The sequence below is a fragment of the Callorhinus ursinus genome, unplaced genomic scaffold, assembly GCF_003265705.2.
Source record: "Callorhinus ursinus isolate GAN/ISIS: 27379988/994484 unplaced genomic scaffold, GSC_fseal_2.0 scaffold25, whole genome shotgun sequence".
Classification (NCBI taxonomy): Eukaryota; Metazoa; Chordata; class Mammalia; order Carnivora; family Otariidae; genus Callorhinus; species Callorhinus ursinus.
This window is the reverse complement of record NW_027397087.1, coordinates 11,857,068-11,918,015: the sequence shown is the minus strand read 5'-3', so window position 1 is coordinate 11,918,015 and position 60,948 is coordinate 11,857,068. Positions and strand designations below refer to the sequence as shown.

The following is a 60,948-nucleotide window of genomic DNA, read 5'->3' as shown; positions in this document are numbered from 1 at the left end:
TCAAACAGATGCTCACCACACACATCAGACTTCCTCTAACCTCATCCTCCGGGTGCCTAGGTTCCTGAAAAGCGTGTGCCATGAGAGAGTAAGACTTGCAAGAGATTCAGTGGGGGAATGTCTGCAAAGTCTAAAAGAGAAGGAACGGGACAAGCAGCCCCCATGTCCCCACAGAGGACTTGTAAGCACACACCACCTGAAATAGTATTTTCCCTGGAGTGACTTTCTGTGAATCCAAACAGGCTCTGGTGAAATCATGCCGGCTATCAGTGGAACGCTTACAGTAGGCAACAGGTAAGCTCCCGCCACCAACCCCTGCTCCCAAATGCTGTAACTTTTCATTCCACTAGTCAAAACAAAATTGTCTCACAGAATCTCAATCAATGGCAAGCTTTTATTTAAAAAATAGGAATCTATTCTTTCATTTGAATACTTCCAAAGAATCAAACTCATCCTGGGCAGACCACACAGTGGCTATCCAGAGGCACTGAAAAGGGACGCATTTGGTCACCATGATCCAGCAGTAAACTCTTTGCACAGGGCTAGGTTTTAAGTTCTTCGTGAGGCTCTTGGTCAATCAGCGACAGTGATTTGGGTTCAGAAGCCATCCAAGGAGAGCAAGGGTTGAGCCCTTCTTAACTCATACCCAGATGGAACACCTTCCTCAGAAAAGCTGGTCCTCCCCAATAGCCCCTGGAAGAAATGACCGGAGAAGATTATTTGCATCAGAAAAGATGAGGGTGACTTCAGCAGTGGGAAGCTGAAAGGGAGGCCAGGTTGCTCACAGAGCATGCTTCTCGGCACATAAAAACAACATTTGTCTAATGAAGTAGAAAGATCCCATGACCGGGAGGGGACAACCTACTTTGGATCCTGGCTTTGACACAGACTTGCTATGTGAGCCTGGACATGCAGACTCAATTCAGCAAACAGGTATGAAGCCTCTACTACATGCAAACTGCAATCCTCTCTACTCTCATTTGCTCATAAATTAAGTATAGGTCAGGGTTTCTCAACCTTGGCCCTACTGACATTTTGGACCAGGTATTTCTTTGCCGTGGGACTGTCTTGTGCTTTTCAGGATGTTTAGCAACATCTCTGGCCTCTGCTCACTAGATGCTCCCAAGCATCCCTTCCAGTTGTGACAATCAAATTATGTCTCCCGATATTGCCGAATGTCCCCTAGGGGGCAAAACCCCCGCTGGCTGAAAACCACTGGTGTACATATCCTGACTTAACTATCTCTTAAGGGTTTGAACAAGTGAAATGAGATTGTCATTTTTTGGACAAAGAAGAACTATTAATTTTAATTACTCTATTTACTTATTGAATGCCTACTAGTATGTAGCTGTCTTTCTATGTGTCATCTCATTAATCCTCATCCTGTGAGGTAGGCAATGTTCATTTCATTTTGCAGATAAGAAACTTAAAGTGTTTAAGCGACTTGCCTTGTCAGCTAGTGAATGACAGAAGCAGGACTCAGACATAAGTCTGACTCCAAAGCTTATGCTCTTAATCACTATGTTTTATTTTTCTTGGAACACAATAAAAACAAAAGGCAGCAGACGAAAAAGTACTTGACATGTGAAGGTGATTTACTATTATTGTTGTTGTTGTTGTTGTTAATCCGGCAGCGAGAGAGAGCCAGGGCATGGAAGACAGAAGACTTGGTCACTGCCGATAATGAAGAGACAGAGGCTGCCTCCCCCTGTGGCTGGCAGATGTGGGATGGCTCCCTTCCTCACCCAGAGCAACCTCTTTCCCACCAAGTACGGCTGAGGTCACAGATCCTAGGCTGCCATCACTCATCCACGAGAAAAGGCACAACAAAGCAGATCCCATCTGCCTGTTCTGTTTTGGGTCCTGATCTCCCCTATAGCTTGAAGGCTTCCTTGAAACAACCACCCTGCACAAGTCAGGGAGGGGTGTCTCTACCCTAGGCGATGGCCTTACCTCAGCATCATATTCCAATACAGGAAAGGCATCAGGTCGGCCTTCATGAGGTACATGGTAAGTCGCTCTCTGCTCTGGTCAAAGGGGAAGGTCTCCAGTGGCTGAGCGTTGTAGTCGAACTCCGCAAGAATCACACGATTGTAGCCAGTCACCAGTGGACACGAGGTGTAGCCATCATACTAAATTTGCATGTGAGACCGAGTTGGAAAGTGGCTTTTTTTATGGTATTACAGAAATACTTCAGAATTTATTATTTACTCCAAATAGCGGCAATTTTCTTTCTTTTTTGTATATTTTCATTTTTTGTACAGTGAAAAATGGAAATTATCTAACAAAAATATATGCTAAAGGCAAAAATTAAAGTGCCCATGTGAAAGAAACCAATTAAGAAAGTGGCAGAATTGAGGGAAAACACTGCTTTCACACAGAATAGGAGATGAAAATTGAGACAGGGTTTCTTACATGGCATACAAACCTTTTTCATTGGTTTTTGATTCTTCATAATTAGAGAAATTGTTCTGTCAAGTATTCCTGACTGGGCAGCTAGAAGAGAAATGGAAAAGTCCGAAGAATATAAGCATCCAGGTTTTCCAAGAAAACTAATTTGCAATTAAATGCAAACAAGTTAAGAAGCCTCTCTTCCCTATCCCTCTAGATTTTTACTAGAACATGACTCACCTTGCCACTCAAAGTTCTGGCTACCAGAAAGGGTTCTTTAACTCATCAAAGGCCCACACAGATGCCTCTGTAAGTCTGAACCTCTCCGAACAAGACTGTAAGGATGGCCCTACCCCAAACCCACTCCCCCTACTCCTAGGGGTCAATGGTTGTCAGCTTGGTCTGTGTGTCCAGAATCCCCTAGCCTATTCAGATGTCCCTTTGTCCTTGTCCAGACAGCCTCAGATATATTCAACGAGGCCGAACAGTGAGCTTTCCTTTGTACTAGAATGCCCTGGCTGAGGCTGTACCAGATACAGACAGTCAGACAGGTAGATGGATGTTTTTGGTTTTTGATGGCAAGCGAGGGAGACTATTATGAAAATATCCAAACTCTATCATTCTCGTTCCCTCTATTCCATCGGAGATGCCCCTTCTTTTTCTGGCGTATCTTCAGAGCAAACGTCACAACAATTCACCCACAAATATTTCTGTGTCTATCTCTGAAAAACGAGGAACTTTTTAAGTACAAACCCAATAGCATTTTTACACCTGAAACTCTAGCAGTAATTCCGTAATACCAGGCTGTGTTCAATTTTGAGTAATCAAAACTGCCCTTTTAAAAATACATGCAGTTTGTATCTCTAGAGGTGGAAAACTAGATTTACTTTTGAGGAAAGATGGGTTATGTTTATACTGTAAAATGCTCATTAAAGCGGTTGTTTTGTGATCCCCAAAGTCGGGAGTCAACAAACTTATTCTGTAAGGGAAAATTTTACAGGGGCGCCTGGGTGGCTCAGTCAGTTGAGTGTCCAACTCTTGACTGTGACTCAGGTCATGATCTCAGGTTAGTGAGATGGAGCCCCCCGCCCCCATCGGGCTCCACGCTGGGCATGTAGCCTGCTTAGGATTCTCTCTCTCCCTCTCCCTCTGTCCACTACTCCGTCTCTAAAAAAATAAATAAATAAATCATAAATAAAAATTTTACATCTTGTGGGCATAAAGGCAAATATCAAAGACATTATATAACAAGAGAGAAAACAAAAAAAATTTATTAACAAAATCCAAAATATAAAAATAATTTTTTGTAATAGTGAGAAGAATGGAATTCTTTCCCTTACCACAGTGTTCCTTATCATCAAATTGATTATAAATGTTCACTGGTAGAAATCATTCCTACAAAAACAAGCTGTACAAAAACAGGCAGCAGGTTGCATTTGGCCAGCAGAGTATAGTTTGCTGATGCCCAAATCAAAAGAGCAATAAATGTTTTTCCAAAATGAGGAAGTTCAAACAAATGAGGAATAAATAATTCTGCTTAAAAACGTAAACTGGCTGGGGTGCCTAGGTGGCTCAGTCGGTTAAACATCCAACTCTTGATTTCGGCTGGGGTCATGATCTCAGGGTCCTGAGATCGAGCCCCGCGTCACGCTCTGTGCTCAGCGGGGAGTTTGCTTGACATTCTCTCTCCCCCTGCTTGCTCACTCGCTCTCTCTCTAAAATAAATAAATAAGTCTTTTAAATATATGATTATAATATATATAATATATGTATATATAATATATATATAAAGTGGCTGTCTTCATTGTTTTAACATCTCTAAAGATCATATTTCCATTTTGGAAAACTCTGTTCCCCTTTGAGGGCCATAGAGAGTTTGGAATCTTTACTGAGAAGACCCAAGGAGGCCTCGGCAGCAGGGCATCAAGGCCAACAGATGAGGAGAAACAACGGCCAGCAGGTGCCACCTGCAGAGAGGTTGGGACCCATGAAGCAGTCACACTGTCCAGGTTTAAGGGGTGTGTGTGTGTGTGTGTGTGTGTGTGTGTATGTGTATGAAAGTATATGTGAGCTCTGGATTTTCCCTGTATTATAATCCCCTTCTGTTATGCCCAAACCTTCGGTTAACTTGTGTTAAACGTCACATCCTGGTCTTGATGTGGTATGGGTAATGAAGGGAGAATCTTGGGGCAGAGAAAGAGGCATGAGCCACGGGAATGCTAGATTCAAGGTGGCAAGATGGTGTCTCACTCACAGTAGCACAGTGGTCTGGAATGAGGTAAGACACCTGGCTGGGTGGCAAGTAAGCCAAGGATGGGTTATGAAACAAGTGAAAACCTTGCTAGGGATATTCAGAACACCTGGAGAAGGGACTCTAATGAGAAATGCAGATCCACTTGGGGAACACTGGGACTACTGTTATTTCATTCCTAAAATGTGAAATGACATATATATATATATATATATATATGCATTTAACATGAATGCAATAAAAGCATTCACACTGTTTGAAATACAAATAGAATGGAAACAACATAAATATAAATTAAGAGTAGACTTATTAAATAAATTCTGGAGCAACCATATAATAGAATATAAACTGGGAAAAAAACAGATGTAAAAACAACGGGGATACTCTCTACGTGCTCAGGGGGAACACAGAAGCAGCAAATGCAAGGCAGGGCTGGGGGCAAGATTTTTCACTTAAAACTTTTTGTGTAGTCATATTTAATATTATCTCTTCAGAACAGTGAATGAAATGTGTTTAAAGTAGGCCACACACTGGGTAATCTGGGCCCCACATGCATCCACAGGCATTTTCCACACATAAATTCAGCAGGTTACATTAAGAGAAATGTAAATTTAGAGCATCATCACGCAGTCTGCCTATAAATCACAAAGAGAAAAGATACCTTTACAGTGGAGAGAACCAACGGGCACCCCTTCACTCAGCGATGAAATCTAGCTTCACCAAGGACAAGACAAGCTAACATGGCGGGCTCCTAAGGTGAGGCAGCAGGAGGAACACAGCCTCATGTGTGGAGGGTCTTGCCAAAATGGATCACCTGAATCTAATTTTAAGAAAACCACCAGACAATTCTAAATTATGGGATGTTCTACAAGACAACCAACCTGGACTCTTCAAAAATGCCAGGGTCATGAAATTGAAAAAAAACAAATGTCAGAAGGTCTATTCTAGATTAAAGGAAACCAAAGAGACATGACATCCAATGCAGTGTATAGCTCTTAACTGGCTCATGGATTTAAGGTGGGGGGGTGGTGGTAATAAAGGCCATTTTTATGAAAACTGGAGAAGTCTGAACTGGCTTATATATGAGATGATTATGAGATAATACGGTGTTCAATTTCTTGGACATGATCACGGTCTTGTGGATATAGAGGAGAAAGTCCTTTTTTGTAAGAGATGCAGGTCGACGTACTTGAGGGTGAGGTATTACTATGTCAAAACTCACTTTCAAATGACTCAGCAAAAAAACGTACACAGAGTAATAAAGCCAATGTTACAAAAGATGATAACTGGTTTGTATCGGAAGGCTATCTGGCTATTCATTGTACTTTCCAATTTTTCACAGGTTTGAGATTTTTGAAATCAAGAGTTGGGGGAAATGATTATTAATAATGAAAAAGACACTGAGTGGGTTTCCTAGAAAGCCCTTCGTGGGTTGCAACAGTGAAAGTAACACAACCTGTTCCACGGGTGTGCAATTCACACAAAACATTCTCATCCCAGTAGCGGGAAGGTCTGTGTTTTACAGCATTTGGAGAAGACAGTTCTTGTCTAGAGAGGATAGCATCTAAAAGACAATTCTCCTCATCACTGCTAGTGCAGAACATGGAAGTAACGAATTTACTTTTCCAGGCTGAGGCCTTAATCGGGTACCAATCAGGGCACGCTCCACTGTATTTGTCCTAACAGAACAATTTTATGGTCTGCAAGCTTTCATTGACTTGCATGTGTTTTCTGTGGAAACAAACAGCTTCCCCAGCTTTATGGTGTTTCAAGCAGAAGAAAAATAGCCAGCCTGCCGAGTGTCATGGGCAAAAAAGGCCAAGGAGAGGAGCGTGGCAGTATGAGAAGTAACAGAATTCCAGAGAGCTGGAAAGGTGGTACCCTCTCCCTAATGCCCCCTCCCCTGCAAACAACTCCCCGGACCTAAACAAAGGCAGATGAGGTCAGGCTACTCTTTCTTCTTTACACGATACTAAGTTCACGGACAACTTGCTTCTGTGTCAGGGAGGCTGAAGTCATTTTTAGGCCACAAAGGTTTCACCATTAATGGAATGCCGTTTGTGCCAAGCTTTGGTTTTTGTTATGACGGTGCCTCAGGGTGACATCATTCTGAGAGAGTAAGAAACCCAGCTCATTCTCTTACCTACTGCCGCAGCTGTCTTCGACGTGGGAAGGTTGGTGCAGTCCCCAATGCCAAAGACATTTGGGTATTTCTTGTGTTGAAGAGTTTCTTTATCTACATCCACCCAACCGGCAGCATCAGCCACAGGACTCGTCTTGAGGACATCTGGCGAGCTCATTGGTGGGGTCACATGAAGCATTTCATACTACAAAGAAGGAAAGCATCCAAATTTGGGGTTTTTTCCAGTATGTCTCCAGCCTCACACGCTGTCCCCTGACCTCCCTCACCCATACACTGCATGGTGTACCACTGCTTCGTGACTGCACTAACCCACACCCTCTGCAAGACCTTCACCACCCCCACCCCCCCCGGCAGTGTCATGGTAAAACAACTAACCATTCTCTTGCCTGCTGTGGTCTCCCCGTAGAGAGTCAACATGATCCCTCTGGTCAGGAGGCATGGGGGAATCACAAACACCAGAATGAACTTCACTAATGTTCTAAAAGAAGCCCCTGACGTTTCTATTATTCCTAAAACAAAGGAGGAGGTGTTTCTCAGTTGCTCTCCCCCTGATCCTCAGCTGTCTACTTGTCTGGTACTTGGGTGTTATTCTGCAAAAAGGTGCTCAGAGTCCCTGAAAACTATAAAGTCTGTGTTCAGAGCTGGTAAGTGAGCACCATTCCCAAATACGGGTGGACTCTCAAAATCCATAAAGGAAACCATCAGAATGCCAATTTAAGGTGAAATAAAAGGTGGTGAGAATATTAGCTAGCATTCTGGAGGAGAGCGGGATCTGATTCAGTAAAGGGTTTACTGAACAGTGTAGGGGACAGGGTGGATTTTTTTTTTTCCCCCAAAAAAACTGCAGCACTGCACTAACCCACCGTCATCAATTTAGATAGCTCACTTAATTTTTTTATTTATTTATGTAATACTTTGTTTATGTAATATTTTATAGTTTATCCTTTTTCATCTTTTTATTATTACTTATAAACTCCATGTAGCAATTTCAAACTGATTTAAGGGTCGCAAAACATTTCACCTTAAGGTGAAAACCTTAGCATCTTAGGGCAGTCCCAACCTTGTGATGCTCAATAGCTCCCGGCTTCCACAAGGAGGTCCACACCCTTGTCAGTGCTTGGCAATCATGGACAGTGGAAGGAGTTAAAGAGGTGGCTTGTCTTTATTCCCACTCTCAGACCATTATAAGTTTCATTAGCCCTAAGGTAGAATGGTGCTGTAAATGACCAGAGCTCCTCAGCAAGGGGATTTTGAGTGGTTCTTTACAAGCACAGGTCCCTGAGCCTGGCTCTGTTAATGACCGTGGAAAAGGAACACCTGTCTGCAGGATAATGCAAGAAATGGCCAACAACCATCACCCACCAAATTACTAAGGCTAGGTCTATTTTTTTTATAGTTAATCAGAACTACTTTTTTTTAGCTGAGGGAAAAATCTTACCAGAGTCATCTCTATCCATTGGCGTTAATGTGCTTAAATTTCACAAGTACACATGAATTCCATCCATCTCTGCTAGAAGGAAAGTTAGCTATTTCCACATAATCATCCTAAAGGCATGAAGTTTTACTGGAGCTAACAACCTACAAAAGAGATGCTAAGATCTGCTTTATAGATTTACTGAACATTGGCATTTGGCTGTAGCTTGTCCCTTATACGTTATTTCCACAAACCGTGTATGACAAATAACTTGGTTCTCCTTCATTAACATAAATAATCTATTCAGAATAGCAGTTTTGAAACTTTCATGTTTAGAAGCAGCATTTAGGAGACTTGTGGGAAATGCAGGTTCCTGGGCCCCACCACCCCGAGATCCCAATCCAGCGGGTCTGTGTGAGGCCCAGGACTCTGTACTTGAACAAAATCTCCTAGAGATTCTGACACGTGAAACCTGTAGGTGACAGTCTTGGAAGCTCTGGCTTGAAGGGATAGGTTCGTTTACCATGAAAAACAGAATGTCATTATATGGACAAGTCACTTCACCTTCCATTTGCTTATCTATAAAGAAATACATTACCGCTGACCATTGAACAATGCAGGGGTTAGGCTATAGGCTTTCTTTTTCTTTCTTTTCTTTTTTTTTAATTCTTTACAGTGGTGGTCCTCAATCCTGCTTGTACATGAGAATTATCAGAGGAACTTTTGAAACTCCCAATCATCAGTCCACCCCCCAAACTAATTAATTAAAATCTGTGAGGGTTAGACTCAGACATCAGAACATTTAAAATCTCCCCAGGTGATTCCAGTGTGCAGTCAGGGCTGACAGCCACTACTTCAACACCTTTTGGTAGATTTTTTGAAATTCCTATTTTAAGAGTGGGGTTGGGTTTGGAAAGAAAATCTGACCTGAAATCCTATCACTCAAAGGGGATACAAATATCTCTCTTCTTTATAAACCCTTTAGAAGAATAATAACCATTTATTTATCCAAGTCCCCATCCACAACTTCAACTCTCCAGAGCACAGCTGAGAACCGAAGTAAAAAAGACCAAATAACAAAATTAAGTTAATGCACTCAAGCGCATACACTTTGTTCAGAAAAGTATGCTGTGGGCCCTCGCTGTAGCTCATTCACTTTTACTTAACATAGAATTGAACATGTTCTCATTTTCCAGTCAACAAAGAATTAGCAGCAGCAGCTTAAAAGAGCTGAAGCTGGAGGGACCTTTTAGGGTCACTTACAACTGCCTGACAGCCAGGAAGGAAGAAAACTGGAAAGCTACAAAAAGGACACGCACAAAATCAAACAACAGAGTAGTCTGAGACCCTTTGATAAGGTGATAACTAGCCCTAGTAGGCCCTAGGAGCATAACTACATAAGAGCTATTCAAAATTATGACCCTGAGCTGCGGCAAGCGGTTATTAGATGAGCCTGGGACATCCTGTGACACCAGAAAGCAGGAAAGTGCTCAAAAATATGATGGTGACAAGTCACAAGGGCATCGCCATCTTGAAAGGGCTCCTGCTGACCAAATCTGGGACAACGTGAGCACCAAAATACTTAGGGACAGTAATGAATTATAAACCATTGGGGGTAAAAACAAAACTCATGAGTTCATACCAATAACTAATGAATTAAGAGAGAAGGGAGGGCTCTTGCAGACAGAATGCTAACAGCTTACTGTTAAAGGTAGAGAGAACGCTTGATTGGAAAAATCATCATTTTGCAACCGCCATAGGAAAGACTGGATTAGGCAAAAATCATCAGTGGATGGTAAATCCAGTGGGAAGCTTAATGAGGAGGGAGTATGGTGTCTGCTTGGTCTTAAAGCGTCTTCTCACAGACTTATTAGTAGCAAGGGGGGAAAAGAATAATAATTAAACAGTGGAGAAATTGGGCCATCTCTTGACTGGTGATCCAAAAAAACATCATCAATGAGGCGCAGGCGACCATTCTGTGCCCTCAAATGTGAGACACTAGAAACACACGACATCGCTTATGTCTTGTACTTCAGTCTAAAATGCACAGCCTGATATCACAAGAAAACATAAACCCCGAATGAGGAATATTCTATTAAAAAATAAAGCAGTGGGAGATGGGCTGTATTATTCCAAAGTATCAACCAAGAAAGGCTGTGGAAATGTTCCAGATCAAAGGATCCTCAAGAAACATCACAATTAACAGGCAATACCTGCCTGTTGACTGGGTTCTTGCCCTGGAGGGAGAAAAGCACTGTAAATGCTATTGGGCCAATCAACAAAACCGGAATACAAACGGTGGATTAAAATATTGTGCCCATGCTAAATTTCCTGAATTGATAACTGTACTGTGGTTATGTAAAAGAATAGGGACCTCTTAAAGGATCTACACTAAAGTCTTTAGGTAAAGGGCCATGATGTATGAAGTATATAACTCACCTTTAGAGGCTTTGAGAATATATTACATTATATTGCATTACATTATATCATATCATATTACATTAATTATATGTAGAGAGACAGAGAGAGGTCAAATGATAAAGCCAGTAGGGTAAAACTCTATAATAAATGAATCTAAATAAAGGCTACGCAGCATACAGTTTTCTTTGTACTGGTTTTATGTTTGCAGCTTCTCTAAGTTTGAGACTGTTCGCAAATAAAAGTTTAAAATTATGACCTTGAATCATCAGTAACATCTTAAATGAGAGTTAATACACACCAGTTAAGAAAGGAAAGATGTGTGCAATACATTTTAGAAAAACACCTGCACTAAAAAGCTTAAAAGTGAAGTTTTGATGTTTGGAAGATTCGTTGTTGGCTCATTCCAAAATTCCTTTTTTTATGGAACCCTTCATTCCCCTAAAACTGCAGAATGAATAAAATGTCACTGTGATCCATTTTTCGTTGCTAACAGCTTTTGCCAGAGTGCTATAAACAAATGATTCTCCCATGACTGCTTCTCCAGATGCCTTTATATCTTGTTCTTAATCCTCATACGCCTCTACAGAAGGACTACTCCCGCTACACAGAAGAAGGAACACACACGCAGAATCCAAGCCCATATACAGAGGCTCAATCTTTCCAAGTTAGGGTATGGCTCCACAAGAGCTTTCAAGGATTCTGAAGTGCCTCCTTTTGTGCACAGGTGGAAGATATTTAAAAGACACCCCTCATCCCTCGTGAACAAACCACAGGCAGGGGTGTTTCTCCATAAATCAAGACAATCACCAAATCCTCCACTGACAGAAGCCCTTCCTGAACTCTAGGCTACACCCGAAGTCATCAAATATTTTTGGCTACTTCAAGTGACTCAGGGGAAGAAAAATGGAGATACAAAATAGGATCAAAATTCACTTGATACCAGTAGATAAACACTCCTCAGCTCCCAGGGACACAGCCTCTTTCTCTTCCCCATCCATTTTGATCCACCTTCTCCCCTACTGCTGCCCTTCTACGGCTGTGTGTAGCTGACAACTGAACCTCACCACTCACTGAAATCACTTGGGTCTCTCCAGGTTTGTCCAGATTCTCAAAAACAGCCTCTTGTCTATCAGCTCGGACTTCGATGAGGTTTTGCTTGTAGTTAACGGTGAGGTTCCTCTCCTGGATGATCTCCTGCAGGGCAGCTGCATACTTCTTAACCCCAAAAATGGTTCCAAGGGAAGTGTTGAAAATGATATTAGCCTTGGATCGCTTTCCTGTCTGGGAAAAATGGAAAGAACAGAAACAACCAATATCAAAGCATTACTTCAGCCACCTTTTTTTTTTTTTTTTAACCTAGATGAGAATTAAAACCCTCAGAAAAGCTCACCAGCTTTCTCCATCACTATACACTGGTGGGGCGAGGTGTGAACCAATTCACTGTCTCCTTCTTATTTTCTGTCAGTGACACGCAACTAAGTGCACCTTTGAGTCAGGGGTTAAAGAGGGCACCGTTCACGTGAAGGCCAGAGATGGAGGTCAAGTCCAGGGAGAGACGAGCTGAATTGTTTATTCATATACTCATTTGTTCATCCACTCAGTCAGTATTTAATGAGGTCCTAGAGTTGGCCGGTACTGTTCTAGGTGCTGCGGGAACAGCAGTTAACCAAGTTCCCGTCCCATTGGCTCATACACAGTCGTACTGTTCATATGTTTCAGAGGCTGGTATCTTCCCTAATGCCTAAGATCTCATAGGGCCTGAAAGAGAAACTTCCTCTTGGCCATCCAAGACTTGGTAGAAAAGAGTTTTGCAAAGAGAATTCCAGGTGGGAAGTAACAGCTAGTCTCCCTTTTCCCTTGTTCAGCTCCTTTTAGGATTTGTTCACCTGGAGCACACTGTTTGTTTTGAGAGAGAGAGAGAGAGGTTGGGAGAGGCACAGGGGAGAGGGAGAGAGAGAGAGACAGAGAGAGAATCTCAACCAGACTCCACGCCAAACACAGAGTCTGACCTGGAGCTCGGCGTTGGGCTTGATCTCACGACCCTGAGATCATGACCTGAGCTGAAATCAAGAGTCAGACGCTTAATGGACTAAGCCACCCAGGTGCCCCTGGATCACACTATTGGAAAGGAGTTAGGTGGGTAAAAACCTCAAAAGGCTGTGCCATCCAGTAATTCTCATGACCCAGAATGACATTTCTTAGAAACAGAAACGATGACTCGAACTGTTCCTTCATTCTCCCGGGCGGTTGGCACAGGTCTGCCCAATTCAGGTGAAGGCTTCCCAGGGTGGGTTCCAAGCACACATTCAGGTGGCTCTTCAGTCCCACCTGCCCCTCCCCTTCTCTCACCTGTCCCTTTACAGAACCACAGGCTGCTTTGAATCCTGCCACTGCCTCAGGTCAAACCACACTATGATAAACTAAATGTGACATCCCCCACGAGGGCAGGAGGACGAGAGCAGCTTCCCTGCAGCTTCACGCCGGGTGTACTCGAGGGGCGGACACTGGCTCTGACATGCAGGAGGACTGCGGAGCGTCCCCACCCAAACAGCTCTTTCCACCAAGGTCTAAAGTTCTATGTCAACATTTATTTTTGCCTTTAGAATTGGCATTTTGCCTACTGTATTTTCGTTTATCAAGAGCCAGACTCATAACCTTGAACTTGAGTGGGAGCAATTGAGGATATTGTTATGTTTAAGAACAAACAAGGTGGGGCGCCTGGGTGGCTCAGTCGTTAAGTGTCTGCCTTCAGTTCAGGTCACGATCCCAGGGTCCTGGGATCGAGACCCACATTGGGCTCCCCCTGCTTCTCCCTCTCCCACTCCCCCTGCTTGTGTTCCCTCTCTCACACTGTCTCTCTGTCAAATAAATAAATAAAATCTTAAAAAAAAAAAAACAATGTACAACCGATTGTCCAACTATATGGAAATACTTAAACAATCTCTAACATATCTTCCAACTAGATTTCTATGTACACATTAAAAGTATTCTACAAGGACTATTTAATAAAAAGTAGTACATCTAAATTCGTATGGTATGATTGTAACCATTAAAAACAAAAACAAAAACAGGGGCACCTGGGTGGCTCAGCTGGCTAAGCATCCAACTCTTGATTTTGACTCAGGTCACGATCTCAGGGTCGTGAGATCAAGCCCGGCAGCGGGCTCCACTCTGGGTGTGGAGCCTGCTTAAGACTCTCTCTCTCTCTCCCTCTCCACCTGCCCCTCCCCACCACATGCTCTAAAGCAAAACAAAACAAATAAAAAACACATGTATAGGAAACAAAATAGAAGGACACGTCAAAATGATACCAGCAGCTATAGTAAAGTATTGGATTATAGCGACTTCATTTTTTTCTATTTTATAAACTTCCAATTATATAATTTTGTACATATGTAATAAAAATTTATAAATAAAAAAGGTATTTTGACATGGATAAAGTGGATTTCTGGCATCACTGGATTGGCACTGTCTGCTCTCCTTGTCTCTATCCCTGGGAAGGAAGCATACCTTCCTGAAGTAGGCTTCTGACAAATACATGATCTTCTGGGGTGCTCCGGCACACTTTACAGGGGTATTTGGGAAGGTAAAGATGGCATTGCCCTCCTTAAAGTCCTGCAGAGCTTTCCATGTCTTCTCTACCGTTTTCACTGAATAATTGGACCCTATTTTGGGATGGTCAAAACCTTCAGGTAAGCCTTTAATCTGCAAGAAAGCACACAAGGAACTTATTCTTTAACAAAAGTGCAAATTCACAAGTGTAAATTTTCTAAGAAAAGCGCAAAAACTCTTGTCGTGAGCCTTCGTTCTCTGCCATTTCGATAACCTCTCAAGTATTTCGGTCCAGTCATTAGCCCCCAGGCCTCACACCCATTGGAGCAGGCAGGAAGGTGAGGGATCTGCTAAGATCAGGACTGTGGTGCCTGGAGTCCAATGCTGACTGCAGACTGGACTCGGCCCATGGGAACACCTTTGCCTCCCTGGCCTTGAGACCATGATTTGAACATATCTCTTCCCACCATCAAGGTGAGGACAAGAAGCCAGCCATGCTTCCTTTTTGGAGAGTCAGTTGCCTTACTGGGAAGAACCAAGAGCCATATTGTCAATAATCACAAACTTAAACAACCCTTTATCAGGTTGTACCAAATCAAACTCTTGGTAAAGGCAGGTAATTAAAAATATGGACTTGGGAACCCCGCAGATCCGGCTCGAGTCCCAGTTTTTCCACTTATAAGGGTTATGACCCTGGGTAAATTACCGAATAGCCCTAAGCCAGTGGGTCTCAAATGCAGTTCCTGGGAACTTGCTAGAAATGCAAATTATCAGGCCCCACCCAGACCTACTGATTCAGAAACTCAAGGGCAAGCCCAGAAATCTGTCTGGCTCTCTAGGTGGTTCTAATGTACACCGAGTTTATGTTCATCATCTGTAAAATGAGTATAAAAGTAACTGCTTCGGAGGGTTGTTGGCGGTAGGAGATGAGACCACACACATAAAGTGCTTAGAAAAATGGCACCCACACAGTAAGTGCCCCACAAAGTGTCTGTGTAGTGCTGCCAGGAAGATTAGCTGGACGCTTGTCTTCCAGTGTTAGAAGGTTCATAGACTGCAGTGAAGATGGCATAGATTGAGTTGAGACTCAAGCACCAGTTCTTCCAGCAAGAGCAGAGAACCATCAAAAACCAGTCATGACGATGGGCTGGTCCTTCAGAACCTCCCAGGCTGTTCTCCAGACTGTAAGGCAACCTCACAACACCCACCCCTCAGCCGTCAAGGAAACAGAGTGCTAGGATCTCCTCCACAATGCTCAGAGTAAAAAGCAACTATTCCTCTGATTACTGACCATTATCTCCTGCTACAGTTTAAGTAGTTGTAATATCAGCAGTTTCAACAACAATAATGATCATTATTATTATTTTTATAAAATCTCCTTGTATTTTGGGTGCCTGGGTGGCTCAGTCGGTTAAGCCACTGCCTTCGGCTCAGGTCATGATCCTGGAGTCCCGGGATCGGGTCCTGCCATCGGGCTCCCTGCTCAGTGGGGAGTCTGCTTCTCCCTCTGACCCTCTTCCCTCTCGTGCTCTCTCTCTCAAATAAATAAATAAAATCTTTAAAAAAGTCTCCTTGTATTTTAATGTTTCTGAAGTCTCAGCCCATGCTAACGGTGGATAATTCACGGCATGACTCTGAGGTAGGTGAGGAAATGGTCCTGGCTCCCAGACACAGAGGAGGGAACTGAAGGAGGGCGAGAGTGAGAGACCCACCTAGAGTCTTACAGAACCGGATGCTGAGACTCCCGACCGCTGCCTCGGGTTCTCCTCCCACGACCTCCCTGACCCTGGTTCCTAAAGCAAAACTCACTATCCAAGAGTTAAGCAAACAGCTGATCTCTTATCTCTTTCATTACTAGTCTCCAGTTTGAAGAGGTTGTTGTTAGGGAAAAAGGTGCCATAAAGTGGTAACCAAGTTCCTTTTAGGAAGACTGGTCACAAAGGGCAGTTTATGACCCCCCCCCCAAACAATTCGAGTTGCTTCCCTAGGAACTCTGGAGAAGAGAGAGGCAGGGAGCGTCAGAGAAAGAGAGACCTGATTCCCCCTTTGGCTGACCAGGCCAGGGAGCAGGACATCACCATGCGACACCCTGTGGAACTGAGCAGAGAAAGAGGCAACTCAGTCCTACACAAGGTAGTTTTCTTGTGAGTCTGGAAGAGCCTGCTCTTCTGCAAGAATGGCCATTAGCGCATGGACATGCTAAACTCGGATTAAAGCTTAAAGCTAAAACATATCATCATCGCTGACATCGTTGACAAAACCTTAAAGATTTTTTAAAAACCATATAAAAAGACCGCTGAAAAAAGGAAAACTAAAAGAGAATCCCTTCGAACTCTTTCATGCCAAAATGAATACAAAGCAACTAAATGTAGCATTTGATCTTGGCATAAATAGGCCAGTGTCATGCAGAAGTAGTTTAAAATAGTACCTTCTCATAGTCCAGCTGGATTCCAAGAGCAATAATAAGATATTTGTAGGAGATCTGCAACACAAAACAATGGTATTTTAGACCAGGATCCCAGAAATGGCAGCCCAAGGGCTAACTCAGCTTTAGCCCCCTGTGGCCACCCCCATGCCTCCATTTTCTACTGCGGACGCCTTGAGGCTGTGGGTGACAGGGAGGGGACAGGGAGGGAGGCACACTCCTGTCTGCCATCACATCTGCCATTCTCTTGTTTCTCACACCTCAGTGCTTCACAAGTATTGAATAACCTGCCTGGCTACCTAGGGTTTGAGACTCCTGTGTTTTTATACAATGAAGAAGGATACAAAGAAGCCACAACTATTTGCGTGGTGCCTCTGTTAACACTTCCTCCGGCTGAGGGGTGGGAGAAGCACTTCCTAATCTTAAAAGACAACAATAGCCAAACTTTGGAAAGAGCCAAGATGTCCATCAACAGATGAATGGATAAAGAAGATGTGGTGTGTACGTGTACACACACACACACACACACACACACACACACACACACACACACACCACGGAATATTATGCAGCCATGAAAAGGAATGAGATCTTGCCATTTGCAACGACATGGATGGAACTGGAGGGTGTTATGCCGAGTGAAATAAGTCAATCAGAGAAAGACATGTATCATATGGCCTCACTGATACGAGGAATTCTTAATCTCAGGAAACAAACTGAGGGTTGCTGGAGTGGTGGGGGTGGGAGGGATGGGGTGGCTGGGTGATAGGCATCGGGGAGGGTATGTGCTTTGGTGAGTGCTGTGAATTGTGCAAGACTGGTGAATCACAGACCTGTACCTCTGAAACAATACATTATATGCTAAAAAAAAAAAAAAAAAGAAGAAGACAGTAGGAAGGGAAAAATGAAAGGGAGGAGGAATCGGAGGGGGAGACGAACCATGGGAGACCATGGACTCTGAGAAACAAACTGAGGGTTCTAGAGGGGAGGGGGGTGGGGGGAGGGGCTAGCCCAGTGATGGGTATTAAGGAGGGCATGTACTGCATGGAGCACTGGGTGTTATTTGCAAACAATGAATCATGGAACACTACATCAAAAACTAATGATGTACTATATGGTGACTAACATAACATAATAAAATAAAATTTAAAAAAAATAAAAAATAATAAAGAGACAATTAACTTTAAAATATATGGAGTCATGTGTGAATCCCAGACAAATCTGATCTGCCATATGGATTGGATCAATATTATGTTAGAAACTGCCTTTTGGAGGGTCATGGAAAAGGATGTGATATAATGTACATGATCTTACTTATGGTCTATTTAAAACTTAAAAGTCCCCTCTTTAAATATGTGTATTGTGGGGCGCCCGGGTGGCTCATTCAGTTAAGCGTCCGCCTTCAGCTCAGGTCATGACCCCAGGGTCCTGGGATGGAGCCCCGTGTCGGGCTCCCGGCTCCGCGGGGGAGTCTGCTTCTCCGTCTCCCTCCCTCGGAGCAGGGAGCCCCATGCGGGGCTCGATCTCAGACCCTGGGATCATGACCCGAGCCGAAGGCAGACGCTTAACGACTGAGCCACCCAGGCGCCCCAGAAATGTGGGTTTAAGATCAGAAGGAAGAAAGCTGAGGCCAGAAAGTGTAAGCCAGAGGGACCTAAAGAAACAGGACTTGCCTAGAAAACTGGAGGTGGAGAGTGATCGTAATGAAAGTCAGGAGCCCGGCAAAGGAGTAATGGGTTGTAATGAATTATCATAACCTTGTACTAAAAGGAGAAGCAGAGCAGCAAGATGAGTAGGTCACAGTTGAAGAGAGAGGACTCCAAGACCAGAGAGTACTTGGTCCAGGCTGAGGAGCCAAGGGCAGTTAAGTCTCTGCAGAGGTCCTGCCCTGGGATCCAGGATGCTCAGCTCCAAGGTCACCTCCACAGTGAGGCCTTCCGATGATTCAAATCCCCTCCCCACTGGCCCCTTCTGGGAGCTTCCTTAGCACAGTGTACATGACGCTTTATAGCACTGGTTGCGTTATTTAGGAATAATATCTTCCTTTACTACATCGAATAATCCAGAGGCTAAAGGTTATGTTTCATTCTTTATATTCCTGGAATCTAGCATAGTCACGAAATTAAAGTGAGGAACTCAGTAATGTTTGTTGGATAGATGGATGATTTCAGTTGTTTGTGAAATATATAATTTATCAAAGCAGACAGATAGTATACACATCTCCCTCTGTATGATTTGCCTATCCATAGAGAGCTGCGCCCTGGAATTCCTTGTTCCATAGGAAAGTGTACCAGGTCCATTAACTACCTGACTGAGCTATGTTGAGTCGTCAAGGTAAATGAGGTCAGATGGGACATGGGGTCTGGGGGTGATGATCTACAGGCAAAACATGAACACAGTCAACAAGAAAAACCTTTGGTTTGTGTGTGCCCAGATTGTTTAATTAGAGTATAATATTGATTATTTTTAAGGACCAGTAACAGACAAGCTTAATATCATGAAAAAAAAAAAAATCACTGAGGGAGACTAAACCCTAAGAGAACAATGAACAAAAAGAAAGCCTCAAGCCTTCTGAATAAATTCAAGTTCCCAGGCCAGATGATCTAAATTCTAAGCAATTGCAAAAACTTGTAGACAAGACTTTGGAGCAATTACAGGGAACAGGGCAGACATTGCCAGAAGGCTAAATATGGGCAAAGATTCTAATTTGCTACAGGCAAGTGGAGGCGGTAAACTCTGATACTAACAACCTAGTAAATAGGATGTTCCTCCCTTGTAAAATTCCAGACTCATCTACTAAATAAATGTCTCTTGGTGATTTAGGAAAAGAGCACCAACATGTTCACAGATTGCAAACTGCTTTCAGTTAGGGGTCAAGAACAACGCTGACACGCAGCGGATACTTAATAAGCATTTCTTTTTCCCTTTTTTCATGTGTTCTTTTAAAAATAGTAACAGTAACATCTCTTGGGCATTCACTCTGCAGGATACTGTTCTAAGCCTTTCACATGTTTGAATTCATTTAATCTTCAAAACAACCCAATGAGGTAGGTGGTATTATTACCTTTTTTTTTTTTAGATTTTACTTATTCACTTTAGAGAGAGAAAGGAGGAGGAGGAGGAGCGGAGGGAGAGGGACAAGCAGACTCTGCACTCAGCACAGAGCCCAAAGGATCTCACGACCCTGAGATTATGATCTGAGCTGAAATCAAAAGTCAGATGCTTAACCAACTGAGGCACCCAAGCACTCCTTACTAGTCCCATTTTACACAGATAAAGAAACAATTTGCTCACAAATATTTACTGAGCACTTCCTATGTGACATATTGTGCTAGGTCCTGGACATACAACGTTGAACAAGAAAGATACTGTTCCCACCCCTCCAAGAACTCAGTCTAGTGGGTGAGAAAGGTATTATCAGATAATCATACAAATAATTACTAAATCATAGACTGCTGCGAGATCGTGTGTCAAGGGGGAACCTGACCTAGCCTAGTAGGTCAGGGAAGGCTTTCCTGAAGGGGTATATCTAAAGTAAAGATGAGTAGGAGTTAGCTAGGAAAAGAGGTAAGTTCAGCATGTGCAAATGTCCTGGGGAAGAAGGAGGCGAAGGCATTTGAGAAAATGAGAGGAAAATGTGCTGGAGCAGAAACGAGAGAGAGAGAATGGAACCAGAATCAGGTTAAGTCTGGAGAAGGATAAGGGCCAGTCCACACAGAGCCTATGGGACACATTCCAGACAAACAGACCCCTGCATCAGGGAAGAGTCAGAGACACACTGAGTCTGGATTTCAGGAAAAGCCTTCAACTCAGTCTTGAAGAAATACTAATGTATAAACCAAGAATGGAATGATTTCGGTAAATTTTAAGCATAAAATATTTGCTAAACAATGTTCATTAATGTATGCAAGGTAGAAAAAGCTCCCTAGGGACATGTTATCAAATTAAAACCTTGAACTTAAATGAAGCCATCATGGATAATGGCTAGGGAAAAAAAAAATGCTAACTGGATGACAGAATCGTAAATCCACAAGATCCAGGCAAGTTGGTAACATGAACTAAAGCCAACAAGATGACATCTCCCATGAGTAGGTACAAGCAGATTTCTGAGATCTGGCTATAGCAGACTTTTGCTTAATAAAATCTTGGAAGAAAGTCCTGCCAAGTTTACACCAACTTCTTCCCCAGCCCTAAAACAAGACACTGCAACTTTCCTAAGAGTCTGAGCCCTAGGTGTCTAAGCAAGATCAGAAGTGAGAACACCTACCAGTGCCTCTCATTCTCAAGAGATGAGACAAGTTTATGATTCTTGAGATGCACACGAAACCAACCGCAGAGGGCTCTAAACTATATACATATAATATGAAGGGGTCTAATCAGGAGGCAGGCACTGCTGTACCAAAGAGGTGATATACATTGTCAGAGACAGGCGTCCTGGCCCCAGGAACAGTGGACTGGCAAGGGAAATGAGCCCCAAAGCTCAATCTTCCATTCAATACTGTCTGCTCTCTTGCAGATGCTGGAGAAAATAAGTTCATCAACAGGGATAAATAATTTTTAAGTATTTGATATATATATAGAGATAGATAGATCAAATATATCTATCTATATATATCCTAATTTATTATATATATTCTAATCCATTACGTATATCCATATATTAGATATGGATGGAGAAAGCCTGACTTGACACTGGGTCATGTGAAAAAAGACCCAGAAATTTGAACTGACCTCAAGCCCGGCATGAATCAGCATTGTGCTAATGGTTGCTAAAAAAGGCAAATGCTAACTTAGGCTATATCCAGTTGTGGGAGAGAATAGTGCCACTCTATTCTGGGCCATTCTGTAAAGTTGCCTACTCTTCTGGGCAACCTCTTTCCTGGGGGCACCAATAGGGCAGATGATGTCCACAGCCGGGCACAGAGAACAGCGAGGGCACTGGAGACCACGCTGGAGAACAGGAGAAAGTGCTGAGGAAAGTGAAGACAGGGCACAAGTCTACCTGAAGACTAGATTTACACAGACGATAAAAGCCATCTTCAAATAGCTGAAGGGTTCCTCCACAGAAACAAAAAGACACTCTTGGCCATGCTACCGGACAAAACAAGGAACAAAAGAGGTATTAAGGCCAAAAACACCCTGGGGGCCCAAGAAAGAATGAAAGAGGCTACAGAAAAGTGGATTCTGACTCAGCAGAGGCAGAACTTTCATATGACCCGTCTGTCCAAAACCTGGAGAGGAAAAGCTTGTTGTCAGAGAACTCCTTGACCCTGGGACCAACCCATTTTAAATTCAATCCCTCTCCCCACATGGCCCAATTCCAATTACTCTGCTCTATTTATTTTCATTAATACTCATCACCTTCTGGGGCGCCTGGGTGGCTCAGCTGTTAAGCATCTGCCTTTGGCTCAGGTCATAATCCCAGGTTCCTGGAATCAAGGACCGCATCGGGCTCCCTGCTCGGCGGGATGCCAGCTTCTCCCTCTCCCTCTGCTGCTCCCCCTGCTTGTGTTCCCTCTCTCGCTGTGTCTCTCTCTGTCAAATAAATAAAATCTTTAAAAATAAATAAATAAAATTAAAAAAAAAAACTCATTGCCTTCTAACATACTGTATAATTTACTTATTATGTCTATTGGTTATTGTATGCCCTCCCCTGCTTGAAATAAAAATCCAGGAAAATAAGGATTTTTGTTTCTTTTTGTTCACTCATATATTCCTAAAACTGTATCTAGTTTATAGAAGACATTGAATAGGGGCACCGGGCTGGCTCAGGCAGTACAGCATGCAGCTCTTGATCTCTGGGTCATGAGTGTGACCCATGCGGACATACAGCTTACTTTAAATTTTTTTTTGAGAGAGAGAGAGAGAGAGAGAGTGTGTGTGTGTGTGTGTGTGTGTGTGTGTGTGTGTTGGGGGGGCCAGCAGAGGGAGAGGGAGAGAGAATCTTAAGCAGGCTCCACACTCAGCTCAGAGCCCAACCTGGGGCTCTGAAATCAAGACTAGGATGATCAACCGACTGAGCCACCCAGGCGCCCCTAGAGCTTACTCTAAAAAAGAAAAAGTGGGGGGGCACCTGGGTGGCTCAGTCGGTTAAGCATCTGCCTTTGGCTCAGGTCATGATCTCAGGGTCCTCAGACAGAGCCCCACATCGGGCTCCCTGCTCAGTGGGGAGTCTGCTCTCTCTGCTCTTCCCCCTGCTTGCTGTGCACGCGCTCTCTCTCTCTTTCAAATAAATAAAATCTTTTTTTTTAAAAAATCCTTTTTAAAAAAAAGATTTTATTTATGTATTTAAGAGAGAGAGACAGTGAGAAGAGAGCATGAGCAGGGAGGAGAGAGAGAGGCAGGCTCCCGCTGAGCAGGGAGCCTGACATGAGGCTCAATCCCAGGACCCTGGGATCATGACCTGAGCCAAAGGCAGATGCTTAACCAACTGAGCCACCCAGGTGCCCCAGTAAATAAAATCTTTAAAAAAAAAAAAAAAAAAGGAAAGAAAGAAAGAAGGAGGGGTGCCTGGGTGGCCCAATTGGTTGAGCATCTGCCTTCAGCTTGGGTCATGATCCCAGGGTCCTGGGATCGAGCCCCGCATCGGGCTCCCTGGGGAGCCTGCTTCTTCCTCTGCCCCTGCCCCTGCTCGTGCGCTCTCTCTCTCACTCACTCTATCTCTCAAATAAATAAATACAATCTTTAAAATAAAGAAATAAAAAGAAAAAAGAAAGAAGGGAAGGAAGGAAAGGGAGGGAGGGAAGGAAAGAAGAAGAAAGGGAGAAAGAGAAAGGGAGGGAGGGAGGATGGACGGAAGGAAGAAAGGAAGAAGGAAGAAGCAAAGACGGGAAAGAGGATGCTTCATAAATAGTCGTGGGAAGAGGAAGGAAGGCAGGCGGACAGGCAAGCCAGCTAGAGAGCCAAGGATCACGAATGCTGTAAGGCGGGTACTCCTGATCAAGGTTTAGAAAAAGGCTACAAGAACCTCTAAATTTGGGCGCCTGGGTGGCTCAGCGTGTCAAGCATCTGCTTTGTGCTCAGGCCATGATCTCAGGGTCTGGGATTGAGCCCCAGGTAGAGCTCTCTGCTCAGCAGGGGGTCTGCTTCTCCCTCTCTCTGCCCCTACCCCCCCCACTGTGCTCTCTCTCACTCGTTCTCTCAAATAAATAGTATCTTTTTTTAAAAAAAAGCTCTAAACTCAATGAAATTAAATGCAAAATTTAATCATCTCAGGGTCCTGAGATGGAGCCCCAAGAGGGCTCCGTGCTCAGCAGGGAGTCTGCTTGGGACTCCCTCCCTCTTCCTCCGCCCCCTCCCCGTGTGTGTGTGTGCACATGCTCTCTCTCTCTAAAATAAATAAAATCTTTTATTTAAAAAAAAATGGTGTGTATATGCATTTTCTAGATAAGGCTTTTATTAGGTGCTCAGAAAGATCCATGACCCAAGGAAAAGTTACAAATGCTTGTAGCCCATGAGTCCCTGTTTAGAGGAAGTGGTTGGACTTGAAAACCTTTCAGATCCCCACCAACTCCCAGATTCTACAGTTCCGTGAAAATTCCTGCCTCGGCAGCAGACAAGAGGACATGACACTGCAGATGGCTTCTGAGCCTGTCATCTCCCCCTCCTGCTCTCATCCCTACGGGGGCTTTGATCGCTGGGTGATAGGAGCCGACTTCTAAGTGGTACTGAGCACTTGAGAGTCTCAAGCTCCACGAACAGAAATTCCCCTTAGCCCTCGCACAATGGGGACTCACACTGTCCCTTACAACTCTGGCATGGCGCCCCCTGGCATAACTGGAATGGATATTTTCCAACGTCTTCCTCTGGGAGGTCAACTGTCAGGGAGAGAAGCTGGCTGTTTCAAAGGTAAAAGGAGGAAGTGCTGCTATTTTAACATATAGTGGTAGTATTTGTTGAATAAACCATTCAGATGCAAGATACCACACCGAGGAATTGAGCAACAGTTCAATAAATACACGTCTTCGTTGTTCATTTATTCATCACTCACTCCTTCCATCTATCCCATCCTCCATCCACCACACACTTTCCACCTCGTGCAATATCAACACACACGCGCACCCATGCACACACATGCATATATGTTGCCCTCTCTCCGTACAGCTATCCAGTTTGATGATGGCTGTGCATTCACATGAGCCCTGACTAACAAAAGCCGAAGGACCCCGATGCTTACCTCCTTGCCATTGTCTGTGTGGATGCAGTTCTTGTCTGGGTTCAGCTCAACCACTCTAGCTTTGATCCATTCTACACCAGATGGTACCACACTCGCAGTGGGACGGCCAGATGAGGGTAACTGCTTGGCACCAGCACCCACCAGTGTCCAGATTGGCTGGTAGAAATGTCTCTGAGAAACAAAGTGTTTGGAGGCCCGTTTCAATTTGAGACAGATCAAAAGGGTCATAGTTAAAGGTACATGAGCTAGACTCTCAGTTACCCTTCCCAACCGCTGGAGCACCATGTAGAAAAGCCTTAGAAGGTTAGTCTCCCCCCCCACACACACACCTACTGGTGTCTCCTATTATGTTAAGCTCTGAAGGGCAGTCACCTAACCCAAGAATTCTGCCAAGATCATCCGAAAAAAGCCGTCAACTACCTTTCGTGAGCATTGTATTATTTGTTCCTCAAAGTTGATTTGATGCTTAACATGTACATGTTGTGTGTGTGTGTGTGTGTGTGTGTGTGTGTGTGTGTGTGTGTGTGTGTGTGTGTGTATACAGACACACACGTATTACGGATACATTTATGCACACAGACATAAAGAAAAATTAAGCCTGGCAGCCTAAATATGGTTCCTTAGAACCATCTGGAGACTATGGTAAGTCTGGAAAGTTTACAACCACTTTTGAAGGGTCTCAAAACTTCTTGAATTTCCAACGGTGCTTCCCAAGCCTATGGAGGACTGCAGACATTCCCTATTGGCCCTAGTACCCTCTCCTCTCCTTTCTCAGAGGTTTTATACCCGAAGCCAGTAGGCACCAGATCCTACCCCATAGTGCCAAATATCCACTATTTTCTAGAATTTTCTTGCTTCAGATGGTCCTCACTTGAACTAAGTTAGTTTTGAAAGTTCTAGACTCATGGGCAAAGGGCAGATTGATCTAACAGCCTCCGAGAATCCCAATACACTCGTGGAATGACCTGGGGGATCAAGAATTTCTCAACACTGCCAAAATGCCTCAAACTGGCTGGACAGAATTGCCAGCCACAGAGATGTTAAAGAGGATACGAAAAATGGCTTTGCAATCTGTACAGCCAATAATGGAGGTGATCAAAGAGAAGGAAGGCAGAGGTCTCCAGTGGTGAGAACTCATTGATTTCAAATCCATCTTGAACACAAAAAGGAATAAAAATACAACCTCAGATTCTTTTTTAGACTACAAACAAGCATCAGCTCCACCAATCACTAAACCAGACACAGGAGAGCAAGTACCAAATACCTGAGCCCCTAGCAGCACCTTTGAAAGACTTCCATCCTGCACTTCCTCATGGGGGAGGACAGCCATTAACTCTGGCCTCCCAAATTATGCCCAGTGCCTCAGAAGAGCCCTTCTCATTACCAAGACTACCCCAGTGGGAGACCTGCCCATGGGTTAGTTACAACACACCAGAGGCCCCTGATGGAGCTCTCAGACCAGTGGGTCATTTAAAACACTGGGGCACCTGGGTGGCTCAGTGAGTTAAGCGTCTGCCTTGGGCTTGGGTCATGATCCCGGGGTCCTGGGAGGGAGCCCCATGTCTGGCTGCCTACTCTGACTCCCTGCTCAACAGGGAGCCTGCTTCTCCCTCTCCCTCAATCCCTCCCCACTACTCATGCTTTCTCTCTCTTTCCCTCTTTCCCTCTCTCTTGCAAATAAATAAATAAAATCTTTTAAAAAAATTAAAAATTAAAAAAATAAAATGCTGACCCTGAATTAGTCACTTTAAAAAAGAAAATGATCGAGAACATACCCTCTCAGATCATAGCCTATCAATCTGAGACTGCAGCTAAGCCCCGGACAACCTCATGGGGGGCTGGGTAGACTTCTTGAAAAGGAATGTGCTTTTCTTGACCTGCCCTCCCCACCAAACAGGCACTGGATCCATTTTGCTTCCCTGCCAAGGACACAGTTTCCAACTGGTACACACCTAGTTCCTCAGGAAACATCAGTCAGACCACCAAAAATCTGGAATATTTTTTCTGAAGCTACTGGATCATCTTAAAATGTTTTGCATGAAATAGTGCCTGACACACACTTCCCGGCTTCCCCCCTGGTGTCTCTACCTTTTTCTGCTTTATATAATCTGTTTATAATCCCTTGTACTTCAATTTATCAATCCCACTAACACCTTTCCCAGAGGCCTCCCTGCCCCTCAACTCATCACCCATTCTCCAGACTAGAACAGAGAAAGGAAAGTATAATGGCCATTGATCTTCCTCTGGACACTAGGTTGGAATTGGGAGGTCTTTTAGGGTTGAACTGTCTCTCCCGAAAAGATATGCTGAAGTCTTCACCCCAGTACCTGTGAATATGATCTTATTTGGAAATAGGGTCTTCAGAGATGTAATCAAGTCAAGATGAAGTCATGCTGGATTAGAGTGGGCCCTAAATCCAATGACTGGTGTCCTTATAAGAAGGTCATATGAAAACACTAGAGACACACAGAAAGAAGACCACGTGAAGACAGAGGCAGAGATTGGAGTGATGCCAGCTATAAGCCTAGGAACACCGAAGATTGTCCACAACCACCAAAGCTAGGAGAGAGGCATGGGACAGATTTCTTCTCCTCCCCACAGCCTTCAGAGGGAGCATGACCCTGTTAACACCTTGGCTTTGGACTTCTAGCCTCCAGAACCGTGAAAGAATACACCTACTGTTTTAAGCCACACAGTTTGTGATAATTTGTTACGGCAGCCCTAAGAAACCAATACAGAGAACATAAAAGCCTAGATATCTGTCCTCTCCCTCTCTCCCTCTCCCTACCTTCTCCCAATCCTTTTTGTGCCCAGAAGCACTAACCTGGAAACATGAGAGCAACAGGGCCTGACAGCCAACCACACTCTATCCCCTAACACACGTGCGCACCTGCACACAGACGCAAGCGCTCAAAAGCGCTCAAAAACTTACCTCACTGGGCTCAACAATGGCCACATTCTCCGCACCCACTCTCCTCTTCATGCGGGCGGCCATGGTGATCCCACCACTGCCCCCACCCAGCACCAGCACTTCATAGTGGTTTTTGGCTGCAAGGCTGGCTCCCGTGTGCAGCTGAAGGGGGCTAGCCTGCTGAGTGCCCAGCCTGAGAAAGCAGGCAAAGAGCCGGGCTCGAGGGCCAGACACCACAGTGGTCAGTGCGGTCATCCTCAGGCTGGATCAGGCTAGAAAGGAACAGACAAGGCTATGAGTAAGTAGGAACCACTATGGGGCCAAAGCATTTTTTTCAGGGAGGAAGGGGAGGCTGGCGTCTGACCAGCTCTAGTCGGTTCCCACCATCTGCTCTCAAGCCCATCTTCCCATCTGGCTGTGGTCAAAAGTTTCGTGGGAGCACCACTGATAGCTAACAATTAGCTACGCTTTCCATTTCTCTCATCCTCCCTCTTTCAGGACACCTCGGACTTTGTTTGAACTAGGTAGGCCTCACCTTTTAAGTTCTAATAATTTGCCTATACTTCTCCTTGTCCATCCATAAATCTAGGGCATCCTGTGCTTTATCCAGCTGCCATCCATTCTCCTCTCAGGCACAATCGCTGTTTCTTTGACTTTTTAGTCCATCAAAGACGTAGGAGTCCACAGAGAGACACCTGTACGATTCCTTGCCATAAAGGGCACGTAAGACCTTGATCAAACAGAAACATTCCTAAGAAACCCACCTTCTGCAACTCAAAGCTCAGACCAAGGTAACTGGGGCCTTGGCCGCACCTGAAGCCTCCTGGCTCTGCTCAGCCACAGACATGCAATGTAATCACATCAGCGAAAGCCCTCCACACCTCGGTAATTTCAACCAGAAGATAAAAAAGCCATAAAAGGAGCCCTGCCTGGTATCATAAAGTTATGTTTTATGTAAAGAATCTGCACATGCTGCCGACCAGTCTTTTATTATGTCCAATTCAGTAAACACTCTCCCCTCCACAGTCCCTCCCAGAGACCCACTTTACCTTTAGGAAAACGTGTTTCCATGCTGAGCAGTTAGTAGTGCTTTGCCAGTGAGAAAGTGAGGGCTTCTCGGGAACTGGCCCTGGCTTCACCCCATCTACAGAATGGGCCTCACACCTTGCATACATCTACTTGCATAACCTGAAGGGCCCAGACTCAAAATATCACCCTCTCTGGGTATTCCACTGCCCCAAATTCCACCAGCCAAGTTCAGTCCTTTGGGTTCAACAGTGCTCCAGGGAACCCTTTACCTAAATGTGGGTACCCAGCTAGGGCGTAACACTTCTAGCTGCTAAGGTCACGAACTTCTTCATGGGAACACTCTTAATTATATGATTTTCTCCCCAACTAAAGAAGAGGAAGCCTACATGAGGGGATCAAACAAAGCCAAGAGGGGAATAGGGTGTGGAAGGAAGCAAGAAAGGCCCTGGGGGAGGAGGGAATGACCTAGTGGGAAGGAGGAGGAGCTGAGGGCTGATTTTTTATTAGAATTAACTATTCCAGGGTTTTGGCACCCCCAACAACTTCCTCAATATCTCAGCTCTGAGGAGCGAGGGGGGGAAGGGCTGGCGGGGGGGGGGACAGGTAATGCAGATCTGGGCGCCTACAGTAAGTGGGGCAGGCTCATAAATTGTAGTCACAAGTTTAAAATCAGTGCAACCCTTCTAGAAAATACCATTTCTCATCTGTTGACCCTGTGTTTCCATTTCTGGGATTCCAGGCTAAGGAAATAACCTCTAAAGCTAAAGAAAAAAAATCCTTTACAAAGATATTTCTCACATATTCATTCCTAATATGGTGAACCTTCAGTTAACGGGTTTATGGACTGGATCTGATTAAATCCTGGTTACAGAAAAAAAACCACAGGCTCCACACTGGCCAGGGAAAGCTCAGGTCCCAGACTGTTTTAACCAACATGATTTCATGACAGATTCAATTTAACATGGTGCAGAGGGGCAGGAATGGCAGTCTGAATGTCAAAACATCAGGGGAAAGGTTAAGTATGGTTATACATGATAATGGGTGATTCTGATTTCTTCTGCTTTTCTATGTTTCATAAAATGTCACCTATATACATATATTAATGTTGTAATAAAATCTTTGATAAGTAACATATATTAAGTCCTTTACATAAGCATTCAGTTTGTGAATTGGATGCCATTATCATCCCCATTTTACAGATGATAAAATCGAGCCAGTGAGCGGTTAAGTGACTTAAAGACCATATAGCCCGTAAGTGGTGGGCTATGAATTGAATCCAGGCACTTTGGTGCCAGAGCCTCTACTCTAAACGACTGTACTATCTCTGTGATCTTTATCAACAACAGCAAAACACGGCCTATGTGATAATGTTAAACGAAAAAAATCCAGATATATTTTCTACACTTCCCAGAAAAGGGAAAACTATTTTTTTATGGTACTGACACCTAATTGTTAATGTTTTGATATAACTATAATTGATTTTTCCTCCTCTTTGCATGTGCTTTTCTCAAGTTTTCTTTAGTGAACTCTAGATTTTACATTTTGAAAATCACTCAATTTGATTTTTTTTTAAATGATTGAGGAATGGAGAAAAATCACCAAGTAGGATGTTGCTGTTTCGTGAGGAGAGAAGATTTTTTTCTTTTTAAGATTTATTTATCTATTTGAGAGAGACAGAGTGAGCATGTGAGTGGGGAGAGGGGGAGGGAGAATCTCAAGCAGACTTCCCGCTGAGCATGGAGACCAATGTGGGGCTTGATCCCAAGACCATGAGACCGAGACCCGAGCTGAAATCAAGAGTCAGAAGCTTGGGACGCCTGGGTGGCTCAGTCGGTTAGGCAGCTACCCTCAGCTCAGGTCATGATCGAGTCCCACATCTGTCTCCCTGCTCCATGGGAAGTCTGCTTCTCCCTCTCCCTCTGCCCCTCCCCCCACTCGTGTGCTTGCTCTCTCTCTCAAATAAAATCTTTAAAAAAAAGAAAAAAGTCAGAAGCTTAACCAACTGAACCACCCAGGCGCCCCGGGAAAGAAGATTTTTTATGGTGAACAGATAGCTATATCATATCCTGCCTTTTCATATTATTCACAAAATGACAGAATCACCACAAAACTCTTCACTTCCCAGAAAAGGGAAACCATTTTTTCCCGGTCTTGACACTACATCTTAAACCTCCCTGGAGAGGGTTAAACAATAATGATCTAGAAAGAGGTCTGGCTAAGTTTCTGGTTTCTAGCCACTCCATCTAAGGTTATTTAACCTCCTAGTTCCCTTCCAGCCTAACACACCATGGTTTTTCTTTCGAAAGAGGAAGCGTTTACACAAATGTTTCCCTCATTCAGCCAAGACGGCTAGCTCTGTTCTATTTCTGCAGCTACCCGTAGCCTGTTTCTGGATTCAGTATTTATAAAAACAAAGTCCTCTCAACTTCATTAATAACAGTCATCAAACAGAATGTCCTGAGGATTGAATTCAATAAAAACTCCTGAAGGAGATGCTGAGAGCTTCTGAGGTCGTCACACATGTTAGGAGGGTGAAGCTCTGTATCCCCCACCCCCACCCCCATACTTGTGCTCTCTTCGTGTGGCTGTTCCGAGGTGTAATAAACTTTATAACAAACTGGTAAGCATAAGTAGAGTGTTTCCTGAGTTCTGTGCGTCATCTAGTGAATTATCAAACCTTAAGGGGGGGATCATGAGAACCCCCAAATATGTAGTCAGCCAGGTAAAAGTGTGGGCCCCCTGGGACAGCATTTACAGATGACATCTGAAGTGGGGGCAGTCTTGTGGGGCTGAGCCCTTAACCTGTGGGGTCTGATTTAACTCTGGGAGTTAATGCTGGAATTTAATTGTTGGACCCCCACTCGGTGTCAGAGAACTAGCTGATGTTGGAGAAACCATATATTTGGTGTTAGGATGTTAGAAGTGGTGTCAGAAAATATTGCTCAGGAACCAATAAGAATTTGTGACATCAACCTAAACCGAGTCTATAGCAACAAAAAAAAAAAAAAAAAAAAAAACACCACAACAACAATGAAAGGAAGCAGCAGTCTCACAATCTTAACCGGAAGGCAAACAGAAAAGAAAGGCCAAACTTAACCCTGAAGTCAGCAGAAAAGAAACAGAATATTTCTGCCAACCAAATAACGAGGAAGCATAAATCTAATATGACTTCTTAGTCTCTCAAAAGATAGCATAAACATATTTACTTATCAGGTTAAGAAAGAAAAATTAACTACCAGTGAGGGCACCTGGGTGGCTCAGTCAGTTAAGCATCCGATTCTTGATTTCGGCTCAGGTCATGATCTCGGGGTCGTGAGATCGAGCCCTGTGATCTCCGTGCTAGGTGTGGAACCTGCACTCCATCTCTCTCTCCTTCTCTCTCTGCCCCTCCCACCCCTAGGGGAAAAACAAGAATTAACTACCAATGATACATAAGAATGCAGCCACTTTAAATTCTTACAAGGTGAAACATACACTCTTTTAAAAAAATAAGGCAAATGTAACTTTCATTTAACAGGTGCATGTAATACATTTTATAATTAAACAATTTTATGATTCTAGGGTCGCCTGGGTGGCTCAGTTGGTTAAGCGACTGCCTTCGGCTCAGGTCATGATCCCAGGGTCCTGGGATCGAGCCCTGCATCGGGCTCCCTGCTCCGTGGGAAGACTGCTTCTCCCTCTCCCACTCCCCCTGCTTGTGTTCCCTCTCTCGCTGTGTCTCTCTCTGTCAAATAAATAAATAAAATCTTTAAAAATAATAATAATAATTTTATGATTCTAAGTTAGATAAAAATTCTCCAGTTAATCCTACATCAGTTGAGTACCTCCTGCAAGGGATCAAAATCAATGCTCTGCTCTATCTATAGTCTAACTGGCCAAGTAAAATCCATGCTGACTGAAAGATGAGACAGTAACCTGTGCATCTCCTACTTAAATCACTGGCCGCAGGCTCCGGGCCCTGGTGCAGACAAGTCTTTGGGACTCCACGCCTTTCCACTGCTGGCCCTTCCTGCAGAGCACCTGTGTCAAAGTCTCCCCAATCTCATGCCACGTGACATGCCACTCACTGGGTGGCAGCTAGGACACCTGGCTGAGTTCAAACACAGCTGGTCTCTAAGTAAGGATTATTCGGAGCATTCTTTTTTTTAAAGATTTTATTTGAGAGACACAACACAAACGGGGACTAGGGGCAGAGGCAGTGGGAGAAGCAGACACCCCCTCCCCCAGATGAGCTGGGAGCCCAATGCGGGGACGCGGGGCTCGATCCCAGGACCCTGGGATCATGAGCTGAGCCGAAGGCAGACACTGAACCGACTGAGCCACCCAGATGCCCCTACTCAGAGCATTCTTCATGAAAGATCCATTAGACCAGCAAGACTTATAGTTAACCTCTCAGCTTCTTCTGCTCTTGCGGAAACAGTGGGTCTTTGTATGGTTCACAATTGTTTTACCTCAAGCCAACACTGGGCAGGGTCGTTCTTGCTTCGGGTTTCAGTAACCCCAAAGCCAACTTTTAACTTGCCAGCTTTGTAGAACACTTCCAAAATCAAAGCAAAAAATAGATAAAGAACAGCCTCCAGCTCTGGCCACCCGCTCTGTTCCTCCCACCCGGGCTCTCGGCCCCCGGCTTCCCTGGGCCAAGCTTACTCTGAGCTGCTTTGTCCTGATGGTCTGAATCCCTGTGGGTCCCAGTCTCTGAGACACAAGTGAGCCTTGTCCACCCAGTACCCAGGTGGTGAGACTCCTGAAAGGCTCCTCCCCCTTGGGCTTTCTAGGCTTATTTACTTAAATCGGCCCCATAGCTATCACCAGTTACATCTCAACCAGATTACCTCCAGAAGACAGGATTTGATAGGAAAAAGTAGGGAGAAACTGTCATAATGTTAACAGCTACATTTACTGAGGATTTACTAGTTGTACTTTATTCTCTCTGAGAGACTCCTGACAATAGCTTTGTAAAAGGGATGCCAGTATCCCCATTTTGCAGATGAGAAAAGTGACGTTTAGTATAAGGTTAGAGAACTTTCCTGGTTGCAACCTGGCTGCCCCTCCCCTCCTAGAATCCCCTGCACCCAAGAGGACCTGGACAAGAGACTGGTCCTGAAGCTTAAACTTCATGTGCTTCTGGAGAAATCGACCTCTAGTGCCCACAGCACTCCTTTAGGGCACTCTGCCCACAACCCCCTCTGGGGCTCAACATGTCACTCCTTCTACCAGTCCTGAGTTTTGCCAATCCCCCTCCCACTCCTTCCCAACATAATATGGCTTCTTTGGACGATCGGAAGCCAGATCCTGTGAAACTGGGTCCTCACTGTCCTACAGCAGATCTCTATGTGCCGGGCCCTGGAGGTGGACACGTTCTCTTCATTTTACAAACGAAAAAAGTAAGGCTGCAGGAGACGGGTTATATTCTCAAGCGCACACAGCCAATAAAAAAAAGAAAGAAAGAAATTAAATAAATAATAAATAATAATAAATAAAATAAAATACAATAAAAACAGGATTCAACCAGAGGAGATGGAAAAGAGTGAAGGAGAAAAGGGAAGCGAACATCATCACTTTCCCTGGTACATGGAGAATACTCCTGGAAATTGGCTCACACAATTATGGAGGCTGACAAGTCCCGAGATCTGCATTCAGCAAGCTGGAGACCTAGGATAGCCAATGGTGCGCGGTTTTCATCCAACGGTCAGCAGGCTCGAGATCCAGAAAGAGCTCATGTTGCAGTTCGAGTGTGTAGGCAGGAGAAAACTATTGTCCCAGCTCAAGGCAGTCAGGAAGGAAGGATTCCCTCTTAGTGGGAGGGTCAGCTTTTTTGTTCTCTTCAGACCCTCAACTGATTGGATGAGGCTACCCACATTGGAAGGGCAACCTGCCTTACTGATTCCTCCAGAGACACCTTCGTAGACCACCCAGAATACTGTTTGACCAAATGTCTGGGCACCCTGTGGCCCAGTCAGGTGGACACATAAAATTAACTATCATACCCTCTGACATAACCTATAAAACGGCAAGTCCAAATCTGGAAAAATCTCAGGAAGGAAATTGTTACTATGACTGGACTAGTATCATTCTGGGATCTCAAGAAAATGACAAACACTGTCTCATAAATATTATGGTTCCTTAATATGATCTCATCTTAATCTGAAATACATGCAAATAAAGGGATGCAGTCATATTCATGGGACTTATCAATGGCACTGGATTAGACACTTTATAAAGCCTTCCGGGAGATGTTTTGAATCCTACTATAGTAATAATGTTTTTAATTGCATTTTATGATTGTTTGATATTTGGGAGCCTTGCTAATCCAGTGCTAGCTAACCCCTAGAGAGAGTAAATAACTTGTCTGGGAGCACACCTCTGTTATGTAAACCAAACCATCCAGAGGCCATATTTTGAACCACTTCCTCCATCTGGCTTTCACACTCCAGAAGGCAATACTCTGATGCCCTAATTATCCCAGGGCCAGACATCAGACAACTGGGGTAGCCCCTATGCCCCAAAGCCCACTAAAATTTGTTCAAATTAGCCAACCCCAAACCTGGTCAGCCCTTTCCCCCTGCCTCACAATAACTACAATATAGGCTTTGCCCATGTCTTCCCCTCAATTTTCCTGCCAGGTGCTTCCCCATGTGGCCCGACGTGGTGTATCATGCTCCTGTCCCTGAGGAGCTCTGAGTAAAAACTTCCTAGTAGTCATCTCCCAACAAGTTGGAAGATTTTATATGTTTAACCAATATTTTTCTCTGCTCCGCTCCTTACAGATCCACTCAACTGTCAGGTGGCGGGCATTTAAAAAGCAATCTAATTACGTATGACTGTGGAATGTTATGATTATGTGGGTGGTTGGGCCAAAGCTTTACAACTAAATAACACAGATACAGTGTGATTTTTTTAATGCAATCATTACTCTAGAAGACTAGAGTGCTGGGCCTTCCTTTCCTTTGTCATACCTGCTCTACCTAAATGAGCTTACCTTCTCCACCAAGGAAAATTTTTTCACCTCCTTTTTATCCATTTAACCTTGGTAAATGGAAGTGTCATCAGCCAGGGGTGCTCAGAAAGGTGTTTTAAGGAATGAGTTTTCTATAGGATATAAATACATGTGCATATGCATACCTATGCTAAACTTGTCTCAATCATTCAGTGGCTAAATTTGCAGAACCCCAAATCAGGAAACATAATCTAAGCTACTTTTTTTATTTATACATTTATTTCCTGCACAAAAGATCTGCAAATTAAATTAGATCTAGCTATGCTCAATGTGTAAGTGTATCTTTATGGAAAGAATAGAGTTACATGAAATCTACATGCTGCTAGGACTATTTCTACCAGTATTCACTGAGTATCTGCTACACACAAGGACCTCTGCTGATGGACAGAAATTTCCCCATCCCATTCCTGTACCCATTCCCAGCCTATTAGCTTTAGGTGCTAAGGGAAGAAGAGCAAATTTGCCAACAAATGCTAATGTAGGCCAAGAATAAGGCAAGTCAAATTTCAGGGGAAAGTCTTTTTTAACTATTATAAGGTCTAATTTGAATACCGGAATGTTTAAAATAAGCCACTAAAAAGCTAGAAATTTTAAATGGACATTTACATCATCAGTGAGTAAGATTAAAAAAAAAAACTTTCTTAGCATAACAAAAATCAGGTCAGTGGTTTGAATACTTGAACATTTTTTGAAACTTTTTTTTTTAAGATTTTTTATTTATTTGAAATAGACAGCAGGAACAAAGGGGAGGGGAGGAGTAGAGGGAAGGAGAGGAGAGGGGCACGGGGGAGGAGAAGGGAGGGGTAGAGGGGAGGGGAGGAGCAAAGTGAGAGGGAGAAGCCACCTCCCACTGAGCAGGCAGCCTGACACAGGGCTCAATCCCAGGACCCCCATGACCTGAGCTGAAGGCATATGCTTTTAACCCAGGCGCCCCTTCTTTGAAACTTTTGTTCGAGTCTTCATTTCCCCCCCTCCCCCTCCATCCACTCCACACCCATTTCTGCCCACCTCAGGCCCTGAGCTGCTGACATCACCTGGACTCCCTTGCCCTCTGTCTTCTGGTTGGTTTAGTCGGGTATAAGTGTTAGCCAAGAGAGCACAAAGAGTAGCTGGGGTATATCCTCCCCATTTTCTGTCTACTTTGGGCCATGCCAGAGTTGGACAATGGATGGAGGCTGAAAGAACATTGAAGAACATAATAGAAAAGTCTAGATTGTCTTGAGCACACTGTAAAAGTATGACGACTATCAACAACCATGTTGGGGAAGGTTCAGGGGGAAGTGAGGAGTACAGTGGGGAAAAAAATAAATCACCTTAGAGAACACCTAAATCATCATGAACAGACAATCAGTAGATGTACAAACATTAAAGGCTCTGCTGGTAAGGGGTTAAAATGAAATGAGAAACATGTTATTGAACACTGGAGAAAAGGGATCCTTGTGATAGAGGAGCAGAAGCTTAAGATAATTATGTCCTACAGTTACGTGGAAAGAAGAATTATGTAGAAAAGTAGAAACTGAACCTTTAGCTGAGGATATGTCCAAGCAAAGTGCTGAAGTTACAGCCAGACTTCTTCTTGCTGCTTTTACGAAAATGTGAAAGAGAAGAGATGAACTGAGGGAAGAGGTGTTCAACCAAAATGAACTAGGACTACCAAGTGGCAAATACTCGCTACATTGCATGACAAGCAAGGATGGCCCAGAGGCTGGAGCCGAGAGCCATAGAGGATTACTCCCAGACCTTGAAACCTAACGGAATTTGTCCAACTGGATTTTAAAATTTCTTGGGACCAGTGACTCCCTTCTTTCCTTCCATTTTTTTCCCTTTTTCAATCAGAATCTATGTAACTTTCATCCTATGCCTATGCTACTACTGTATTTTGGGAGCAGATAACTTGTTTATTTTCACAGGCTCACAGATCAAGAGATCAACAGGAACTGTGCCCTAGGATGCATCATACCTACAGCCTCACTCAGACATAATTTAGATTATTCAGAAGATGAAATGGAGACTTTGGAGCTAATGAGACTCAAATTCGATTTTGTACCTTAGTTAATACTCTGATAGGGGACCTCTTTGGGGACCTTGGAGTGAATGTATTTTGTATATGGGATAAGCAGGAATCTTTGGGAGCCAGAGTATGAGCAGTGTGGCAGGTAAAATAATCCTCCCTCCCGAAGATGTCCTAACCCCGGGAACCTATGAATATGTTCCATTGCAAGCTAAGGGGACTTTGCTGATGTGATTAAGTTAAGGACCTTGAGATGGGAAAAGTAGCCTGCATGATGCAGGTAGGCCCACATACAGATGGGATGGATCTCAAGAGCGAAGAACCTTTCCCAGCTATGGCCAGAGGGAAGGCGTGACTCTGGAAGAAAGTCGGAGAGATTCAAAGCTGCTGGCTATGAAGATGGAGGAAGGGGTTCATGAACCAAAGATGTGGGCAACATCTAGAAGCTGGGCAAGAAAAAGGAAAAACAAAACCAAAAAAACCCCACCAGATTATCCCTTGGAGCTTCCGAAAAGAATGTGGCTCTGCTAGCGCTTAGATTTTCTAGTGAGACCCATGCTGGACTTCTGAACTACCGTACTGTAGGAACAGAAATCTGTATTGTGTAGGTCACCAAGTCCACGGTAATCTGTTAGGGCAGCAGTCGGAAACCGGTGAATCGTCTTACTCAAGCTTCACAACAACCCCATAAGGTAGGTATTGTTATTCCCATTTACCGCTGGTGAAACTGAGGTTCGGAGAAATTAAATGACATTCTAGTTAAATCTAAGAGCTTGAATATAAACCCGTATTTTTGAAAGGCGACCCTAACACTCCTTCCACTAACCCAGAGATGGTGGAGGTGTAGAAAATAAAGGTAGCCCATTTTTTGGCAACTGTTCCTACAGAAGCGGCAAGAGAGTTCGGTGCTACGCTCTTGGTAGACAACAGAGGATTTCCGCCTGCTACTACCCACTATCTTGACCATCCCAGGGGATGACAGGAACAGTCCAGTGGGGGTAGACATGATCAGAGTCCAGAACCAGAGTCCAAAACCACCAAGAGGTTTCAATCTCTCTGGGAAAAGAGATGCATCAAAATGGCAACAAATAACTGAGTGACCACAAGAAAGTTCCAAGAAGGGCAAGGAAGGTAACACAACTTCTAGAATCATCTTGACCTGGAGGGACTAGAGTAGCTGCAACCTGGACTGGACGTTGGGCCATGGCTGAGATCAGGGTATTTCAGGACGGTACAGTCATGGGGGGACAAGGGAGCACCATGTACTCCATTCCCCTGGAAAGTAAGTTCTGTCCATACAAGGACCCCATGTGACATGCTTACTGTGTTAGTCTCAGCACCTGCACAATGAGGGATCTTGGTAATTGTCTTAGTCCATCCAGCCTACTATCTAAAATACCACAGACACTGTAGCCTATAAACAGAAATTTATTTCTCAAAGTTCTGACAGCTGGGAAGTCCAGGATCAAGGCACCAGCATGGTCAGGTAAGGGCCTTTTTCCTGTGTCCTCACCTGTTAGAATTGGCTCTGGATCTCTCTGGACCCTCTTTTGTAAGGCAATAATCCCATTCATGAAGGCTCATGATTTCATCACCTCCCAAAGACCCCACCAACTAATACAATACCTTCACCTTTGGGGGGTAGGAGTTCCACAGACGAATTTTGGAGGGAGCACAAACATTCAGACCACAGCAGTTATATTTGCTTTAAAACATGAATTAAAGGATGAACAGATTTATGGGACTTAAATCATTCCAAAAAAGTTCTAGGATGTGTCCCTTCTCAAGCTAGTAAGAGAATGATGTGCACACTTCTCTTTACCCGTTAGGGACAGAGTAAAGTGCAATGTAATCAATATGAGCCAAACACCTTAGGTGTTTTGATGAGAGAGTGATCAATGAAAGCTTGATGAAACAGACAGAATCTGAGCAAGAGGAGACTGGCAACAGTTGACAAGTGGAGATGCTATGGATGCACTAAAAGGAGGGAAGAGCGTTAAGTAAATGAATCAAAGAGCGCATCTGACTCCAGCCTTCTCTGCCCTGCTCTGAGCCCCCGCGAGCGGACCTGGGAGGTTGGCATCAACCCGCCTGTTCAACCGAAAGCCTTAAGTCCTAGAGGGTGGCCCTCAGCTACAGCTCTTTCTTCAGGGTTGTTTTTTTTTTTTAAGATTTTATTTATTTGAGGGGCACCTGGGTGGCTCAGATGGTTAAGCGTCTGCCTTCAGCTCAGGTCATGATCCCACGGTCCCAGGATCAAGTCCCGCATTGGGCTCCCTGCTCCGCGGGAGGCCTGCTTCTCCCTCCACCTGTCGCTCTCCCTGCTTATGCTCTCTCTCTCAAATAAACATAATCTTCAAAAAATTGTGTTTAGTTATTTGAGAGAGAGACAGGGAGAGAGAGAGAGCATGAGCAGCGGGGAGAGGGAGAAGTAGACTCCTCGCTGAGCAGGGAGCCTGCTGACTCAGGGCTCCATCCCAGGACCTTAAGATCATAGCCTGAGCCAAAGGCAGACACTTAACTGACTGAGCCACCCAGGCTCCCCTCTCAGGGTAATCACGCCCTCTGTTTGCTTTTTCAGGCCTCAAATCAATATAATTGCTTCACCACTCTTGTTGGTTTCTCTTAACCTTGCCCACACCTTTGTAAATAGTTACTGTATTAAATCCTTCTTAATAACATGTTTGAATGCGCCAACTGTTTCCCAGAGACCCTGGCTGATAAGGTGGAGAGACCCAGAAAGTGTTTGGGCAATGGAAGACCAACCAGATTTGGCTGTTATTCAGAGAAGGGTGGAAAGAAATATTACAGCCCAATTCTGAAGGGAACTGAGGCTTTCTACTGAAAATCAGCTTTGAGAAGTCACAGAACAGAGGGAATAGTTTTGAGAAAACGAATCTGGTATCGGGGAGCAATTTTCTTTTTAAGATTGATTTGACTGATTGATTGATTGATTGAAGAAAGAGAGACAGTGCAAGCAGTAGGGAGCAGAGGCAGAGGGACAAGCTGACTCCATGCTCAGCACAGAGCCTGACACAGGGCTCAATCCCACGACCCTGAGATCATGACCTGAGCCAAAATCGAGAGTTGGATTCTCAACTGATGAACCACCCAGGCACCCTCAGGGAGCAACTTAAATAGGGGGAGAGTCAAACCAGTTCTGGAAATAAGACCAGGGCAGTGGTCTAGGGGTGAGTGATAAGAGCCTGATCAGACGCTGGTATTAGAAATGCAAATAAAGGGGCGCCTGGGTGACTCAGTCATTAAGCGTCTGCAATCTTGGGATCCAGCCCCGCATCGGCTCCCTGATCGGCGGGAAGCCTGCTTCTCCCTCACCCGCTCACCCTGCTTGTGTTCCCTCTTTCGCTGTCTCTCTCTCGGTCAAATAAATAAATAAATTCTAAAAAAAAAGAAAAAAGGAAAAAAAGAAATGCAAATAAAGATTCAGTTAAGAATGAGGTAGAGGAAAGAGAATGATTGAATAAGAGGTGGGAAGGGCTCCCTGGGAGAAAAGTCAAAGTTGACACGGAAGTAGCAGAAGAGAGAGGAAGTCTATGAAACAGGAAACAGGGCAACAGGGCAGGCAAGGTAAGGGCCTGTGTGGGTTAGTTTTGGGGAGTTAGGTTTGAGGTTTGGGAAGTAGAATCACCTAGAATGAACATCACATAACTGTGGACAAGGAGGAGGGCAGCCTACGGCAGATAGGTGTCCACTGGGAAGAGAGAAATGATTGGAGAATATGTAACTGAAGCTTAGGCTGGGAGCTTAACCCCAGACGACTGCAATCCTATCTAAAGGTCACAGAGCAGCAATCTGCAGGCCTAATGCAGACCAGGGCTGTGTTTTGGCTCACAGTGTTTTCTTATTCATTAGCACCAACATTAAAAATGTTGGATATCTAACCCCCCAAAAATTCCAGATTCTTGGCCTGATAACACCAGGCCCACATTCTCACATGCCAACCCTCAGCTGGAGCTGGGCCGTCATGGGTTCCAGTTCACCCCAGCCCCACCCAGTCTATGTTGCTCAATTGTGTCACCTGCCCGGCCCTAGCGGGCATTTGAGCTCATGGTCCCTGCTAATGGCAGTGAGAGTCCTTGGAAGCTCTCGATGCCTTAGATCCCCTGAGGAAAGCACAGAGGATGAATCGGAGCAATTCAGTTGAGTTCAGCATTTCCAACTGTTTGCTCTGTGCCAAGCATCATGCTAGATGCTGTGGGGGCCGCCATGAAAAGGAATGGTCTGTCTCTTTTACCAGGAGAGACCAGGAATACAAGCCCCCACTGACGGGCTGTTTCAGGAACTCAGGCACCAGGGCGGGCCTGGAATAGACAATGTGAACACAGATGAAGGCATAAATACGAAACACAGGCTGAACGGAATTTGTGTGACACGTGAGCTATAGGGGACCGAGAAGGAAGAATGTGAACGATGGCCTTGCTCAGGTGGATATAATGAAGAGAGGCTGTAAGTTAACAGTGTTGGATTATTCAGAGTACAGTCAAGGTCCAAAGCAGAGTGGGAGAGAAGGAAACCACACCCCCTAAAAGTCCAGGGAGTGGTGTTCTGAGAAGACCAATGTCGACTCCACCCTTCCTCTTGGCAGCGCTGTCACCACCTGTGTATTCGGGAACTGGATTACTATATTGTTAGCAAATAAACAAAGTTGAGCAATCTTCATTTAGGCCTGCAGGGCTATGGTGGAACTCTACAGAGCTGTTATAAAATTAAATATTTTACATTAAGTATTATGCCATGGAACAAATGCCCTGGTAGTGGACCGAGAGAAAATCATCCAGAAAACAAATATCATGTACTGCTCCCTGATGATTCAGGGGTTAGAGCCACACTGGGGTTCGTTAGTTCCCTAACTCTTTAGGAACAAAGCATTAAGAAATGTCTTTGAACAGAGTTATCAGTGAGGACTTGGCAACAAAACAGCAGTCCCCTTTGCTGCTAAGAAATTTCCTGCCAGTTTCCCCAGCCTACACTCATTTTACAATCAAGAAAGCCTTATAATGAGGGATGGACTGACAATTTCACCAAGCCAAGTATTTGCTAAACAGAAAATAAAAATTCTATTTACAAAAGGAAAATGCATGCACTCTGACTTCAGAAAAGGAAGAAGTCAGTCAGTCAACTGGATTATTTCAACTGAAAGTTTGAGGTTTTGATTCAGTTATATGGGGGGGGAATGCCTTGCTTTTCTGCTTGCGTTAGCCGATGGGAGTGTGGCCACTCAGGTTCTGGTGTATGAATAATCACAATTTAGCTCTCCTTCAAGTACATCATTCACAGCTGGCCTCTAGTCAAGTATACTGCAATCTTCCCTTCAACGTCTGCATATGCCATGTGTGCCCATCCCAGACTATAGAACAGGACACACTGGAGAAGGAGGCCTGATACGGGATTAATTTGCTCCCACTCACGCAGGAGGGATCAGCTTATGCTGAAATCTTTTAAATGATCACAATAAAATTACTCATCAGGCTCAGGAGTGCTGGGCTTCCTGCTCAGTCTCCCATACAAGGCTCCGAAGGGTAGAATTTCATTATAAACAAGGACTGGCCAATTAATCACGCATATTATTCCCTGGAATCCAGTGTGTGAGGTCTTAGCACAATGAGAAAAGACTTTTTAATTACAAGTTATATATCTCTTGTTTGAACATGATTAAAGAGACGCCAAACGCAATCCTTTAATGGTTATAACAGAATAAGGGGTAGGTTAGGTAACAGGCGTGCCAGGTCGCCTAAGCTCGTGTCTGTCCTATGTCTAACCAAATGATAACAGTTCCTCATCCTGGTGAAGCTTTGTCTGAGGGTGTGTCAGGGGCCAGGGAGTCAGAAGACTGGGTCCACATTCCAGGCAGTGCCAGGCAGGGCTCATCCTTAACCATTCTGGGCCATGCTTTCTTCAACAATGGATAAAGGGGGGCGCCTGGGTGGCTCAGTCCTTGAGCGTCTGCCCTCAGCTCAGGTCATGGTCCCAGGGTCCTGGGATCGAGCCCTGCATCGGGCTCCCTGCTCAGCGGGAAGTCCGCTTCCCACTCTCCCACTCCCCCTGCTTGTGTTCCCTCTCTCGCTGTGTCTCTCTCTGTCAAATAAATAAATAAAATCTTAAAAAAAAAGAGCAATGTATAAAGGATTGGATTGCGAGTCTTCAAAGGTCCCTTTCTTTTCAAAAACACTGTGATCTTCTAAATGAGGGGGAAAGGGAAACGGAGGTTCACAAGCAGGTATTCAAATGGGAATACTTGTTCTAACTCCTCAGATTGATCCAATCTATGAATTATTGCAGCACAGAATGACAAAGGTATAACCAGGCCTGCCCCTGGTGTTTCCTCCTCCTATAGGAACATCAGTCATATTGGATTAGGCCCCACCCTATGATCTCATTTAATCTTAATTACCTTTCTAAGGGCCCCATTTCCAAATACAGTCACATTCCAAGGCACGGAGGTTAGGGCTTCAACATATGAATTTTGAGGGGACACAATTCAGTCAGTAACACCAAAGTTAGCCCCAGTGTGTTCTAAATTTCCTATTCCTTTCAAAGTTCTCTCCCCATCCTCCTGCCCCCAATTTAGCACTTTTACAAAGTAAACCTCAGGGCTGGCTGGCTGGACCTACTTTTCTTCTTCCTATTACCATCCAAATTTGTTGGATTACATAGACTTTTAAGGCTGGGAATTAAGAAGCAACTAGTTAGGAGGCACCTAGGTGGCTCAGTGAGTTGGCTCAGGTCATGATCTTGGGGTCCTGGGATGGAGCCCCACATCGGGCTCCCCACTGCATGGGGAATCTGCTTGTCCCTCTCCCTCTACCCCTCCCCTGCTCATGGGCTGTCTCAAGTAAATAAATAAAATCTTAAAAAAAAAAAAAAAGAAGCAGCAGCAACTAGTTGGCTTCAGGCCTAGTCTGCGCAGCTTCTAGCAACTTCCCCCCACTGCTGCTATTTACCAAGTCCTCAGGGTCAGAGAGGAGTTACGTAGTGGGTGGTGGGGCAGGGAAAGATAAGAAGAAAAGAGGAAAAAGAAATGTGCATCTATGCCCAGAAATGCCTCATCATGGTTCTGTCTCCATTCCCTATTAGACATTTCCTGTGTTACAACATATCGGATTAACAAGTCTAAACATAGGAAAGATGGAAGAGAAACCGTTCTGCAGAGGAATCCTGGTTTCCCAACAACATTCAGTATCATTTTCTCTGGCAGAACACCAGCCACACAGACCCACTCACACAACCTATCAGCCCTGACAGACATCTCAAGCACGCCAGCCCCAGATGTTTATTTGTTTAGCTCGTAAAAAAAAAAAAAAAAAAAGGAAGCCCAAATTTTAAATAGTTATATCTCAAACCACCAGCTGTCTCCTTAATGAATTTTGGGTTTTTTTAGATGTAATCATAAGCAACCCTCTCCAACGTGCTTATGCATTCAGTAAATATTTACTGAATACCTTCCATCTACCAGGACTGGGGATACCAACGGCGATGGCCGTAAGCTTGTAGTCCAGTGAGGGAGGGAGACAGGTTCTAATAAATGGTATTTATTTCACATCTCTGTGCCAGGTGTGGTGCTAGGGACTTAAACAGATGGGAAGATAACAATTATCTCCACCGTGCAGTGAAAAGCTAAGGTGGAAAGAAGTTCAAAAAAGCCAAGGTCATTGGGTTAGCCTGGTGATGGGTATGAAAGAGGGCACGTTCTGCATGGAGCACTGGGTGTTATGCACAAACAATGAATCATGGAACACTACATCAAAAACTAATGATGTAATGCATGGTGATTAACGTAACAATAAAAATTTAAAGGAAAAAAAAGCCAAGGTCATGCTGCTAGTCCAGGGAAGTGTCAAGACCACAGCCATGTCACCTGACCTCTGGGAGTGCCCTCTGCACTCTGCAGGGATCTTAACCCGAGGCCTGTGAACTTCAATGGGAAAAAAAAAAATTACATCTTTATTTTCACTAATCTCTAACTGAAATTTAACATTTTCTTCAGTTATACATGTAGGCAAAAACCACAGCAGTATTAGCAGTACCTATAATTGCCACCAATAGAAATCACAGGTGGTGGCGCACCTGCGTGGCTCAGTCAGTTAAGCATCTGCCTTTGGCTCAGGTCATGACCCTGGGCCTCCAGCCCTGCCTGGGGCTCCCTGCTCAGTGGAAAGTCGGCTTCTCCCTCTGCCCCTCCACCCTGCTTGTGCTCTCGTGCTCTCTCTCTCTCTCTCGTATTCTCTCTCTCTCAAATAAATAAATAAAATCTTTAAAAAATCACAGATGTTTTCTTATATCACAGGTGTTGCCTATATCTTGAAATATTGTTTACGCTCATTACTACTTCAAAATTATGGTAGCTATTAGATCTGCTGCTAGATCTTTAATGCGTTAGGTTTTCTTTAAAGCATATATATCACATTATAAATTCTTTTGATATTTTGATAAATGCTTTAGCAATAGTTTCCTTTATAATACTCTGCCTTTTAGAGCTTTAAAAGTATTGTTCTGAGAAGGCATCCTTAGTCTCCCCAGAACTGCCTGCCTGAGGGGTACATGGCACAGAAACATTACAGCAATGAGAAGCCCAGGCAGATGCGGAGGCTCTTCTCACTATGTGTTTGAGCGAGAAGCTAGGTTGGGATTTTCATAATTAAGAGAGAGATGAAGAACAAATGATAAGAGCCCCAATTCCACCAGAGAACTCTCTACTTTCCACCAATTCCCGTTCGGCACGTGACCTAAATGCTCTCCTCTGCTAGTTCCAGCTGAAGCTGATTCCTTTAAAGTCCCCCTCTGTCCAACGCGCGGCGTCAGTGGATAAATGGGTCCCCGCTGCGGGCAAATGGGCTGATGTCAGCCTCCGATCCCTGAGACTGAGCACTTACTCGCGTCCCGGGACGGCGCTAAGTGACATATTCAACAAGTGGAAGGCGTCAGAAATTCCCACACACCAAGACTACGGATCCTTCGGTTTTCAACCGGCCCTCGCAGGCTGGCCTCTCCGCGCCCCCGAAACCCGACACTACGGGAAGGAAGCCCGAGTCCCCAGAGCCAAGTTCCAAGACAAGGGCAGCAAGAGCTGAGGTGCCGCGGGTGGGGAAGGAGCGTGAAGCGCGATGGGACGCGCACAGTCCCAGCTGCGTGGGCAGAGCTGGGCCAACAACCAGTCCCTGGGGTGATCTCTGTCCCCGCCCGGCCCCCCTCCCCTGGCCGAGAGCCAGAGATCGGCCGCCGGAGGTCTCTTACCCAGGGCCGAGCGGAGCTTCCGGCCACGGTGTTGGCGCAGCAAAAGCTGCGGCTCCCCGCCCAGGCTCACTACCTCGCTGGGGCCCCGCCCGCCCGCCTGCCCGGCCCCCGGGCGGATGCTAAGAGGCGGGGAGAGCTGCCCGCCCCCTCCCCAAGGAAGGTCCGAAAAGGTCCTGCCGCTGCCCCGCCCGGCGCCCCAGCCCGACACCGAGGCCAAGTGCAGACGGCACCGGAGGACAGAGCCAGGGACGCGGGTCCAGCCGGCCAGCGCCGCTGCTCGCGGGGGCACGCTGGCCCCCCACTCCGAGTGCACTTTGGAGGGGCACGGAGGCCACCTGTTACTCCCGCCTCCCCTCCCCCCACGCCCTCCGGCCCCACCCCCTCTGCCGGCCGGCGCGGCGCGGCGCTACTGGGAGGGGCAAAGGGGAGGCCGGGCTCTGGATGAAGGCCGGGTAGTTTGGGTTGGGTCCTCCCGGGCGTGCTTCCGCCTGGCTCCCAGCACGGCCCAGGAAAACAGGTACTCCTGTGCACACTTAACAGAGAAGGCCGCCGTGGCCCAGAGTAGCCCAACGACTCGCTTTGGTAAACGCTGGAGCGGCTCTCTTAGCTCAGGGAGCAGGCTGGGGTCAGCCGGCTTCAGCCACTGGCCTTCACACCGTCTTTGATCCTACTTTCATGACTGGACATTTTCAGTTGGCTGCTCTTTCAAGGGGGTAGCAAAGTGTGGATGAGCGATCCTCCACCAAAACAGATCAGGCAGCATCTTTTGATAAGTATGGGGTGTCCCAAAAGTCTTACCACAATTTTAAGCTGTTTAAGACGCTGAAAGCTGTAAGATACTGATGAAAGAAATCGAAGAAGACACAAACGCAAAGATAGTTCATGTTCGTGGGTTGAAAGAATTAATGTCGTTAAAATGTCCCTACTACCCAAAGCAATCTACAGGTTCGATGCAATCTTTATAAAAATTTCAATGACAGTTTTTTTTCACAGAAATAAAACAAACCATCCTAAAATTTGTATGGAACCCTAAGACCCAGAATATCTAAAGCAATCTTGAGGAAAAAGAACAAAGCTGGAGGCATCATCCCTCACCTAAGATCCCTCCTTCTCCTTCGGAAAAGAGCAGTGACTGTAACATCAGACAGCCAGGAAGGGGGTTGAAGAGTTTATGCACTCACTCATGCAATCATTCTTTCATATGATGGATACTCCACAGTCCGTGCCTGCTCCCTGGTCATACACTGTTGACAAAACCAGACTTAGTTCCTACCCCTGTGGGGCTTGCAAAGTAGTAAAAGTACGCTTCCGGGGATGGGCGTCTAGGAGAAGCATCACTGAAGGGTGGGAAGAAGGACTTGCACGGAGAAGAACATAACCCGATTCGAGAATATTTAAGAGAAGGAAAAGCAAACCGACAGGGCTCTGGGAAGACAGTGCAGGCTCCCGAGCAGGAAGAGCCAGCACAGGAATGGGCGACAATAGGGACTGGAACAGAGAAAGGGACCCTCTGGCGAACAAGAAAGGGAAGGTGGGAAGGAAGGGCACGTAGAGAGGCTGTTCCTGCAAACGAGCAGCTTTCAATAGTACTGTCTGCTTGGCTCCTCAGCAAGCCCCACCCTTGTCCCTTCCCGTTCTTCCCTGGTGGATGGGTAGCTAGGGAAAAGCCTCAGTCCCTGGCCCCAGCACACCGACCCTAGCGGAGAGAGCTGCCAGGGGCCCGGATGACGTCAACTTCTGAGGAACGGCAGTGAGACCTCTAGCGGGGCTGGGGATGGGACCGGTTCCTCCGGCATCTGCCCTGCAGGTACTGAGCCAGCTGCACCCACAGTGCTCATCCGGCCAGACCACCAGCAGTCTCAGCAGAACCGCAGCAGGGAGGGAGGGCAAACAGGGCATAATGATTGTGTAACTATGCCCGGTTTTTAAAAGGCAGCCTCAACATCTCCCAAATGTGCTGTTTCCCTCAGAGCCATCCTGCATACCAAATAATAACCAAAATTGCTATCAGGCTCCAGGGTGGCTAGAGTTTCCCCATCTGTTACACAAAAGATGAAGTTGTTTTTCAGACCAGAAGCACTCATGTATATGGAGGGACCTCACCAACTACAGAGGGCTCTATCTCAATCAGCATTCTTGGTCGCAAGCAAGAAACAGGCTCTGGATACCGTATGTAGAAAAGGGTTATTAAAGGCTCTCAGGGGTTCACGGAACCACCAAAATGATGCAGTAATGATGGCAGGAAAAGTGGACAGGAATCAAGACAGCTCTGCAGAACCAAAAACCAGAAAGCACAATACCATCTGGCGGCACCAAGAATGTTCCCACTGTCCTCACAAATTACACCACTATAAAGGAAATGAGAATTCAAGTCCTCGGTGGGAGTGTCCACTGACCAAATCTATGTCAAAGGCCAGCACCGTAGCTATTGAATCAGAGCGAGAGCACATTCTGTCCCTCAGACTTCCACCAGTGTTCTTATGATGGGAGTCCTGCCCAAGTGGGGAAAGGGGTGGAATACTGGGCAGGAAAAGAAAAAGAAAAAGACGCTGTCTACTATAGGCTCCATAAATATAAGATCTTATTAGTATAGATTGTCTTCTACATACATCAGCAAGGTGGTACCATAGTGAAAACTCTCAGTCCTAGAGCAACAATGGGTTCTGCCAAATCTTTCAATGTTGGAATGCTGTAGAGTGAGGGTGTGGCTCAGGGCAGCTCAGACTCTCCATCCACAGGAATCTCCTAGGATGTAAGAAAACTACTGGATCTGGAATCAAGTCTTTCTCAGAAACATAGTCTCAAGCTCAGTTTGGGGCAATTCTTTTTTTACCCAAACTTCCTCGTCTATATAATAGAGATAAAATCTGTCCTCCTATCTCAAGGATATACTAGAAGAATAAATACTGTGTCTCTTGGGCCATGGATACTTCAGAGTGTATGGAACTAGGAGGACCCATATACTTTGGGTTTGTGCACCACCAGTCTCCAAGAGAATGTATGAATACGCCTGTTAACCGTATCAGTAAAATGGGTATTTTTAAAAGTGCCAACCTCAAAGTATCCCTATGAAAATTTAAATGAGTTAATACATATAAAGTGATTGGGACCATAAGGGGCACACAAATGCCCCTTAGACGCAAAACTGAACCTGCAAGTGGGAGTGATAATCCCAAGAGATGAAGCAAAAAGTGGGGGAGGGCCCCAGGCCATCCTCCAGCGCAGATACCTGCTGTGGGTGTTCCTTCTGCCTCAAGAGCAAACGCTGGGGAGTGCAGGGGTTTCTTTGGAGTTGATAGTTGGCTCCTTGTCTGCGTTGGCTCCTTGCCAAAGATTCTTCTTCCCAGACTTGCCCTTGTGCCAGCAGGGAGCCCCATCATTCCCGGTCTCTGTTCTTCAGATACTTTATGTCATAGTTACTTACCAATGCCTCTAATGGAGTTATGTACAAGGTGACAAATTGTGTCTCTCCAAGAAAAATATAAACCCACTGAAGACAGGAACTGTGTCTTTCTCTTCTTGTGCCCAGGGCTTAGCACTAGGGCTTTTATCCAATGAAAGTGTGTTGGGTTCAAAAGAATGATTTCTAGGTAAGAGTATAAGCACCAAAAGGGGGTTCAAACAGGCTGCTTCAAAGGGGTGTTAAAAATCCAGTAAACTTGGGGCGCCTGGGTGGCTCAAATGGTTAAGCATCTGCCTTCGGCTCCGGTCATGATCCCAGGGTCTTGGGATCGAGTCCCGCATCGGGTTCCCTGCTCAGCGGGAAGCCTGCTTCTCCCTCTCCCACTCTCCCTGCTTGTGTTCCCTCTCTCGCTCTGTGTCAAAAAAATAAATAAAATCTTAAAAAAAATAATCCAGTTTATAAACTTATAATTCACATGTGATAAGCACCGTGAGGGCTAGTAATTCAAGGAAAAACTTGGGATTTGGGGAGAGTATGGTGATCTAAGGCCTTCGAGACCCCTGGAGCAGGTAGCCATTTTCATACTTGTCCATTTACCACTTTTCTACATGTTTTGAACAACACAGGAAAAGTCCACCTAGGAGGGAGCTCTTGGGGGCTATGAAGTTGCAGCAAGCATTGCCCTGGCGGGCCTGGGGACGCCCATGGTTCCAGATGCAGCATGAAGAATGGAGGGAATTTGGGCCTGGTTTGTGGTAACTCTATTAAATTTAGTTGGGCACACAACCCTGAAAAAGTTGCTGGGTGCCTGAAGACAGCAGTGAAGCAAGAGTGCAGTGAGTGAGTGAAAGCAAGCAGCCTTTTTTCCAATAGCCAAAGGCTTTGGCCCTGGGGCCGCCAACATCCAAGATCTGAAGGGGGCCCTGAGCAGGGTCTTTCTCCAGGAAATGCCATTTTTAGGCTTCCTTGTTTTCTCTCTCAGCTATGCTCCACTGTTGTCCTTTCTTAAGTACATTCTCTCTCCCGTTACTGATTTCTCACTTTTCTATCTGGTGTCTCTTTCTCCCCCAGGAGTTTTAACTTCTCCTACCTCCTCGTGCCCAAAATACAGCCTTGTCAAACAGAAGTCATGATGAAAATGGAATAAAAAGGCTTAGTCTCTGTATAACCTGTGTTGCCCATTTGAAATCAGGTCGTTGTGTGGATAAGCAGTATCATCCAGCTGGGACCCAGCAGACAGGGGGCCTAAATTTTTTTTATTGTTGGGAAGAAAACCTTTGAAGTCACGTTAAAGGGTTTGTTACGTACATATGTGATCGGATGGCAGGATTAAGGGGCTGTGTGAGGAGCGGATGCCAATACAGAACGAAACATGCAATGATTTTATTGGGAAACTCTTGGGGGAGAAAATGAGGTGGGAGACGGAGAAAGTAGGGATAACCATCAGAGTGCGATAGTCTGACCCTAAAAGAAGAAGAGAGGGAAGAAAGTTGAATGGAAGCTTTCTAGACAGCTATGTAGTCTAAAGAAGGTTCAGCAAGGCTGTCAGGCCAAAGTTAGCTATTAGAGGAGACCCGTATCTCCCGGACAGAGCCAGCTTATTGAGATTGCAACCTGTAGTTGCACAGGGCCCACACCTGGTTTAACGCTCTGCTGTTGCCATCTTGAAATTCTTTTTTTTTAAATATTTTATTTATTTTATTTCACCAAAAGACACAGAGAGAGAGGGAACACAAGCAGGGGGAGTGGGAGAGGGAAAAGCAGGCTTCCCGCTGAGCAGGGAGCCCGATGCGGGGGCTCGATCCCAGGACCCTGAGATCATGACCCGAGCCGAAGGCAGACGCTTAACGACTGAGCCACCCAGGCGCCCCGCCATCTTGAAATTCTTAATAAAAGTTGAACAAGAGACCCTGGGCTTGCCTTAATCTCCCTGCTGAGCTCAGTCATTGGCTAGGAGCAGCCCATGGGAAGCATACTTTAGCAAAAATGTGGCGGTGGAATTCAGGGTGAAGTAGCCGAGGCCTTTGTTCAGTTATGTTCCTACAGTTGGAGGACTGTGAGGCATGGTCTCCTGGGCTCCACAGCCCACCTCCTGTGCCACATAGCTCTCCTTCTCCACAAAGGTGCAGGAAGCAGCTCCTCCATGGGCCTCCTGGCCTCCCTCTTGAGGAACAACTGAGAAGAGGGAGTTCACTGGATGACTACAATCCCCCAAGATCATCACAGTTGACCCCAAGGCCACAGTGAATACTGACCTTCTCCCTTCTCCAACAGCCATTCTAAACCCCTTTCAGCCTCTGCTCTCACCCTGAGTGAGGTCTTGGGAGTGACCTGGTGGTGTGACCCAAACCTTTATTCCTGAGGGGTTTGAACACTTGATAGAGCCTGGGGTGGCTGCATGTGTTCTAGTCACAGTTACAGTGGGACAAGGGAGTAGAGGAGGTGCGCACATCAATCACCGGAGTCCCAGCTGTACTCCTCCGGGCCCCTGCGGTGTTAAAGCAGCAGCCCCCTCCTGATGATCAGGTTCAGTTACTCCTGCTAGTGTGGCAACTCCCCTCTTGCCTGCTTGTCCCTGACACAAAACCCCAAAGTGCCCTGTCAGCAGCCATAGCTTCTCATTCACTGCGGCCTTCATTGTGCCTCTGGTGAGGGCATTCCCTTTGGGGGCCAGGCCCCTCAACCACGCAGAGTCTAGGGTTGCAAGAAAAGGAAGCACAAATTCCCGGGGGGTCATCAAGAATGATGGCAAGTTAGGCCATTGCTGCTTATACCCCTTGGTTTTCAGAGCCTTGTATCCTTCTACACTGAGGACACAGCACCATACAGAGGGCTCTGATTTAATAAATGCACCATGTCCTGAAGGGCAGTGCTCCACCATTTCAGCGTGACTTTAAAGATTTTATTTATTTTTTTGACGAGAGAGAGGAAACACAAGCAGAGGGAGTGGGAGAGGGAGAAGCAGGCTTCCTGCAGAGCAGGGAGCCCGATGTGGGGCTCGATCCCAGGACCCTGAGATCACGACCTGAGCCGAAGGCAGACGCTTAACCAACTGAGCCACCCAGGCGCCCCTCAGGGTGACTTTAGAAGGCCACTCCAGCGTCTGTGAGACTAGCTTTTTTCTAGGTGGTGCAGTACATGACAGAACCAGAGGATCTCATGGTTATGACCCACTGCTACCCCTCCTCCACTTGAAGTAGACCTCCTGGTTGGATACTCTGCTAAAGGGGATTCCATACCTGCGGATGAGACAGTTAGGCCTCCAGAGAGAAGTGTTGGCTGAGACGGTGGGCAGGGAAAACGGACAACATTCAGTTGACAGTTTGCTTCAGGGTTATGTTAACTCTCTCCCACCTCCTGTCATAAAACAGTCTGAGAGACCTGGGCCTCTCTGATATCTAAGAGAGTATCACACTGATCCATCTCACTGATGACATCCAGTGACCGGACAGGATGAGCAGGAGAGGCTAGAATGCTCCTACAGGCCTCAGTAAGACGCATGCACTTGAGATGGGAAAAAACTCTATGAAGAGTCAGGAATAGACCATTTCCGTGACATTTTTTAGAGTTCTAGTCGTCAGGGGGTATTCTGGGATATACCCTTCCAAAATCACAAACTGCTGCATGGTACCATCCTGTCACAAAGAAGGAAGTACAGTGCCTTGCAGACCTCTTTGTGTTCTAAAGGCAACATACCCCACCCCAGGGATATTTTCTGGCCCATATATTGGGTGACACAAGAAGGCTACCAGCTTCAAGCTGAGCTGAAGCAGGAAAAGGTGTTGCAAAAGGTTCAAGCCAGCCCCGTCAGCCCTGCCGGCTGCCCTCCAGGCGGTTAGATGGGTCAGTGGTGGGAAAAGATGCAGTATGGCCACGGCATGGAGCTGGGGCTCCAGCAGACCCACTGTAACCTGGACTCGATGCACGACCTCATTTTTCACCTGGTCCTCATACACCCCCATTCCAACAGGAGGCCATGATGCTCCGTTGGGTCTCTCTGGATCAGGGTCAACTCAGAACCTTTTGTCCAACAGTCCTACTGTACAGTCACCCAAGTAAATGGCCATCGGTTCCTTTGAGGAAGGACTGGAGGGATTGTCAAGGTCTGTAGGTGCCAGAGTGTTGCAGGGTCCTTCCTCCAGCTGCCTCTTTAGTCAATGCATTCCAGATCTCAAAATTGACTCAAGTCTGGGAACCGAGCAAGAGATCATGACTTGTATTGAAGTGACGGCCCTCAGCTTCTTGCTCTTCCAATTCTGCATTTTTTTTTTAATAAACAATGGCCCATGGACCACATCAAACCAACCATCAGTTTTTGTAAAGGAAGTTTTATTGAAACACAGCTACACTCATTTGTCGACATAGGTCTGCGGCTGCTTTTGTACTATGACAGAGGATGGGACCCACAAAACCTAAAATATTTACTCTCTAGCCCTTTACCAAAAAAGTTTGCTGACTCCTGTTATAGAGGCTAAGCAGCACCCTTGTTGACTCTCTGCTTATTTTGCCCCCAGATGCAAAACCGACACCATGCTCCGTTAACCATCATCCCAACCCCCTGCGGGCAAAGCCCATTGACTGCCCTCCAACCTCTGCCTTCTGGTGAGTAGGGTAATTCTGGCCTTGGGGCTTCCGACGGTTAAGTGCCACTCCTGGCCTCCATCGATCTTCACATATGCTAACATGCTCAGTTTATAATCACTTCTCAGAACTTCCACCATCCCTGGCCTGCAAAACTTCTTAGTGACATTGGTGCCCCTCTTGGTGGTATGTCCCGTGCGCTCTCATGGGACATATTCTCTGTGGGTCTTCTGGCCCTTACATAATATACCCTTCCCGCATGCCCACTTCCATCGACCTCTTTATTCCTTCCTGGGCTGCCTGCCGGGATGAAGAAGAAAAGGAAGGAAGTTTGGCGGGGGAAGCATCTTAAACTGCTGAGCAGAGCTTCAGTGATGCCACGGGGGAGTCTTTTAGGCAACAGCGACCATCGGGGAAGGCCCATCTGCCCTAGGAGCAGACCACTGGCCAGGAGCAAGCTGTGCGAAGCCTGCCTCAGAGCCAATGCAGAGGCCTCCGAGCACCGCAGGTGGGGCCCTAGGTCCGTGATGGTCCCCGTAGGGAGAGCGGTGTGAGGCAGTCTCATGGCCACGATGGGAAGAGAAAAAAGATTAGGGGGGAGGTGACACAGCCTGCTTTAAATGCCAGTCTGCGTCCTTAATATCAGGTCTGGCACAAGCCACTGCTCAGTTTGTCACCTCTCCTGGGGAGCCGAGGGTGGGTGAGCAGAATGAGAGGACTCCGGCAGGGACTGCAGACAGAAGGTGATTCATGTGCGCCTCATCTCCTCTCCTTACCGCTATACTTTCTACCCAGACGGGAAAGGGGCATCTGCCCTCCTTCGGAAGCTGTCTCTTCTGTGCTCCCCTGTTCTGAGAGGGTACATTTGTGGACCTCAGTCAAGGCCCAGACTGTGAGGCAGTCAACAGCCAGGAACATCTCATCCGAGATGAATTCGTTTGCCCGCATGCGGCCACTGCACTGAGCAAAGAGACCGGTGCCATTATTAAGTGAAAACAACAGTCCAGAAGCCAGTGCTCGACAGCCACCGATTACAAGGTGTCCTATGTTAAGTAATGCTGGAATGGTGTTGGGCTCACCTCAGGTCTGCATGCCGACCCCCAAGGGAAACTGAACTACGCTGCGCCCTCCAGTGAGAAAACCTGGCTTCCAACTCTAACTGTGCTCTTCCCCCAGAGCCATTAAGGTACAGAAGAGATGGAGCTGAGCGGTAGGCTCAAGATCCAGAAATGCAGGCTCAGCCAGGCAACATCGAAGATAGCTTTCTTGAGGTGGTGGTGGTGGTGAAATGTCTCAGAACAGCCATAATGGGAATGTCCTGGCCACTCTGGAGTGTTTGTTTCTCCTAGCGGCTTGGCTTGCCTGGCTTCTGTCAACTCCAGCATCATTATCATCTCAAGGCAAGGCCCCTGAGCCACTTCTCACCCAGTTCCAGTCTCTCCGCTGTTTGTTTCTATCAGAGAGGTGTGGAGCTTCACAGTCAGCCTAGAATTAAAACAGCCTTGCAGGAAAATCAAAGAGTTCTGTGCAGTCTTCCCACTCGCCTCTCTCCTAATGGAGAAACTCAGGCCTCCTCCACTTCTGTTCTTCCAATATTGTCAGAATGGATTAAGAGAATTAGGAGATGAAATGGTGTACCCATGGAACTTCTTATCATCAGTAGTTTTATCAAATGAGTTAAGGTAAAACTCTTAAGTTCTATTATTTATTTTTTTAAGTTTTATTTATTTGAGAGAGAGCATGAGCAGGGGAGAGGGACAGAGGGAGAGGGAGAAGCAGGCTCCCCACTGAGCAGGGAGCGCGATGCGGGGCTCGATCCCAGGACCCTGGGAGCATGACCTGAGCCGAAGGCAGACACTTAACCAACTGAGCCACCCAGGCGCCCTGAAGTTCTATTATTTAATCTCTGTTTCTAGGGTCTCCAGCCAAAAAAAAATTCCCCTGCAATGCTTTGGGTTTTTCCTCGAATCAAATCCCAGCTCCACCCCTTGTCCTCATCTGTAAAATGGTGATAAGAATCCTGTGTTATGGTGATAACCTCCTAGCACCGCTGCTACAAGATAACACGTGTAAAACAGCACCTGGACCTGGCATATGACAGATGTTCCACAGAACTGGGGTTCTGAATGTTAGGCTTGAGAATAAGCTGCAAGTGTACTGGGATTAGAAATCCAGCCAGAGATGAGAATACTCTAAGAAACTGAACAAAACAAGAGGAAAAAACCCAACAAGCAGTAACAGATGTGTGGCTGACAGTAGGACTGCCCCTGGGTGCTGGTCATTGTTCTCTTCTTCCTTGCATTCCTGGGTGAGCAGGCATGGAGATATATAGACTCCTAAGTAGCATCCTCATTATTAAATTAGATCACATGCATATTAAAACACTTTGAGGGGCGCCTGGGTGGCTCAGTCGGTTAAACATCAAACTCTTGATATTGGCTCAGGTCATGATCTCAGGGTTGTGAGATCGAGCCCCACGTCAGGCTCCATGCTCAGCCGGAGGTCTGCTTGTCCCTCTCTTTCTCCCTTTGCTCCTCTCTCTCTCTCTCAAATAAATAATTAATTAATTAAAAAAATCTAAACAAAAAAACAACACTCGAAAAACACAACATGTTAGAGCCACCTGAAAGACGATGACAATGTTAGGTGCTTCTAGTTGCAATAAACAGAGGTTTGTTCAGGTTACTTCAGAAATGGGAAAGGTCGAAGATGGGAGGGAGGCATTATAAAATACCTGTGCAAAATAGTAAACTTAGCTCAGCAATCAAATCCCACAGGAACCTAAGAGCGTCTACAGGAAAACTGCTCAGAATCCATGGCATTTTGAGGGGTCTGTCCCCTTTTTAGAAGTGGAAGTTCATGGTTCCCTACTTAACACTTAACACTCAAGCTATTCTGTCTGCTGTGTCTTCTTACTTCTCCTTCAATGACTAAAAGGGCTGATTCGGAGTGAGTATTCTAATACATATCCCCAAGACAGTAATCAACGAAGCCAGTGAGATTCTCTGTAGTTCCCATTTAGGCAGAGTTTTTCCTGCCAGGTGAATTTTTCACCAACTGGCCTACGGGTTGGCTGCCATTGGGTCAGGTGCCCACCCCAGATTCTATCAGCTGAGGCCCAATGTGGAGGTTCAGGGGAATGAAAAACAACTTGCCCACAGCGAGATCTTTGGCCTGGAATGTTTTTCTTAGAACAGGATGCTGAGTGTGGTTGATGACAGATTACACAATTGGAAAAGAAGGAAAAAATAAATAAATAAATAAATAAATAAAGCCCTCAAGCCCAACATCAAACTAAGACTCAGGGTCCCTGGCTGGCTCAGTTGGTAGAGCATATGACTCTTGATCTTGGGGTTGTCAGTTTGAGCCCCATGTCGGGAGGTAGACTGTACTTAAAATAATAATAATTTTTTTAAAATCTTAAAAAAACACCTCAAAGACTCAAAAAGTTAGAAAAGTGTAGTTGTAAACTTTATCAGACGTTCCACACAGATTACCTTCAAACACCTCACTGTTGAAACAAAAGTTCATACCACACAGAAAATCATGACTTACTTAAAACTACAGTTGAAAACACTTGGGCCAAATTTCATCAAACGGAGACACCACTAGAACGTGTAGAACTAGGGGAGCAAAGAGAACCACAAGATGGCAGCATTACCCCATCTGTGCTCTCTCCGGTTACAAATCTGAGAACGTGTTCATCTGTTGAGCCACCTCCTTCCTTGAAGCTATTTTTAAGACTCTGGAACAGCCCGCAGTTGACAGAGAAAGTATAAACCTAAACAGCACATTCATTATCTCTGTGCTCATTTGATTCCCAAGAACTGGCTCTCACGTTTTTAGTCTAATTGAATTAATGGAAGCAGTGACTTGGGTTACCCAAGGATTACAGTCTTCCGAGGCATGTTTGCATTGCGGAATTTAATCTTTTTATTGTAATATTCCTTATTTGACACTTATGGAATCCAGTTTTTTGTTACAGCTATTTTTAATATCTGTATCTCTCTCTCCTACCAGATCCAATTCAAGCTCTTGACCGAGGTTCATTTTCTGTGGCAACCTGGCTGGACCATAGTAGTACCTAGGTATTTGGTCAAATGTCAGTCGAGAGGTTGCTGTGCAGGTATTTTTTTAGCTTAAAGAGGCCCCTCCATAATGTAGGTGGACCTTAATCAGGTGAAAGCCCCTACACAAAAAGACTGAGGTCCCCTGAGGAAGAGCGAATTCCCTCCAGACTGCCTTTGAACTCAAGCTGCAACATCAGCTTTTCCCTGGGTCTCTGGCCTGCCAGTCTGTCCTGCAGATTTTGGAATTGCCAGCCCCCACAATCATGGGAGCCAATTCCTTAAAATAAATCTTTTCTCTTCTCTCTCTCTAAACACACACACACATACATACACACACACCCTGCTGGTTCTGTTTCTCTGGAGAACCCTGACTAAGACACCAACTATAGACCAGGTACAAACTGCACCACGGAATAAAAAGATGACTACGAAGTACCCCTTGACCTTGAGAGACATGTGAGCACATAACTAATACCGTTCATGAGAAGGCAAATGTATTATTAAGTACTATATAGAACACAAGAAAAAAGAAATTCTTTAGGAAGTGGTTTGGAAAACCATAAATGACATTTGAGCTGCAAAGAACAAACAGGTGTCTCAAGAGGCAGACATTACAGGATGAAGGATCCTAGGCAGCGGGAACCCAGTAAGCCAAAATCAACATGTAAAGAGGGGCAAAATAAGCACCACCGCTCCCGTGGGATTATGTGTGGCTTTAAGATACTCTAACATCCACCATTTCCCGAGCTCTATTTTGTTTTTATGTCGATATCATGAAACCTTGTAACTTAAAAAGCCAGAAACACTTATCCCAACCTTCCAGTTTAGAAAACTGAGGTACACGGGGATCAAGCAAGTCCAAGGCCCGAAACCAATCCAGGAGTAGAAACCACAGCAGCCTGACTTCAGAGGCCGCAATCCCAACCACTATATTCCTAAAGCCCTACACACTGTAGTTTTACGATCAAAGCAGAGGCCAGAACGTTCGGTCTATATACACATTTTTGTTGCTTAGGATTCCCATATTCCCTTGCACAGTGTTCAATATACTTTTTGACTGTCTTTTCCAAAGTTCTAATAAAAGTCAAGACTAGAATAGGAGTGAGCCACACCCATACATGCTCAGAAATTTTCAGCCCCATCCTTATCCAGACTGGAGCACTGCAAGCCTCCCAAAGCATATTAGAAATATATTTATGATCTAAACCAGAAGGAACAGCTAGCTACAACCTTCTCTCCCAATTTATGATGAAGTGACAGTAGGGGGCGACCTACTAAACCTATCCTAAATAGGTGGGTTTTGTTAATTTATTATTCTGTACATGCATATCAGTTTCCCTTCTTTTCAGGCTACACAGGTCTGCCAAAGATCATTACCTTTCCCTTCTACTTCATACTTGGCCTTCCCTTGTCTCTTTCTCGATTATCATTCCCACACTGCCCCAAATTTTACCTGTCTTCTCTTTGACCACCCTTCCTTCACACTGTGTTTCTATGGAATTTTTGCTCTAAGCGCTTTTCAAACGAGTCATTAGAATTGTCTCCCTTGACTACTCTCTTCACTCTCTTAATGGCTTTGAAATAAACCTAGTCTCACCCAAATGCTAACCAAAAGACCAGATGGCCCTCTGGCCTCATACATGCAAACAGAGCTAAAACAGTATGAACATGCAAGAGAACAAATCTTAAATATCTGATTAATCTGTATAAACACAGTCTTTGAACAAATACACAATATAGGAACTATCTGGGTGCCTGACTGGCTCAATGGGTAGAGCATGCAACTCATTTTTTAAGATTTTATTTATTTATTTATTTGAGAGAGAGAGAAGGCATGAGGGGGAGCGGGGCAGAGGGACAAGCTGACTCCCCACGGAGCATAGAGCTCAACGCAGGGCTTTATCCCAGGACCCTGAGATTA

At 45.3% G+C, this 60,948-nt stretch overlaps 1 protein-coding gene across 1 annotated transcript; it reads right to left on the bottom strand.

Annotated features, from left to right (window-relative positions):
• Positions 1-374: 374 nt before the first annotated feature.
• SQOR (sulfide quinone oxidoreductase) lies at positions 375-27,939 on the bottom strand. The gene is made up of 9 exons (XM_025884150.2): positions 27,706-27,939; positions 24,774-24,944; positions 16,601-16,654; positions 14,131-14,325; positions 11,692-11,901; positions 6,786-6,969; positions 2,429-2,496; positions 1,954-2,132; positions 375-693 (listed from the first exon to the last, which is right to left on the bottom strand). Exons 1-9 carry the CDS (start codon positions 27,937-27,939, stop codon positions 636-638), a joined length of 1,353 nt encoding a protein of 450 aa, XP_025739935.1. The 3' UTR covers positions 375-635.
• Between the last annotated feature and the right edge of the window lie 33,009 nt (positions 27,940-60,948).

What these genes read in the sequence shown, in the direction of transcription:
- SQOR (XM_025884150.2), bottom strand. Translation starts at nt 27,939, where the DNA reads ATGACCGCACTGACCACTGTGGTGTCTGGCCCTCGAGCCCGGCTCTTT. An exon ending in CAGAAGCCTACTTCAGGAAG is followed by an intron (nt 11,902 to 14,130) that starts GTATGCTTCCTT and finishes CATTTTTCCCAG; the next exon opens with ACAGGAAAGCGATCCAAGGC. An exon ending in GAGAGACCCAAGTGATTTCA is followed by an intron (nt 6,970 to 11,691) that starts GTGAGTGGTGAG and finishes CCTTCTTTGTAG; the next exon opens with TATGAAATGCTTCATGTGAC.